Here is a 72,089-nt window from a genome sequence, read left to right as displayed (position 1 = left end):
GTTTTGTTTTGAGGTTCTATTTTCTATTCTTTTATTTATGCATTTGTCTTCGCTATTTCCTACCCTATTTTCTATTCTATTATTTATGCATTTGTCTTCACTATTTTTCACCCTTTATTTCTTTAGATTTAATGCTATTGATTCCCTAACTTCTCGAATGGTTTACATGTTTTAAATATTTGTTTTCTAATACATTTATTTCATGCTATAGTATTTCCCTCTGAGTAACACTTGGGCTGCATCACATAGGTAAAGTTAAATATATCACCCTATTGCATTATTGGAATTTTTTAGTATATACAAAAAGTATGCAGTGTAAAAACTTTTTTAGTAGGATATGAAGATGATGAGAGATATAGAATGTTATTTAGAGGAGGTTTCAAGATCCAAGGGTATTTTGGGTTTTGTTTTCTTTTAGTCATTAATTATAGGAGAAACTTAAACGTATTTAACTGCTGGTAAAAGAATTGACCTTATCCCAGGAAGGTGATGAAGTTTAATACTAGAAAATCTATCACTATAATTGGCCACACATGTAAAAGTCAAGAATCATCCAAGAAAACAGAAACCATGGTAGACATTTAACACAGAGATGATTTAATTCAGGGAATTAGTTACCTAAGTGATGGAGAAGCTAAACAGGGGCAAGCCAAGGAAGCCAATAATTAGAAACATAAAGAAGTCATTCCCACTTCTAGGCTGGAAGAACAATGAGAGGAGATAGTATTTCTGGAGCCTTGGTGTTGGGTTCAACAGGGTCTTGAGCCATGGTGAATCAACCTGATGGGGCTGGAGCCGTGGAGAATATGTAGCCATTAAAGGGGAAACCACCTGACACAGAGGAAGAAGGAGAAAAACTCTGGTTGCTCTATTCTCCTAGGTTCTAATCTTCTGTTGTTCTGCCTTTTGACAGAACCCAGGTATCGAAATATTGGCCAGCCCAAGGATTCAGCCTGTGTATATTATAAGGCAGAGGCCAAGTGAGGGATGGATATAAAGGCAGATAAGTCTAGAACAAGCATACCACATTGACAGATTAAATGAGGAAAACCATGCCTGAACTGATAGAGAAAATAATTCAATAATGTATCCTGTCCCCATCTTGCACCTTCCCAAGTCCAGGCTAGTTTAGGCACCGATCTCTATGATCCCATACCCCTTCCATGCTCCCCTCTCATCACAGCATTAATTTCCAAGCTGTAATTGAGAGTTTACTTGTCTATCTCCTTCACTGGACTATAAGCTCTATAAGTACAAAAACCATGCCACATCTCCCATTATATCTGGTGTCTGCAATTGCTTGGGTCAGAGTATGCACTGTCAATATTTCTTATTGAATCATTTGATTTGCTGATGCCTTTTCATTGTTAAATAAAATATGTAATTATTTTAACTTTATAATTTTTCCTAAGTAGAGTATCCTACAAAAGACATGATTGATTTCACAAACGTAAACATAGAAATTTATTATGGTAACTGCTTCCATCTAGTCAGATTACACTCTTACTTCAGGTAATTAGCATCAACCATTATCTAACCTAGGAGTCGCATCGTTCTTAATGTTTACCTGTCAATGTTTTAGAGACATAGTCTTAGATCCCTACGAAGTCTGGGAAGTGAAGGAATCATGGAATGTATATGTCGATAGCCTCAAGGGAAAGGTCTTGAAAAGTTAGTTCTTTTCCCCTACAAATTACTTTAGTAATGGAATTTTCTCAAAAAGAGTAAGTAGAAAATAGAACTATTAATCTCAGAGATTGACAGAAAATATTTCACCCAAAATTTAATAGAAAAATAGACAAGGCCACCTAGCCTGGGTGTCCTAAATGACCTTACTATTACATGGATATCTGCCTGGAAAGAAGTTCTCTCCATAATACATCACTCCCAACCTTTAGATCTTATAATCATTGATTCACAGCATAGGAAAGGAAACTTGAAGGGGGTGTCTAGTCTAGTCACCCATTGCAGTTCTTAGACACACTAGTTGTTAGAAGGTTCTGTATATAAAGTCCATAACTGGTCCCTGTATAACCATTTATTCATTAGTTCTGTTTCTGCTCTGCGAAATCACAATGAGGGTGCCTAAGCAACCACATGACAAACCTTCAGATGTTTGCAAATAGTCAACATGTTCTCCTCCAGCCTTTCTTATCCAAAGTAAATATTTTGTTTTTCAGGAGATTCCCATATATCACGAAGTCTATTTGCTGTCCATTACATTAATCACTAGCCACATGTAGCTATAGAAATTGAAATTTAAAATATTTACTTCACCAGTCATATTAGTCACATTTCAAGTGCTCAATTAGCCACACTTGGCTAGGAGCTACTGTGCCAGAAAGCACTGATAAAGAGAACATTTCCATCATCATCATCTTTGCAAAACGTACTATTCTTCAGCACTGGTCTTTCATTATCTTATTTTCTTCCCTCTGGAAACACTTACACTTTTTGGATTTTTCCTTGCATTGTCCCTGCATTTTCTACTGCATTCCTCACTGTTTAACCAAAGAAACAGAAACATTAAGATCCAAGTCTTCCTATGGAAATACTACTCTTTTCTGTGAAATATGATGTATACATTTGCTTTCTATTTCCAAGCCAGTAGATATTTGCTTTGCAATGTCACAGGTTTCCAAACCAGAAATTCTAAACTCCTTGAAGAATTCCAATAACTTCTTGGTTATTACAATATCTATATATCTGTTTTTATTTGATGATCATTTATTATCACATTTGCTGCTTAGGCACAGGCAACTCCTGTCCTGGCTAATATCTGTGCATATGCTACAGGGAGAGGCTATGAGGAGAGATGGGCAAGTTGAGCTCCCACCTCCGGTCCCCACACTTCACCCTTGTAGAATACCTCTCTTCTCGAGTCACATCTGCTGCCATCACCATTACTGCTTCTGCTGCCGCCGCCACCATTACTGCCCCCAATTCGAGCTCAGGTCCAGCTGTCACTCCATTGAGGATCCATGGCCCCCTGCACGGCACTAAGCAGCCATGCCAACTGCTTGGAATGCACACTGCCTACCACCCCCTGAGCCTATAGTTCTGAGCTCATACCTAGCACACCTCCCTTCCTCATGCACAAGCTTCACTGCCCCATCACCCTTCACATACAGAAAACAAGATCAAAGATGAAATTAAGAATTTTAAGATATCAACAGCAGAGCATTAAACCAAGAACAAGGCCCTTCTAGGAATGGGGCTCTATGCATCTGTACAGGTCACACATCCATGAAGATAAGCCTGCAATAAAATGAAATACAATTAAAGATTCACTTTTTCAGTGAATGTGGGGAGGCTTGTCAGGAAGCTATTTTAACAGCAGAAGCAAGAACTCGTAGGAATATTAACTGGGGCAGTTGAGGTTGCAATGGAAAGGAGTGAACAGATTAAGAGGGTTTTCCTCTAAGAGGGAGATTCCTCATATCAGTAACAAACTAAAGTCTAACATTATACAAAGAGGGAAAGTCAGTGATTCATAGAACCAGACGGGAGAGTGTGTCTGGCCTCAAAACAGCTGGAACTGCGACCTCAACTGCCTCCTGACTGCCCTAATGTTCCTGTTCTCTCTTCCGTGCCTCCCGCTGTGACCAAGGACACTTGGATGCTCTACTAGGACTATTTGGTTTGACTGGGAGGAAGAAGCAGTTTCCTGCCAAGAAGATGGAGATGTTCCCTAGAAGGAAAGAGATGCTGAGACAATAGACCAGGCAATATAAAAATATAAATATATAAATTTATATATTATATAACTGTAAATATAAAATGGACCAGACAAATATATTTATTATATAAATATAATAGAGAAACAGTCTCGAAACAAATGTCACACTTTCTCCAATGCTTTATAAACAGAAATGGAGTCTAGAGGGCAGTACCTTATTTCTCCTAGGGGGAAGAAGCCAAATTTATATCTTGTTCTTCCTGTGCTCTGGCTTTTCTTCTGCTTAGAGGAAGGGATATGTCAAGAATGGAAGGGATATGTCAAGAATGATTCCCCAAATCAGAATAACAGAAGTCTGTAATTATCTCTCTGGTTTGTCCACCCTTTGTTCACTTCCATGAAATTTAATAACAAAGAGCAAACCACAGATGCCAAAAAATATCCAAATAAAACACAAACAAAAAAGCAGTAGAAACTCTACATTCAGAAAATCTACATGAACTGTATTTTCAATAATTCTTCTTACATTGTTAATGTATTTATAGAGAAGGAAGATGAAGGTTAGACCCAGAAATTTTGATCTTCCTGATCCTTTTTTTAAGTTTACATGATTGTATCTTTCCTTTTGGAATCACAGGATCCAGGTAAATGAGAATCTGAAGAATGTTCTAATGTGAGCATCTAATTAAAAATCGGATAGTAGCTGGAACAGAGTTAAGTACTATGATTTTTTTACTTGTTCAGAAAGTAAGCCAAATAGAGGCATGTTGGGATAGAGGGTATGATAGGGTTGGAGAGTTAACATAAAAAGATTTCTCCAGTCTTATTCCTTCTTCAGTGGACTTCACCTTCAAGAGCAGCTCTTAGCAGCTCTAACCATGTCTCAAAAATCAAACTTCTTGCCCTGGTGAGATTATCAAGCCTCAGGAAGCCAAAATGCCAAATGAAATGGGATTGTCACCAGACCCTGAGTGCCTCTCATCCTTTGAGGATAATCAGCTCAGATGCCACTACTACCTTCTCCATTCTTCAAACTGTGTTCTCTCTTTACATCCATGTATTGGCAGTACTTTGCCTTCTATTGCCAATCACAATTTGCCTGGGTTTGGCACGATTTTCTATATATGAGTCTTCCCTTCTAGAATTCCCTAATTAAGTGCACAGATTGACACATAAGTAGTCAAGGGTAGAAAAAAACTGTGATGGGGGCGTGGAAGATTGCTTTCAGCATCAGAATACCCATGCCTCTCCTTGCCAAAGGAATCCTTGTGCTAGAAGTCTGAATTGCATGGTGGTAGCCAAAGGTGACTACGTTTGGTAGCTGACTGGGACAAGCCAGCTGAGGACAAGGCAACTTGGGAAAGACTATATCCTAGCTTTACTCTGGCACTAACTGGTATTTTATTAGAAACAAGTAGATTCTTAAGAGTTGCACCCACTGGGTGTTACAGCTTTTGAACATTCCACTCCAAATTTTCTCTCTATACTAAAATGTACCAGTTTCTGTTTCCCTTGGAGCATCTTGTGAAAAATCTGCTCTTTTCCTCTCCCAAGTTCAGCTTCTGTAGTACACTTATATAATTATGCTCAATACATTTCACTTGAGTGTATTCCTTTCTCCTTTTATTTATTCCTGATATTTTATGGAAAATTTCTTAAGTGATGAAACACTCCATTTCTAAGTATATCTTCAGGCAAAAGAGGAAGGAGTAGATTTACAGACAGTGCATAAACCCAACATTATGAACATCTCCCAACAAACTGATATTTACAACAAGCAGGCAAATTTTTCCATACTTAATAGAAGACGTAAAATTTTCTAGAATCCATAACACATCATATGGACGTCAGAAAGGAACTCCAGGCAGCTATTTCCTCATGGTAAAAGGACGAATCAACAAGCCAGAAACCTGCTGGGATATCAAAGTAGTTACACCAGGACAGGATATTAATTTCAAATATAGCTTAAATGTTACAACTGGTAGAATAATAGAAAGATTCTTGAGGTGAATACTAAGAAATAACCCTGTGATCGAGGCTACTTTTACTCTTTCCATGTTATTTTCAGTATTTTTAAGATAAACTTCAAGTTATAAATACTTATAGGAAATATCAAAAAAACTTGTAAAGAAAATAAAAATGCACTTATAATGTACCGCCCAGGGATAAGGGTCTTTAAAATACTGATACATTTTGAGGTGCCTGGGTGGCTCAGCCATTTGAGCATCTAGCTCTTGATTTTGGCTCAGGTCACGATCCCAGGGTCATGGGATTGGGCCCCAGGTTGGGCTCTGCACTGAGGATGGAGCCTACTTGAGAGTCTCTCTCTCTCTCTCTCTCTCTCTCTCTCTTTCTCCCTCTCCCTCTCTTTCTCTGTTTCTCTCTCTCCCTCTCCCTCCCTCCCTCTACCCTGCACCCTGCTTGCACTCTCTCTAAAATAAATAAATAAATACATAAATACATAAATAAAATTTGAAAATATTGATATATTTTCTTTCAGCCTTTTATTTTATGTAGATATAGAAGATGTTATTTAATGTAAACAGTCTAAAAAGTCAGTTAAAAGAAGAATCAAGAATTATATTAAATATTTTTAATAGGCTTTATATCTTTGGAGCATATAGTAGGTAACCTTTTCAGATTGGCTTCTTTCACTTAGCAATATGCACTTAAGATTCCTCCATAACATTTCGTGGCTTGATAGCACATTTCTTTTAAGCTCTACATAATATTCCATTATCTGGAAGTATCACAGTTTATTTATCCATTCACTTACCAAGGGACATCTTGGTTGACTCCCAGTTTTGGCAATTATGAATAGAGCGGCAATAAATATCCATGTGCAGTTTTTTGTGTGGACATAAATTTTCAACTCTTTTGGGTAAATACCAAGGAGTATGATTCCTGGATCATATGATGTGAGTCTATTTAGTTGTATAAGAAACTGCCAACCTGTCTTCCAAAGCGACTGTACCATTTTGTATTGCCACCAGTAATGAATGACAATTCCTTTTGTTTTACATCCTTGTCAACATTTGGTGTTTCAGCATTCTGGATTTTGGATAATACTTGTGCAGTTCTATCTCATTGCTGTTTGAATTTGAAATTCCCTAATGATATATGGTGTTGTGCATCTTTTCATATGTTTATTTATTTGCCATCTGTACCTTTTCCCATGAGGTGTCTGGTTAGATCTTTATGCATCTTTTAAAATTGAGTTATTGGGGTGCCTGGGTCGCTCAGTTGTTTAAGTGGTCGACTTCAGCTCAGGTCATGAGCTCACAGTTCGTGGGTTGGAGCCCCACATCAGGCTCTGTGCTGACAGCTGGCTCAGAGCCTGGAGCCTGCTTTGGATTCTGTGTCTCCCTCTCTCTGCCCCTCCCCTGCTCACACCCTGTGTCTCTCTCTCAAAAATAAATAAACTTTAAAAAAAATTTTAAATAAAATTGGGTTATTATTTTCTTCTTGAGTTTTAAGAGTTTGTTGTATATTTCGGATTATAGTTAGTTATCAGATATATCTTTTGCAAATATTTTCTGCCAGTCTGATTTGCCTTCTCATTCTCTTTATAGTGTCTTTTACAGAAGTTTATAATTGTAATGAAATCCAGGTTACCAGTTATTTATTTTATGGATCATGCCTTTGTTGTTCTATCTAAATAAAGTGATTGCCATAAACAAAGTGATCTAGGTTTTCTCCTATATTATCTTCTATAAACTTTATAGTTTTGCATATTATATTTAGGTCTGTGATCTATTCTTTTGTTGCATGTGGATAGCCAGTTGTTCCATCACTTTTTTTTTAGTTTTCATTTAAATTCATTAGTTAACATACGAATAGTATAATATTATTTTTAGGTGTATAATATAGTCATTCCACACATCCATAAAACACCTGGTGGTCCACATGGGAAGTGCACTTCTTAATCCCCATCACTTATTTTACCCATCACCCCACACTCCTCCCCTCTGGTAATATCAGTTTGCTCTATATAGTTAAGAGACTATTTCTTGGTTTTCCTCCCTCATTTTTCCCCCTATGATCATTTGTTTTGTCTCTTAAGTTGCACATATGAGTTAAATCACTTGGTATTTGTCTTTCCCTGACATATTTCACTTAGCATAATATTCTCTAGCTCCATCCACGCCACTGCAAATAGGAAGATCTCATTCTTTTTCATGGCCAAGTAATATTCCATTGTGTATATATCCCACCTCTTCTTTTTTTTTTATAATAAAAACTTTTTTTAGTTTTTTAAAAAAATATAGTTTATTACCAAGTTGGTTTCCATCTAACACTCACTACTCTTCCCCACAAGTGCCCCCCTCCATGACCATCACCCCCTTTTCCCCTTCCCCCCTCCCTCTTCAACCCTCAGTTTGTGTTCAGCATTCAAAAATCTCTCATAATTTGCCTCACTCCCTCTCCCCAATTCTTCCCCTCCCCTTTTCCCATTCCCATGGCCTCCTATTAGGTTTCTCCTGTTACACCTCTGAGTGACAGCATATGGTATCTGTCCTTCTCTGCCTGACATATTTCCCTTGGCATGACTCCCTCTACGTCTATCCATTTTGCTACAAATGGCCAGATTTCGTTCTTTCTCATTGCCATGTAGTACTTCATTGTATAGATAAACCGCATCTTCTTGATCCATTCATCAGGTGATGGACATTTAGGCTCTTTCCATGATTTGGCTATTGTTAAAAGTGCTACTATGGACATTGGGGTACATGTGCTCCTATGCATCAGCACTTCTGTATCCCTTGGGTAAATCCCTAGCAGTGCTATTGCTGGGTCATAGGGGAGTTCTACGGATAGTGTTTTGAGGAACCTCCACACTGTTTTCCAGAGAGGCTGCACCAGTTTACATTCCCACGAACAGTGTAGGAGAGTGCCCATTTCTCCACACCTTTGCCAGCATCTATAGTCTCTTGACTTGTTCATTTTAGCCACTCTGACTGGCATGAGTATACCACCTCTTCTTTATACATTCATCAGTAAGTGGACATTTGGGCTCTTTCCATAATTTGGCTATTTTTTATAATGCTGCTATAAACATAAGGTGCATGTATCACTTTCTTTTGGAACTTTTTCCCATCATATTACCTTTGCTACTGTGTCAAAGATTAGTTGACTCTATTTAATGGAGTCTGTTTCTGGGCTCTTTATTCTGTTCCACTGATAAATTTTTTATTCACTTACCATTGCCATGCTGTCTTAATTACTGTAGCTTTATAGTAAGTCTTGAAGTTAGGGAGTTGCAGTTCTCCAATTTTGTTCTTCTCTTTCAGTATTGTGTTGGTATTTTGGGTTTTTGACTTTCTACATAAACTTTACAGGCCCTTTGTTGATGTCTACAAAATAACTTCCTGGGTTTTAGGTGGGACTGTATTGAATCTATAGCTGAAATTGGAAAGAACTGACATCTTAACAATATTGAGTTTTCTTATTCATGCACATGAAATAGCTCCATTTAGATCTTTGTAAACATTTTTTCATCAGAGTTGTATAGCTGTCCTCATATTTTTAACAGAAAAACATGAAAGTGTACATTCTTTTATCAGTCCTTTGATGTGAACCAAGGTCTTCTCTTTGAGATATAACCAGTGATTAGAGTTCTGTTCAATTTTTCTTATGAAATGCCTACTCATAGCAAATACACTATAATTTCTCTTTACATTTTCTTTGAGTTGGAGCTATGACTTAAAAAATCACTTGCCAAGCAGTCTGTGAGAAGGCTTCTATTTTTTATAATTTTTTCGAAATCTTGTATTATCTTGCCCACACCTAATTAATACAGATTTATTTTAAAGGCTCACCTTTTTTGTGTTTTTCCAAGGCTTTTATCTGGGAATTCCTACAAGAAAAAACCCTTTTATTTACAGTATATCTTATTGGTTTTCATGATATTTAATTAAACAATGAGGATATAAAGCTTAATTAACATATAAAAAGATTTGTGAACACATACAAATGATTCTTGGTAGGCATACAACTCAACTGGTAGGAAAAGGGCCATTTAGGTGCATGGAGAGATGCCTATCCACCCAGAGCTTTACATGTGCTATGAGTATTACATGTTTTATAGAGTAACCAGAAGTCACTCAGAGGCTACCTAACAGAACTTGTACTATACATTTTTTTATGAAACAGAAAAATCACAAAAGAAAAAGGAACAAAAACTAAGTCTGATCACTATGCTGCAGAAGGAACAAAAACTAAGTCTGATCACTATGCTGCAGAAACTGTCAATAGAATAATCTTTATCTTTTTTTAAAAAATAGTAATTTTAAAGGGTTTGGGGAGGTTGCAAGGTTTAGAGTGTTTTGACATATTTTTAGTTTGTTTTTTATTTATGAAATATTTTATACATAGAAAAAACAGAGACTATTATAATGAACATCTATGCGCTAATAAGTTAGCACATTAATATGTGCCATATATGCTATATAAAATATATATTACAGTTATAAATGAAACCACCTCTTTATCTTTATGTGTCCATCTGGGTCCCAACAAGAAACATGGTGATAACACTCACTATAAGATCATTCCAGGAGAGTTTGAAGTAAAGGGGACTATTTACAAAGGTGTGGGTAGTAAGAGAACCACAATGGATAGTATAGAAAGTTGGATCTGGTAGCAACAAAGCTGTTAGCACCACTAGGCTGTTACCACCCCTAGGCCCAAAGGGACAAGGAAGGGAGAGGTGCCTAGAATCCAAAGAATAATCACATAGAGTTGGCCACTTTTGAGAGTAGTTGAAACTTCTGGTCAAGAACACAGTATGAGGTGACCTCACAGAGATAGAAAGGAGCCAGATTACTCTCCTCCCTCTTTCTGATCTTCTACTGGCTTTCTCACTGTCTAAACCCAAGCTGAAGCCAGAGAACTTAGAGAACCCATTGATGCGGTTCATACATGTCAGCCTCTCCAGGCAGAAAGCAGAGTGGAGAAGGGTAGAGAGTTAACTGGAGTGGCCGACACCAATTATCCAGCTTTCTCATTCCATCCTACTTCCCTCCTCTTCCCCCCGCCACCCCCACCCCCGGAGATGTCAGTAATCTACATTTGGTGTTGAATATTGCCATTCAAACCTATATACTTTTACTATACTTGCATACATCCATATGCATTTAGAGTATTATTTAGTTTGGTAGTTATGAGAGTTGCTCACCAAATATTTGGGGTGATTGTCTCCTCAAGGCACGTCGTAAGATTAGACTTCCCAGTCCCTTTAAAGTTCAACGAGGCTATGTGACTCACTCACTTTGGACAACAAGAGACGAGTGAAAACGAAGTGTATCATTTACAGACAGAAGCTTTAAGAATTACCATTCAAGGCACTTTCTTTGCTTCCCATCCATGAAGTGATCAGCGAAGCATTGATAAGATGAAGCTTATATCAGCCTGGGACTCTGACTTGCCCGTGAACAGAGGCCCCAGATAAGCTGTGCTAGACAGATGATGGCTTTAAGTCACGGAGATGTGGAAATGTCTGTTAAAGCACCATAACCTAGCTTATCCAAATACATTTTGCATGGTTTTAAACTTTGCAGAAATGGTATCCTATCATATTTATCATTCAGCAGTTTTGTTGCTTGACAAGTTTGAAATCCCCCATGCTGATGGATGTACTTCATCACATCTACAAATATATGTCATTTACGTATCTGTTCTCCCATTGATAGAACGCTTAAGATACTTACCATTTTTTTTGTTATTACTAATAATGCCAAAATGAACATTCTGGTACATATCTTCTGTGCAGATGTGCAACAGTCTCTCTAGGGAATGCGCTCGGGAGGAACAACGTGCATTTAACTTTTCAAAGAAAGTAACAGATTGGGAGGAGGCTTTGATCATTGTGAACCATAGTTTCCATCAAAAGAGTTTTCCGGAATCTTTGCCCCTCAGGAGTGTGAATCCTTGCCTCTCTCAGAACACTAAAATATATTATTCAGGAAAATTGTATTTGAAAATTGGCCTGACCTTGAGAAGACCAAAGGCATCCTTAAAACTTAAAGAGACCCACCTTAGAGAACAAGGACTACATAAAATAACACCAATTACTCCTCAAAAAATCTCTCAGGAGAGAAGGCAAATTGAAATAAGGGAAAAAAGAAGAGTAAAACTTGGAGGAGCTTCTTGAAAAAATTTCTTTTCATAGATGTGATGAGAAATAAAACTGCATAATCAATTACTATTAACGAGACAACTGATGAGTAAACAGTGAGCTGCCAGTCATAGGTCAGAGACTGATAGTATAGAATTATCCTTATTGCCTTATACCCCCACCCCTCTCCTGCCCAAAGGTGCTGAGAAATACAAAAGCATTCTGGAAATACTTGAATGAAAAGGAAAATGCCTCAGAATATGTCACATACGTTTCTTTGGAACCCACCATAGGAATTTCTGTAGTCAAACTTGTTATTTGTGTAAATAACAAGTATTCTAGACTGTAATATCGAGGACACAGGTGTAGTGAGTATCCCTATGGCACTCAAGGCCCTAGAATATGGTTATAGAGATGATTGGAAAGGTTTCCTCAAATGGGAAAAGCAGATTATGAAATGCTACAGTGATAGCCCAATTGTATTGTTTCTATCTAGACATTGAAAGAGTCTTTAACAATATACACAGAAATATTGAGAATTGTCCTCTAAGTACTGAGATTGGGGATGGTTTTATTTTTTGTCTTTTACATATATGATTTTTCTACAAGATGAAAGACACATTATATGTTACATTTAAATTATTTACATTGAAATTTTGTCGATTACTGGAGAAAAAGGAAGAGAGGAAGTATTTTCTTTGCCTCCACATCAGCATTTCTCAACCTCCAGTTTCTTGGCTCTCAGTGTAGGGCTTTCTCCTGCCCTTCATTCCTTCAGATCCCGACCATTCAGATGTGCTCACCTCCAGAGGCTACTGTGCTGATAAGAGGAAGAGCCAAGGCAGAGCCTTTTCTCTTCGTGCCCAGCTACTCTTCTCCCTCCCTTTAGGGCTTTCTTTTCTTTTCTTTTATAGTTTATTGTCAAGTTGGTTTCGATATAACACCCAGTGCTCCTCCCCAGAAGTGCCCTCCTCCATGACCATCATCCGCCCTTCCCCTCTCCCCCTCCTCCTTCAGCCCTCAGTTTGTTTTCAGTATTCAAGAGTCTCTCATGATTTGCTTCCCTCCCTCTCCCCAACTCTTCCCCCCTCTTCCTCTCCCCATGGTCCTGTTAGGTTTCTCTTGTTAGACCTATGAGTGAAAACATATGGTATCTGTCCTTCTCTGCCTGACTTATTTCACTTAGCATGACACCCTCGAGTTCCATCACGTTGCTACACATGGCCAGATTTCATTCTTTCTCATTCCCATGTAGTATTCCATTGTATATATATACCACATCTTCTTGATACATTTCTCAGTCGATGGACATTTATCCATGATTTGGCTATTGTTGAAAGCGCCACTATGAACATTGGGGTCCATGTGCCCATATGCATCAGCACTCCTGTCTCCCTTGGGTAAATTCCCAGCAGTGCTATTTCTGGGTCATAGGGGCCTTTAGGGCTTTCTAAAGCCCAGAGCAATGAAGGCTCCTGGGAAAGGCACAGACTGGCTCAAAGTAGAGGAGAGGCTCCCATCACAGCGTAAGTGTGCTGGTCACCTTCTAAGTTCCTGTGTAGCCTGCCCAACGTTTTCACACCATTTCCCCCATTTCTCTACAACACTTTACTGCACTCAAGAGTCTACCTACCTATTCTTTCCTAAAAGACTTCAGAGATAGAAAAACCCACAGTCAAGTCCCCTCATTTTACAGATGGAGAAATTCTCAGAGAGAAAAAGTATCTTCTCCAGGGTCACACAGCAGTAAATGTTAGATCTGCCCAAAGAGCCATGTAGTAGGTGAAGGGCTAGAAAACTGGCCTCTGGAATGTAGATAGACATAGGTTCAGATCCCAGCTTTTCACTCTCTGAGCCTTTGTTTCCTCAGTACTCAATGGAGCAACTTCACAGGTTGAGCTGAGGGCAAACGAGATGATACAGGTCATACTCTAGTGGGAAGTGCCTGGTACATAGTATGCACCAAATAAATGGCCGTTGCTTTATTATTGCTAACACTGTTGTGATAAAATTTGGCTGCTTTTTAAACTGTATCATCTTCCTTCTAGACTCTTGTTTTAACCAGCTCTTTTCTAAGGTGAGCTCACATCTTTGAAGTTTCCAGGTTACTCTGGCCAAATGAAATATCACTCATTAACCTTAAGTACCTTGTGTAAGACCTGTCACATTGCCACTGACATATTGACACTTGTTCTAATTGCAGTGGTGATGCAGACACTGTAGTTCTCTTTCAGGGCATTTCATTTGTAGTCACTTCAGTACCTTCTGACACTCGGTGATTTTTAAAGTCAAATAAATAATTGCTCAATTTCCTCCTGAGCTTTGATGAAATGTCAAAATCATTATAGAAATTGATGAGAATTGTGTGAAGGATTTGTCAGGAGCCTATTGCATCGCCACTATGCTCATTCCTAGTCAAACTCTAGGGTGATTTCAGGAGCACATTTTGACCTAAATTCAGATTCTAATTAGGATACAGTGTTTTTTAATGGCTGTTTACTTGTGTTTGGGCTTAATTTGGATGGCACAATCAGAACTAAATTAGGACCAGGAGAATGTGGAAGGGAAAAATTTCCAGATAATTTAAAAATGCATTCTTGGGGGCCCTGGGAGGCTCAGTCAGTTAAGCGTCTGACTCTTGATTTGAGCTCAAGTCATGATCTCATGATTCATGATTTTGAGCCCCAAATTAGGCTGTACACTGAAAGAGCGGAGCCTGCTTGGGATTCTCTCTCCCCCTTTTCTCTCTGCCCCTACCCAGCTTGCTCTTTCTTTCACAATAAATAAATAAACTTAATAATTTTTTTTTAATTTTTTATGTCTATATTTTATTTTGAGAGAGAGACAGAGTGCGAGCACAGGGAGGGGCAGAGAGAGAGGGAGACACAGAATCGGAAGCAGGCTCCAGGCTCTGAGCTGTCAGCACAGAGCCCGATGCAGGGTTCAAACTCACAAACCGTGAGATCATGACCTGAGGTGAAGGCGGACACGTAACCAACTGAGCCACCCAGGCAACCCAATAAAACTTTTTTAATGAAAATTAATGAAATAAAAATGTGTTCTTGTCTGATAACTTCTTCTTTTTAATTTTTTTTAATGTTTGTTTATTTTTGAGAGAGAGGGAGAGAAAGAGAGAACAAGTGGGGGAGGGGCAGAGAGAGAGGGAGACACAGAATCCAAAGAAGCCTCCAGGCTCCCAGCTGTCACACAAAGCCTGATGGGGACTTGAACTCACGAACCACAAGATCATGACCTAAGCCAAAGTCAGATACTTAACTTACTGAGCCACCTAGACGGGTGCCCCTAACTTCTTTTTTAAGCAAAACATTTTTGCTTTTTCTTTAAAAAAATTTTTTTAATGTTTATTTATTTTTGAGAGAGATGGGTAGACAGAGCACAAGCAGGGGAGGGGCAGAGAGAGAGGAAGACACAGAATCTGAAGCAGGCTCCAGACTCTGAGCTGTCAGCACAAAGCCTGACACAGGGCTCAAACCCACGAACCGTGAGATCATGACCTGAGCTGAAGTTGGACACTCAACCGACTGAGCCACCCAGGCGCCCCCAATAATTTCTTCTTTAAAACATTTTATGCAGGGTGGCAGAGAAGGACCATATTTTGGACTGAAATCAGTCACCTTCTCTCACCCTTACTTGGTTACCTTCTGATTGGGATTCTAGCTCACACTGTACAAACAGTAGACAGAAGGAAAAAACAGCCCAATCCTTTGGAAAATCATAGTCTCAAAAACTAAGAACTGGCCACCTTGACATGGAGAAGCCCCAAACAATGCATCACTCTGTGCATATGCCACACACGAAGTGCCCTTGCTGGTATAATGAAAGAAAATAAATCTGTCACAGGCACTGGTGCAGCCAGCTGTAGAGAATCAATAATGTCACTCCTGGAGGACTTACATGGTTTAGAAAGTCAAGTGCCTTCCATAACTAGAACTTCATGAACTACCTAGAATAAAGTACCTCCTTGGTAGTAGCTAGGTTACAAAAGGTCTAATCCTACAGTGAAAAGAGCCCCAGACTACAAATCTGCAGACCTGTGGGACATTTCCAGGAATTCTGCTAACTGGGTGTCCTTGGGAAAGTCACTGTGACTCTTGAAATTCCAGTCTTCTGGCATATACAATGAAGCACTATTTATGTGGACGTGATAATTATAAAGACGAATGCTCAAAATATTTGTTATATATAAAGACTACAAAGACATTGGAGAAAAACATTAAAGTTGATCTCTATCCTCAAGATGCTTATGATCATGTCAGGCAGATGAAACTGCTAATGTCAATGACAACACTAAACTTCAACACTAGAGCTTCTGAAATATGTTTGTAAGAATCTTGTTTGTCCCTCACCATGGCCTGACGAAGCAGGTAGAATTATTACTACTATGCTCATCTAACAGATGGGAATCAGAATGACTGAGCTATTTGCCCAGTGGGGGCACGTGGACATAAACCAAAATCTGTGTCTCCTAACAATAAAGAACACTTCCTTTATCATACTATTCAGTCTGCTCACTCAGCTATGTTTTTGTTTTTGTTTTATTTTTTTTACATTTATTTATTTTTGAGAGACAGAGTGAGACAGAGCGTGAGTTGGGGAGGGGGCAGAGAGAGTGGGAGACACAGAATCCGAAGCAAGCTCCAGGCTCTAAGCTGTCAGCACAGAACCTGACATGGGGCTTGAACCCATGAACTGTGAGATCATGACCTAAGCCAAAGTTGGACGCTCAACCGACTGAGCCACTCAGGTGCCCCTCAGCTATGTTAAATGGTATGGGCTCTAGAACTTCTGTAGAGAAGTTCATAGAAAGGATGAATGGTTGATGAATGAGAATAAGAAAGGTTAGGAGCCCCTGGGTGACTCTGTCTCTTAAGCATCTGACTTTGGCTCAGGTCATGATCTCAGGGCTCATGAGTTTGGGGGGGCTTTTGGAGCTACACACACAAGGCCCTTCAGAATTTGATCTGGCCCCATTCCCACTCTGAGAATCACTGCAATGTGAGCCGCCCTTACTAAAGGGAGTGTTGTACCTTGGGTCTGCTGAAGCTGGAAAAGGCAAACCACCTAATTACAGTTCAATTCCTTTGTCTGTCTGCCTCCCTCACACCTTCACCCTTCCCCACAAAATAGGTGTGACTCCCTTTACTTGTAAACCTGAACTTGTACATTCCACAACAGTAGAAACAGCTTTATTTTATTGAAAAAATATTAATATAAAGGCTAATAAGCATTAGTGACAAAATTTCTGAGAAATTGTATATGCAACATTAAGTTAATAAAGCCATCTGACCTAATTTGATCCCGTAGCCTTCAACTCTTGAGATCCAAGAATATCTCTTGGCAAATCGATGATAAACCAACTGGAAGGGGAAAGAATAGTAACAACACTAAAAATTCAAATACTCCTTCAATTCCCCCACCTAAATTTTGATACACAGAGGAATTACATTTCAGCTGGAGAACAGAAGGCTACTGCTTGGTTTCTAGGGGCTGTGCCTGAGACGGTTGCCCAAATGCACACCCATGCCTTGAGCACCATGGGAAAATTTTCGTGTACACCTCATTGCTAGTGCCCTGACCATATCTGCTAAATCCACCACAAAGACAGCCTACTGAAGTTTGGAGTAGCTTAGAGTAAAGCATCATGCTACAAGGCCCAGATTACAGAGTTCTTTAGAACATCTTGGACAACCTTGAAGTGCTTCAAGGGTGCAAATATATTGGATTGAATTTAATTTTAGAAAAGCACTCTAAACTGTTTTTGTGAAACTATAGTAAACATAGTGTGCTCACTCAAATACACCATGTCTGAGCACATTGGAAGCCATACGTGTTTTTCTTTATGTGATAGATAACAGGTTTGGGGGCAGATCTCAAAATATCTGATATGGATTTGAACTTCTTGGACATATGTCATTGATTGGAGGAATTCTAGGTTTTCACTCACTTTTTTTATTTAGGCCCATATGGGTCCACGCCTATAAAATTGTGCATGAGAAGAGGGTCATATAAGTACTAGGCCCAGTGAAATGCAGGACAACGCACAGTCATCACATGATCACTACTTGTGCTCAATTTCTGCATGATGGTCAGTCGTATGATTACAAAGGTACATATAATATGTGACGTTATGAGAATATTATCACACTGTAAAGTATTGCAGCAGGTTTTCTGTAGGGACTTCTTGTCAGACCCCATTAACGATGTGGCATGGGATTTAACAGATTTTGTTAGTGCTTCAGATTTAAAATAAAGATGTTCTCTCCTAATCCTCTTTCGTGTTTCAGTATGAGTCAAGTTTAAGTATCCTGAGATTGTTGGCACTCTAACACCTGTTACCATTTGCAACTACTACGCTTCTTAGGATTCATCTGGATTTTCTAAGCACTGGGCATTCAAAACAAAATTCATTAATAACAGTAGATTACAAGGCTGTTATATGAATGCCATGGTCAGCCAGATGCCTGATATCTAATTACTATGTCCATCAAAACAACTTTTCATCATTGTCAGTGAGGGACGTAATGAATCCTAGGATATTGAATTTATAAAATATACATATAAGGCATTTATAGCTGAGGTTTTTGTCAGCTTTTCACATCCACATGAAGGAAATTTTGTTTAAAAACAAAGGGTTCTGCTACTTGAAGGAATAAAGGAAGGAAGGAAAAGAAGGGAGAAAAGAAGAGGGAAGGAGAGAAAGAAGAGAAAGGAGGGAGATTTGGAAACCACTGGCCAAGTTATAATAGTGGCCTGGGAAACTCGATCCATGAATTCTAGTTGATTCTGTCTCAGACTTGCTGTGTTCCCTTGGACATTTAAATCCTTCCCCCTCAAGGTCTTGCGTTTCCAATCTGTGAAATGCACGCATTTAGTGAAGATTTCCTGAGCACTTCTCTGAACTCAGATCTGTGCCTGGTGCGGAGGTACAATGGGTAGAACAGGCATGTTCCCGCCCTTGCCAGACTTATCATCAGAGAGAAGAGAAAGAATAACCAGGTTGATTAAGCCCAGCAGCAGTAATTCTCCCTGCCACATCAGGCTATTGCAAGAGTCAAGTCAGAAGAGTCATGTAAAAGGGATTCGAAAATTCAAAGCATTGGCCAACTGCAGGCTGTCTCAGATTGAAGTTTGATTGTTTTATTGACATTAGCAGTTTTCTCTCCCCCATAGAAGCTCCTTGAGGATTGAGATCAACTTCAATGCTTTTTCTTTAGCTCTTCATAGAGACAGTGCATAATACATATTTAGGGCATTTATTGTTTTACTATAAATTTGCCCTCTTCCCCATTGCTTTATTCCACATTTTGTCTCCCTTCATTTCCTGGAAAACACCAGGCTTATTTATGCCTTTGAGATTCTGGCCATGGTGCTGCCAAAGCCTGGAATTCTTTCTTCATTTCCCCACCCTCTCCAGCTGTCACAGGGCTTCTCCCTCCTCGCCCCGTGAGTTTCAGCCTGTCCTTGGGACAGAAACCTGAGAATAGGAATCTCGCCCCATGTCATTGCTTCACCCCTCCATGCCCTCCATCCCCTGATTTTGTTTACTTCCCTGCTTGCCTTCAGTTGTTTCCTGGAGTTTATGGTTGTTATAGAAGACCAGGTCCAGTAGGAACTACTCACATAAAACAAAAATGGAATTCTCAAGGTGTTTCTTTTCTTTTTTTCCCCCAAATGTTTATTTTTGAGAAAATAATGAGAGTGGAGAAGGGGTAGAGAAGACCGAACAGTGAGATCAGCCTGAGTTGAAATCAGAGGCTTAACAATCTGAGCCACTCAGACACCCCCTCCCCAGGGTGATTCTTGTATTCATTTTAAAATTTCTTTTAATGTTTATTTATTTTTCAGACGGAGACAGAGTCCACAGAGGAGGGGTAGAGAGAGACATAGAATCTGAAGCAGGCTCCAGGCTCTGAGCTCTCAGCACAGAACTGTTGTGGGGCTCGAACTCACAAACTGTGCGATCATGACCTGAGCCGAAGTCAATCACTTAACTGACTGAGCCCCCCAGGCGCCCCAAGGTGATTCCTTTAAATACAACTCAGGTTAAGAGACACCGCTACTCAAAACCCTGCAATAGCTCCCCATATTACTCCTAAAAAAGTCAAGTGACCCACATAACTCTATAATTTGGTCCTATTACTACTCTGCCTCCATTTTCATTTACTCTCCTCTTTATTCACTCCATTTCATCCCCACTGATTTTGTCATTCTTTTTTTTTATCAGGCATTTCTCTACTTCGCCCCTCTCCTCCCCCCACCCGGCTTATAGCAGTTACCCCGATAGATAGCGAGATGGCATACTCTCACTGTACTGTCACTAGATCAAATCTCAGCTCATCTGTCACCTTTCCATTACAACTTTCCATCCCCATTCCCCTTGCCCTGGCCTTTCTTTTGCTTTGTTTGAAGCACTCATCACCTTCTGACATATTATATATTATTAACTTATTATGTTTATTGCTTATTGTCTGTCTCCCCTCTCTTGGTTGTAAGTTACATGAAGGCAGAAGCTTTTTTATTTTTGGGTTACTCCTACATCACCAGCCTCTACGTGGAACCCACCTGGAGGGTAGGTATCCGTATACATTCGTCAAATGACTAAGTGGATAAAGAAATAAATACTACGAATTTCTTATATGAGGAAGCTACACACATCTCAGGGACGCAGCCATTGCACAGAATATTTGGGGGTGGGGAGAAAAACGGAAAAAAAAACATTTGGGGGGAGATTTTTTTTATGTCCGGTTGTTTTTTGTTTACAGAGAGAGACAGCGTGTGCAGGGGAGGGTCAGAGAGAGAGGGAGATACAGAATCTGAAGCAGGCTCCAGGCTCTGAGCTAGCTGTCAGCACAGAGCCTGCAGCGGGGCTCGAACTCACGAACCATGAGGTCATGACCTGAGCTGAAGCCGGATGCTTAACCGACTGACCCACCCAGGAGCCCCTGGGGGAGTTCTTAATTAGGGTTGTCTTCAAATACTTGGTCCTTAAGGATGAATTTACCTTTTGGAGACTGCCAGAAGTCTCTCAGAAGCAAGGATAGTCAAAACAGAAGGTGAACAAATTGGACATTATCATTTTAGGTTGAAAAATAAATTCTGATATTACAAGATCATATTTAATTCTTTGGCTTGCAGGCCCGCTATGAAGCCGTTCTCGGGAAGGAGTTCCAAAAACATTTCATCTGCCTGCTGCAAAGTTTAAATTGGTATGTGGTTTTCTAATGGAACATTTTTGAAGTTAAGGGTTCTGATTTTTTTAAGCACTGTATCCAGCCTTCGCGATATTGCCAAGATAATGACATCCCCTGAATTTAGATAGTCTACAAAATTCAGCTCTTGATTCCTATCAGAGGTGAGCAGTATAGAGAGCTTTCTCCCTTCAGAAAGTGTAGGGCTATTAAGTCTGGTGGAGCTGGAAAGGGTCTGAAGGGTCTGGATTCCATTCATACTGAGGGCTAGTACCATGGTTGCTATAGCTTAGTAAGGGGAGAAGAAAGTTTAGTTAGGGTTGATATTAAAGGAAACTGTTGAGTTTATTTTTTTCTGGCTTCTAGTATTCTTAATTGTGTATTTTTATTATTGTTTGTGTTATAATCTCATAGTATAATTGAACTACTTTCTACGTATGCTTCAGTAGGTTTTCTTCTATGCTTTTCATCACCCTACCTCTTCTCTGGGTGATGAGTGTCCATACAGGTCCTACTACTCTTTAATTGATCACTGATATCAAATGGGTAATAAGCTATTGATTTAACATGGTGGATGCTTTTTAAGCAATCCTTTCTAATACCAGGTCCTCCTTTAGGTAATGGCTGATTTTGCTCTCTGACCTACTGCCCTCACTTCATAGGTTTTTCTTTGGTCTCCTAGCATTAAAATATAAAGACACAAGTGTTTACCCTTCCACTTTTAACTGTCAGTGTATGAAGAAATCCATGAGTAGGTCATCAGGCCTACCTATAGTTGTTTCTGATTCTTTGTCCTGATACTCTAGACCCAAGACATCAAATGGGTTTCATCTCAAGTTCCAAGCCAAACAGTTCACTGCTGTTGAAGCACTGTGCTGAGGAGTGTCTAGCCAGTCTAGCTCATGGGGAAGCATGTCATAATTGATCAGTGATGTCTGCCATCAGCTTATGATAGGAGAGCTTCAAGACACATGCTATCATCATGGGCCATGGGAACAAAACACCTCAAGAGAGGGATAGACAGTGAGGACTGAGGGGTGAGAACTGTATTTCTTTAACTTGTGCATTCTACCCTCAAGGGCTTTTGGGTGATGGTACACTTTCCCCAGCATACCACATGGTTCTGAACAGAGTGGCAAGATTTGGGAGGGGATGGGGAAGAAAGAAGAATTCGAATCCCCTTTGGCTCGAAGTCTCTTCCTCCTTGGAATCCAAATGTAAAAGACTTTCCTTTTGTAAAGTGCTCTGATACTTCCTGGGTTCACCAACCAAAGTGAACTAGCTTGGGATATTACTGTTTACATACTTTATGCTCTATATTGTTTACATGTTTAATTCATAAGGCGTTATAAACACCACTTTTTCTGGCACCTGTCCATACCCTTGGTAGTCAGCTGTTTGCTATTTAGTATGTCTACCTGAGACGTATGATCCAATTTTCATTCCTGAGGGATCTGAACTCTCAGTTGCCCTACTTGTATAGTTTCAGTAATGGACCTTTATGCTTTACCTCTGGGCCCCAGGAGACTCCCTCAAGCTCCCTTCATATTCTTCTCTGCCCCACCATGCTGCAGCTCCCTTATTCTCCTATATAAGGCCAATCATCCCCCCCCAAAATAGCCTAATTTTTTTTCTGGTTGCCTAGGGGGCCCCAGATTCCCAGGTGCCAACTTCCAGCCACTGAAGGCACAAGTTGCATGAGCAGAGTAGTAACGGTCTTATATTTTGATGTCTATTTATTTATCTTGAGAAAAAGAGTGAGCACACACAAGGGAGGGACAGAGAGAGAGAGGGAGATACAGAATCCCAAGCAGGCTCATGGAGGTCAGTCCCATGAACCGCAAGACCAAGACCTGAGCCGAAATCAAGAGCCGGATGCTTAACCGACCAAACTGCCCAGGTGCCCCAGCGTGCTAACAGTCTTGATCTGCCTCCCATCTTACTGCTAGGTTTCCCTCAACCTACATCTGTGATCCCATGGGGATGTTTCTATGACCAGGTGAATAAATGGAAAATTTAAGCCGAAGATGTACATGCTGGCCCCAAAGTGGTCCCTTAGAGCATAACAACATCACTTGGACCTGCCTCTTTTCTTCCTGACACCTGTCTGGTATTATTTGCATCTGGCATCAGTTGCCTCTGCCACTGGGTTTTAGCCTCCCACTGGATTGGTGTTCTCAGACCTACTTTTTATCGTTTTTCTTCTGTCTCAGATCCCAACTCTCACCCCTCCCTGGCTTGATCCTTTGTAGATCGTTGAAACTTGATTGGAACCCTCTTACCCCTGATTCTGCTCTAACCAACAACACACTCTAAAACGTAACCACAAGGTTGGAAAGGCTCCTTTCTGTACTCTCTTTGTTCCTGAAAACTGCATCACAACTAACTGGATTAACTGTTTAATGATATCATGGATTATCTTTCATTTTCTGCTAATTGCTCATTGTTTGGGAAGAGAAAAACTCAGGTTCCCAGACACTGAATACTTATTCAACATCCATTATCAGTTAGCAATTTACTCTCAAGACGATTTGTTAAGGTCCCAGAACTAACCATGGAACCAAGCTTGCAAAGCATTTCTATGTTAAGAAGTCTAAAAGTATTCTTTCCAAATATAGAGATAAACATTCTTGATAATATGGGCATACATTCTAATTAATTAGTCAAAAGTTGTATAGAAATAGCAATACTTTGTATTCCAGAAAAAGTACTGGTGGTAGTTAATAAATAATAATTATATCCTCATTTTCAGTAATCAGAAAAATAGTTTGAATAGAACAGATGAATGGTTTCCCACAGCTGAATAAAAATCAAAATAATTAGCATAGTATCATAAAAGTTCACTTTAGTGACAAGCTATTTTTAGGACTCTATCCTAGCAAATATCCTAAGATACCCTAACAAAATAAGTAAAAGAAGAAGGAAAAGTGCCATGAATGGCTCCAGTGATTTATTCTGAATAAGAATGAAAGATGCATGGACTTGGAAAAGCTAAGTGACAAAAAGAAAGTGACAAAAATGTCACTCAAGCCACCATCCACATAAAACACACCAGCAAAGGGCACTAGGGTGGCTCAGTCAGTTAAGTGTCTGACTCTTGATTTTGGCTCAGGTCATGATCTCACAGTTCATGAGTTTGAGCCCCACATCAGTGTGGAGCCTGCTTGGGACTTTCTCTCTCCCCGTCTCTCTCTGGCTCTCCTTCACTTGTACTCTCTAGCTCTCTCAAAATAAATAATTAAACTTTAAAAACAAAACAAAACACCAGCAAAGTGTATAAACCACAGATCCATGTCCCGAAGCGCAGGGATCCAGTACATGGTGCTGAAAACATCTTCAGGAAGTCCTGGCTAATTGAAAAAGGTACAAGAATTGTTCACAACAATTTGAAAATAACTGAGTAAAATCTGTTGTCACAGAAAGGACAGAGTTCATTAATTTCCCATCTCCTGAAGGTAGAAGTCAATTGACTGTAAACAGGCCATTCAAGCTTAAAGATTTATTATTTATCTACTTCTTCTAAATAGTTTAACATCTTTAAACAGAGTAACAAGGCACAAAATTCAAGACTAAATAGTGTCCTCCTGGATATTCATTCAGATACACTCTATTCCCAAAATATGGGTACTACCCTGAATCTATTGATGAAGGGACATTTTTTAAAATACCATCACCAAACAACAAGAGAGCAGAACATCCAAGGTCAGAATAGCAGCTCTAATGCTGAAATTTATTTTCGACACATTGCACATTACAGGCTTGTTCTGTGAAATATGATCATAGTAGAAAGCCTTTGAAAGCACAGATTATAATTATGTTGCTGTAGGAAGTTCTTGATTCTACAGCCACAGTTGGATGATCGAGAAATGCATTTCCAGATGTTTGCTGACCATCTCCACTGTGTGCCCCGTATGTATCTTCGACTCAGTATGCCCAGATTAGACTCATTGCTTCTTCCCTACCTTGCCAAAAACAAAGAGAGCAAAACAAACAAAAAAATTAAAACAAACTACTCTTTTCTTCCTCATTTTCTTATCTAAGAATGGTGTCCCTGTATTCGGGCCACCATCATGTCCTACTGATTCTGCCTACAAAGTAGATCAAGTTTGACCTGTTTCTCCATCAGCATCAACCAAGTTCATCATCATCTCTCAGCAACCAGACTGATTTTCCCCCAAAAGACAAAAATTTGGCCATGTCACCCTGTTGCTTAAGCCCCTTGATGGCTCTCCATTGCTTTTAGGGGGGAAAAAGAGCCAAATTATTCCAATGGCTTCTAAGGTCTTGCATGGTCAGATTTGGGACAGAGTGTGTCTGAGTAGTACAGAATTCCATCACTTCAAATTGTATGATTCCACCAACTCAGATAATACTAAAAGTTTAACCCAGGTACAATAAAAATCAGGTAATGACCAAACCTAGAAGGCATCCAAATAATCCATGACGTCCAGGGCTGCAAAGCTAGATCCCAGTTAAATGTGTGGGCTTGGAGCTGCCAATGACCTAGCAACATCAAATTCAGGTAATTAGAAATAGCTCAACATGTTAGGCTGCAACTTAGGTAGAATCATATATGAAGTAGCATCCAGTTCATGAAGTAGCATCCAGTTCTCTAACTTCTAAGATCCCTAATCTGTAGCCATATTATGGTCACAAATCTTTGACCCTGTAACAATATTATGGCCACAAATATTTGAGCAGATAAGTACAGCCCACCAAAGATGGTGACTCTGCTCTCCTAGTTCGATAAGTGATTCTGCAAACTCAGGAGAGTTGCCAGTTCAAATCCAGGGTGCCCAGTTGGATTTATTTCTAAAATGTTATTTGTAGTTCATCTGAAATTCAAAGCTAACTAGGTATCTTATGGTTTATCAGCTGAATCTGGGGACCTAGCTAGTAAAATCTAGCAGTAAGTATATGTAAGTATTGAAGCAAATCAAAGCTTCAGTAAATAACTTTTCATCTTAGGAATACATTTTGTTATTATGATAATCTGTGTATTTGTAATTTAAGGTACTGTATTTGAAACATTCGATGGAAATGGACCTATTGGAGATTCTAAAATGATAGCTTTAATTTGGAATGTTTAATTATCATTAAGCTACTGAAAGGAGGAAGATTTTGTTAGTGTATATACAAACCTGGAAAGCTTAGCAGAATGTGACTTATTACCATTATAATTGTGACTAATTAAATTTGTAAGCATTAATATTGGGCTTAGAAACATTTTGCTTATGAGGTATGTAAGATTACCCTGTCAAGCATTGGAAAGGTTTATGGGAATCAAAGTTATTCAACTTCTAAATGTATTTAGGGTAGAAATTTAAGGGAAGCTCTATTCAGAGTTACTCAAAGAACAAGTGAAGTGATTTTTTTAAATTTTTGTACAAAAATACTAGATTTGTAACTAGAATGCTAAACTAAAGGCTTAAATAAAAATTTGATTTTTCAATTTAGAACTTTGATTAGTTGAACATTAATGTGATCACAACTGAATGCAGCTTCACCCTCGCTGCACCCCTGTCAGAGTAGACTTTTCTCAGGTCTCTCTAGGCTGCTTCCCACCACAGGTGTTTGCCCCAAATTGTTCCTTCTTCCTTGAGACAGTTTATACTCTTACCCTACTGGCTCCTAATTAACTCCACTCCCTTCTTATCTCACCTAAATCTTCAGAACTCCCTAAGTAGGTCAAATCTCAGTACCTACTCGACAGGATAGGGATTCAGAGGGTATTAGTGGTCATGGTTATTATTGCTGTTACTTCTGGATTTTTTACCTCTTCCTTTTCCTTCTTGGCCCTTGTCTAAGTTGTAATTAGAGTCTCTTTCTCTATAAGCTCCACGAGGCCAAAGATTACATTTGTCTTTATTCGTCATTTTATTCTAGGTGGATGGTGGCATCTGTAACATACTAGCCACTCAATAAAAGTGTGTGGAAACAAGAGGCAGAGGTCAGCAAAGACAGATCCCATTTTGTCTTTTTCAGGAGGTGAACCTTGGGGCTGAAAACATGCATAAGCACTGACACTCACAGATCTCCCTTCCCTCCTTGCAAATCCAGGCTCTCTCCCCTCCGTGTAGACAGAAGGGAACTCAGTATCTATACTTCGGAGGAAATCAACAACTTGGGGACACCACGCTAAAAACAATGGACTTACATGAAAGTCTAAATACCAAATGGCAAGGAGCCTGGAGAGTTCCCTTTCCCTGCTTCGCTCCCAAAATGCTGTTAGCCAAGTTCCTCTCACCCAGGAAGAATGGAGCAGTTCTCTCCTGGGAAAGAGATAGACATGCTGACAGCTAGTCCCTTATTAACTGCCCTACAAGGACACTGGTCAAAAACACCACTCATCAACAGAAGCTTAGGGTTTTTGTGTGTGTGTACATAGCCATTAAACACAATGGAGAGCAAATCCAAAGAAAGTCTCCAACGTGAAAGAAAAAAAAAAACAAAATAAACAACTCAGTGGACGCATCCTGGTTCACTAACCCGGAAGCTTTCTGAAACCATCCTGCGTTTCTAGGGAGGCTTCCTAACACAGGCGCAAATGATTTAAGTCATTGGCCGTTGGTGATTGAACTCCATTTTCAGTCCCTTTCCCCTCCTCGGAGGTCAGGGGTGGGGCTGAAAGGTCCAACCCTCAGTTCAAGGGATTGGTTCCAGTGGCAGCAAGCCCCCCATCCTTAGATTACCTAAGGGCTTTTCCAAAAGTCACATCATTAATAGAACATAAGACACCTCCGTTGCTCTCCCCACTTAAGGAAATTACATGGGTTTTAGGAGTTCTGTGCTTGAGACAAGACCAAATACACATTTCTTATTATACATCACAATATCACACCCTCTTAGCAAGCTCTTTGGAGTTGGTCTGCACCAAAACAAAGAAGTAAACCAAGAATGAATAACGTGGAGCCCAGGACACTGAGGCTCAACATAAGAAAGAAGGGAAGAAGAAGATTCCGCCCCCCCCCCCCCCCCCCCCCCCCCCCCCCCCCCCCCCCCCCCCCCCCCCCGCCCCATGGTGACGCAGAGCCCCCAGGATGGTGGTTGTGGAACTGGCATAGCGAGCAAGCTGTCCAGATTGGAGAGTGGAAGGGCAGGGCGCAGGACAGGAAAGGGTGGGGAGAAGAGAGAAGGAAGGGAGAAGGGGATGGGAGAACCCCTGATGTGTGTGATTATAACAAGCGTTTTTTGCGGTCTAAGCAAGTTGTAGGAGCAGTATAGAAATAAAACAAAGAAACAGAAAGTAAGGGAATTATTAACGCCATAGAGAGTAAACTGGTACAATCTTTAATAGCACACGGTAGGCTCGGCTATGTACATAATCAAAATAATGTTTGCACAGATAATATTGATTTTTAATATATTATTTTTAATGTTTATTTTTATTTTTTAAATAGTTTATTACCAAGTTGGTTTCCATATAACACCCAGTGCTCTTCTCTACTAGTGCCCCTCTCTATGACCCTTATCCCCCTTCCCCTTCCCGCCTCTGAAAACAAACTGAGGGCGGAATGTTTATTTATTTTTAAGAGAGAGAAAGAGAGACGGAGTTCGAGCAGGGGAGGGGCAGAGAGAGGGATACACAGAATCTGAAGCAGGCTCCAGGCTCTGAGCTGTCAGCACAGAGCCCAACTTCCGCTTGAGCCCACCTACTGTGAGATCTTGACCTGAGCCGAAGTAGGACACTCAACAACTAAGCCACCCAGGCGCCCATTTGTTAATATAGAGAAAATGGGGGTAGAGGCTTAGGGGGCCAGAAATAAAATAGATCTTGTTTCCATTTAATAAATTGTACACATCATCTATTAAGTTGCAATCTATGGAACAAATAAATCAACTTCCATTACGTTGCAACTTAACAGATGATGTGTAAAATGTAAAAAACAAGAAATAACTGTAGAAGCATATTACTAAGCAATGTGGAAGTAGACCATACTCCAGACCAAGAAAAAAGGTGATAAAGGTGAAAGTACTTGCCTCTGAAGAATAGGACTGGAATAAGAATTGGGGGTAGGGGACTCCTGTTGTTCATTTCAAGATGCATAATACAATTTACCTTTTTAAACTGTGTAGTCTGATTTCTAAAAACAATTTACAGGGGCGTGTGGGTGGCTCAGTCAGTTGAGCATGGTACTCTTGATTTTGGCTCAGGTGATGATCCCACGGTCATGGGATCGAGCTCCACATTAGGCTCTGTGTTGGGCTCCGTGCTGAGCATAGAGCCTGCTTACAATTCTCTCTCTCTCTCTCTCTCTCTCTCTCTCTCTCTCTCTCTCTCTCTCACCTTCTGCTTCTCTCCCCCAATCGCTCACAGTCTCTCTCTCTAAAATTAAAAGAAAATTATGAAACAAACCAGAGCACCTAGCATTGTACGCAACAAGCTTTTCCTACCCAAGGGACAAGGACACGTTCCCCACTGTAGTGAGCAGCACCCGCAATGCCTGTTACCTCTACCACTGAAGAAACCACCTAATGACTTCGATTAGGAATCTGAGTTCGAATTTTGACTGTCAGGCACCAGCTATAAGACTAGGACTGCAAGACAAGGGACTTCATCTCTCTGAGCCTCCATTTCCTCAGCTGTAAAATCAAGTAATACTATCATTCTTGAAAGGTTGTTGTGAGGAAGTAGGGAGTTACTAGTGAAAGCGAAGGTAGCAATGCAAGGTTCCTCCATAAAAGAGTTTACTTAAAAATTTTCTTTAAATGTCATAAATAAATAAACTCAGACTCCTTCAAAGAACTCCACAGTCTACACTTGGCCCTCTTAATTGTATCCCCCACCTCAATCCTACAGGCATTTTACAATCCAGCTTTATCACATTATTGACCATTCCCCACGTACCTTTTTGCTTGCTCACCTTCCACCCAGAATGGCTCTTCTGGCCTCCTGATCCCCCCCCCGCCCCCACCTCACTATATCCACCTGTAGCAATCCTGCCCATTCCTCATTGCCCAGCTCAAACCACACTTTTTTTTTTTGCAAACTTCCCTAGATTTTACCAGTCACATACCATCTACCCATCCCCTATACTCCCACAGGGCTCTGTATTCTATTTTACCACAATTCTCTGTGCACACCTGCTGTTCCCCCCCCCACCCCGACCACTGCTTTTTAGAGTGTAGATCAGAATCACCTGGAGTTCTGGGTCCCAATTCAGACTCCAGAGCTCCACTTCAACCCTGTGGAATGAGAAGCTCTGCCAATGAGTATTAAAAATATGCATTTTCTGTATAATGCAGGTAATTCCTAGGCCTAGTAAAGTTCTGAAACACTTGCCCAAGACTGAGACACCCTTCCAAAAGAATCACACCTCACTCTTCTGTGGATTCATTCTCCCTTCGTATCTGTTGCCCATGACACAGGAATCCTTCAATAAAGGTTTTAAAGAGTAATTTAATGTGGTCACAGGGGGATCTTGGAACAGAAGCCATGGGTACAAAGTTCAAGATTTCTACAACACCTTCTACAAGTTCGTTAGGAGTGAATTTTACTTTGAAGACAAGGGAAATCACTCAGTGATCTCAAGGATTTCCAAATGCATCCTTCTCCTTTCTCTCCATATTTCCAAATCCACTCTTGAGTTTCAAGAATTGTATAATAATAGGTATAGCTTTTAACATCTACTACACCAGAAAAAGAGCTCTCTGTAGCAGTTCTTAATCAGAGTGAGAATAATGTTCTTGCCTTCATCCCTGCAGCTTTTAATATCTGTACACTATATTTAATCACCTGGGCCCCTTAATTTACTGACATTTAAATGATCTCAAATTAGATTTCTTGGAGCACGGTTCCAAATAAGTAACTTTTTAAGATAATGCAGGGTCATATTAGTTGCAAATCATGCCACTGGTTGCCAGACTGGTTGCAGTGTCCACACCTTCCTGAAAAATTACCCTATTTCTATGTAAAGAATGTTTTCAGTGTCGTCAGTGTAACTATGTAATCATCTGAGTTTCTATGTTTTAGCCAGAATCACATCGAAAAGGTATAACAAGAGATAAGAGGCTTCTTTCTCGTCCTTTGTGCAAAGCAGGTTCAAACTTTAAACACTTTAAATTATAACATTTTTATATTTCTATGTATTACTTGCATGTGTGTCATTACATTTGGTCCCCAGAACATCCTGTGAAGCTTAATAGAGTTGCTATGATTTATTCAGTTTTAGAGATGAAGAACATGGTTTTCAGGGAAGTCATGTAATTCTGCCCAAAGCATACTATTAGAGCATAAACCCAAATCTTCTGACACTAAAAAGTATGTTCATTTGACTATATCAGAGTTTCTCAAACTTTTTGGACAGCCACAATTAGGACATAAATCCCTAAGGTGTAACTACTCACTTCTCCTCACCTGCTCAAGACACCACTGATTATGTGCTGACAAGCTCTAGTCACTCTAACTCCCTACAAGTGCCTTTAAGAGATGGTGAGACCACTCAGGACAGGCAGTGCCTACTTCACACACATACAAAGCCAGGCCATCCCAGACTCCCGATTGGACAAAGATGGCAGAGTACAAGTGCCCTCTTTGTGACACGCTAAGCCTCCAGCCTTATCCCCATGCCTACAAAGGTAGCATACACAAGGCCTGGGTGCATAGAAGGGTAGCCCCAGTGGGGATGGTGCTCAGTTATTTAAGAAATGCACTGGAGATTACACGTTCCCTCAAAACTTGGGGATTTCACTGAATTTAAAGCTCATTGGGATTTAATGCATTAACTACTCAGAAAGAAGCACCATGTCACCCTATATTACACCAAGCACAGTGACCAGAACCAAGGACATAGTAGTCACAAGTCAAGTACAGAGACTTCAAGGAAACCATCTGGAGATCATGACATATATCTCCTGGAGAACATAGGAGCTGGTCCCTACCTTCACCTGGAGGTGTAAAGATGAAAGACAGGGTAGGGTGAGCTCTCGGGGAGGGGTCTGCTGGGATGGCCAGAGTTTAATGGGAATAAATGTTTTCCACAGTGAACAATAAACAGTGAGGGAAGTCGATGGGTGTGAGCCATCCTGAAAGGACCCAATCTGAGAGATATGGCTACCAAGGCAAGGATATCTTCAAAAAATGAGCATTGGGCATACAGACAGAAGCAGGAGGAGAGTGGTGGGAGGAGTCAGAAGTAGTTAGTTCTGAGGACATGTCACCCAGGTAAAGATGGCACAGTGGAATGTCACCATGTTGGGTGACTCTAGAGAATCCTTAAAAGCACCTCACAAAAAAAAGAGGCCGCATTGGAGCATGCACCATCCCCAGAGCATGCCAACGCAGGATTCACACTGCACCACTCAAGTAAGATCTTGTCCATTTCCTTCCATCCATCAGATCTGGAGATCCAAGTGAAGCTAGAAATAGCATCATAGGGGGAGGTGTAAGAGGGCAAGAGCTGAAAGGGATGGAAGAAACACTGACTATGCCCCTTTGGTGGACTCCATGATGTGCTGCCCAGTTCCTCATTCAGGAATGAAGGACTCACTCCCCTATCCCCTGGAGTGCTGCCAGTTGACAGCCCTCAGCTCTCAGCCCCTTTAGGAGAGTGCCTCAGCTGAAAAAAAAAAGCCATCTTGTCTAAGGTCATGTGCCCTTTTAGGGGTGGCCTTTGTGCAATGACTGATAATGCACAATGCAGGATATAAAGGCCTGGTCTACTGTTGGGAGCCATTTCTGAACTCACTAAGTTGAGAATACTCCTTGTGAGGTTAAGGCGGGTTTTGCATGGCCTCCCGCCATCAGATGGTGACCAATGTCTACCCCCCACCCAATTATTTTTTGAGCACTGACCCCCCAAGGCACCTTGCTGATTGGTATCAGGAGTGACTTGTTTTCTTATTCAAAAATATGCTGATTGCACCTTGTGAAGGAACTTATTATAGGAATTTCTTCTTTTGTGATTATAGGAGCAAATATTGCATTTTCTGAAAAACTGTTTTACTTCCCCTCAAGAAAACAGGCTATTACCCCTGCTCACAAAGCACTAACTTTTGCCTTTACTATGCTAAAAACATTGCCTTATATTTGAATGCTGAAGATATCTTCCTTCCGCATATGATAAGCATCTAAATCACCTACATCAATCACTATTAATAAAGATTATGCATGAGTGTTCTACCAATCTTTGTTCTGGAAAATTTTTACATGACAAAGGAATTTGTCATCAGAAATTATTGTCTAAGGCAAATGCCATTTCTGTGCTGTATCCCATACATTTTTTTTTTACCATAAATAAAGCTGACTCTCAGGTCAGTGCAGAGATGCCTGCCTGGTGAGCAGAAAGAAACTTGAGGCTCTCTCATTCTCTCTTGCTGACACCATCCACCCTTCAGGGAACCCTGGACCTGCTGGAGCTGGACTCCAGCAATCCCCTCACCCAACTCAGGACAACTCTAAAGGGTCATCTCCACTTCAGAGCTCCCCAGAGGGTAGACGAAGACCACTGAGATACATGGCAGCTCAACTTCCTCCACCCAATCTTGCATCTTTCCCTTCCTTTCCTATCCACAGATACTGATCCCGAGAGCACTCTCTCATGAACCGCCTGCTCACTAATCTCCATCCCAGAGTCTGTTTCCCGGGAACACAACCTGCAACAGCTCCAACTTCCCTACTGGAAGCTTCTGAGTCCAGGTTAGGCCAGGAGCTAGAAGGGAAGAGAGCAGCTTCAAATTGAAAGAGACTGGAGTTCTGGTTTTTATCTGACTGAGCTTTTTAATCCTTCAGATTGAGAGCATCATTAAAAACTATACACGACTGAAAAAGTGATGGAATCTGCCTGAGATTCTGTACAGGAGAAAGAAGGGAGTACTTATGGGATGGATTTGAACATCACTTGTGACAGGGGTGCCCGGGTGGCTCAGTCAGTTGAGCCACTGATTCTTGATTCGACTCAGGTCTTGATCCCAGGGTCGTGGGGTCAAGCCCCATGTTGGGCTCCATGCTGAGCATGGAGCCTGCTTAAGATTCTCTCTCTCTCTCTCTCTCTCTCTCTCTCTCTCTCTCCCTCTCCCCTGCTAGTATGTTCTCTCTCTCTCTCTCTCTTTCTGAAAAATAAATTAAGAAAAAAGAAAGTCACTTGTGACAAATTAATTTCATAACTTCACCCCACTGAGTCCAGCTGGTTAATAAACTAGTTATAGAAATCTCATAGCACAGTTTTTCTTGTGTCAGAGCTTCATTCTCCCTTAGTATTCAATTTGGGAGTTGGTTGCTGTTCCCTTCAAATCTGTCTCCTAGGAGGACATGCAGTGATTCCAGTGATGCTCCCAGACTCCAAATGTGTTGTCACTCATTTGGATGAACTTTCACAAGGTTTGTTGGTTGGTTAATTTGTTTCGTCTTGATGGTGGCAACTCTTTCTTCTACAAACCCATTTTTGATTTTTGGATAGAATTAAAAATGACCCAACCAAACCACTCAATCAGGTACGTAATAATGTCCTCAACCCAATATACATTTTAAAGTCAAGTTATCAGAAAAATGTCTTCATTTAGCTGGATGACTGCCTATAAAAGCAGTTCTTCTAAAAGAATTCTGAACATATTTTGAGCAATGGCAGGATCTTTAGGATGAAATGAATATTTGTATATGTTTGAGTTCTGGTATATTTTCTGGGCATCATCTATCTTGAGTTGTCACTTGCACTACTATTTGTAGATGACTCACAAAGGCTCTGAAGATGGGAGGGGACCCCCTGGTGCTGGGTACTGGCAATGAAGCCAGAAAAAGAATAGCAAAGTATTCAAGGCAAAGAGCCTAACACCAGATTCTATATCAGGCAGCCTCAGTTATGAAATTGCCAAAACCAGACATTTGGGAAACTGTTATGCTTATGCTATTGGAACACATAATATATTACCCCATTCCCACCCCCATCACGTATACTTGTATTTCAAAATATAGAAAAACTTTATATAAGGCACAACTGATGTTGGATTCACAAGTTAACAAAATGGGATTTAGGCTGGAAATCATTTTTAGCAAGGGTACAGCACAAGCCTCAGCAAATCAGCTGCCTTGTGTTCTTAAGCCCAGAAGGAGCAGGAAGAATTTGATAAACTGACAACTGGTTGTTTTCAACATTCTTTCCCATGGAGAACCTAGAGGAAACATCATCCATCTTGTTATTGCCTTCAAATATCAGCCCAATATATAGAGAAGTTTAAAGCATATAGAAGCATGTACTTCTACCCTGATGACATAAAGTGTACAATAGGATGGTTCCCATAGCTGAGATCAAGGGTATGCATATACTAGGAAAAGAAACTAGGCATGGGGGAAAGAAGAGAGTACACATTTTTTAATACCTGCCTTAGTTTGGATCTTGAGGTATGAAAACTCTGACATCACAATGAGAAAAATCAATACAGAGGCAGCAAGGTGGACACAGGATTCTGGAACAAGTGCGGAAAAGGACAATAAGTTCAGCAACAAGCAGCAGAAGTTACTGAAGCAGCTGAAATTTGCAGAATGCCTAGAAAAAAAGGTGGATATGAGCAAAGCAAATTTGGAGGTTATAAAGCCTTGGGTAACAAAACGAGTAACAGAAACCCTTGTGTTTGAGGATGATGTTGTAAGACTGAGTTTATATTCAACCAGCTGGAAATGAAGAATCCAGTCTCCAAAATGCCAAAATTATGCAAATCAACCTGACTGGGCTTTTGAATGGAAAAAAAATGCTAGAGAATTTATGGGAGAACTGTGGCCCCTGCTCTGAAGTGAACAAGAAAACATCACTGGAATCCCTTCTGCTTTTCTAGACCTGAAGAAAGAAAAAAATAGTCAGAGACAAATTAAAGAAGAAAAGTTGGCATCTTTGAAAAAGCAAGATGAAGACAAGGATAAGAGGGATAAGGAAGAAAAAGAAAGCAGCAGAGAAAAAAGGGGAAATGTCTGGAAGCCCAAGAAGATGAAGCAGTACTGGTCAAAAAGGCTAAAAGCCCAAAACCAAACCACATCTCTGGTGAGGAACTCATACCCAGAAAGAGGTGGAAAGAAAAGAAGGACAAGAAACACAAAAAGGATAAGAAGCACAAGAAGCATAAAAATACAAGAAGGAGATGGCTCTGGCTGCAGCATAGCAGGAACCAGAGGCAGAGCCTGAGCCTAAGAAGGAGGCCAAAAGTGAGCCCAAAGACAACCTCAACAACTTAGAAAAACACCTGCAAGAAAAGGTGCTGAGGTCGATGCAGAAGGCTCAAGTGTCCCCACAGTTTTAGGTGGGAAAGAGTGTTATGATGTACATTTTAGTTGGTTTGTACACAATTCAACTTCAGAATTGCTAAAATGTGTTTGAGCTTTTGACTATATAACATTTGTTGTAATAATTGCTAGGTTGAAGTTCACTATATAAAAAAGGGGGCATGGATTTACATTGCAAAAAGTGTCCACAGTGTATTAGTGATGTTCTTTCATTGACAGCTGACATAAATTCATTTACAGTGAAATGTTTTAAGCTAAAACAAATCACCTTTTTAAAAAAGGGAGTTTAAATATTGTTGGCATTTTTATGGTTTCTGTAAAGCCCTTGGCTCTTCCCAGGGGTTTTTCTTTATTTTCATTTTTTTCTTTATTTTTTTCTCATTTGAATCTTAGCACCCATTTAAGTCATAACGCTTCCAACCTTGTATGGTTTGCAAGCTAGCCCAGAAATAACACCACTGTTGAACTACCACAAAAGTATAAGTGACTATTTTAATGCCACAATCTTTCCTGTTGCCTGTGGAGTCTGTGCTGAAATGAATCAGGATTCAAGCTCTAGGATGAGACACAAAATGAAAGCACATTGCTTGCCAGGACACTGTGGGTGTATATGGATGTGTAACAAGTTGATTTGGAACACTGCAATTTCATTCTATTCTGTTGTGGGTTTTTTTGTAAAGGCAATTAACTAGTCCCAGGAAGGATCCTTCAATTATATAAAAGTTCATTTTATGAAATGTCACGGCTCCATTCATAATTTTGTCTTGTTCTTCCAACTGATATACAACTTTCAGACCTCTCTCATATTTGGAAAGCTGGAAGGGCCCAGACTTTGAAATAGTGTGCTGTTTATACTGGTTTTGTTTTGTTTTGTTTTGTTTTACTCTAAAGCTATATAAAGCTTGTGGATTAAACAGAATAAATTTCTAAATTAAAAAAAGCAGAAAAATTGATACAGTTCTATTTTCCTTTACAAAGCAAATAGCAAGCATTTACAGAGCCACTGTGTTGGGCCTGGCACAGAGTAGAACACTGCGGGGAACAGAAAAATGAATAAGACATGGACTGTGGCCTTGAAAAACTCACCCTGCAGAGAGGGAAGTAGATGCATAAATAATTACAGAACAGTGTGATACATGGATGAATGGCCCCGTAATACCCGTTATCACTACTATATTTAGTAAGGAATTAGTGGGGCCATGTTGTAGGTACACCACTGACATCACCATCTCATAACTAAGACTGTTCTATTTTGTGTCTATCCATTTCTGTCCCAAATTACTCCTTAATGAACCACTTCTAGGCTCTCAAAGTGTCCAGTTTCATTAGAGGACTGCATTGTTTTATAAAGCAAAGTACAAAATAATATTAATTTTTAAATCTCCATGAAGTATAGAAAGCTTCAGAACAGACCTCAAAGATACTCTTACATTAGCTAGAAATAGCAACTTATGAAACAAACTACCGTGGACATGAATAGATTTTTGGTAAAGAAATAACAGGAGGGAGATGTTTATTTCTAACAAATATGTGACATTGTTACATCAGCCCACCCAGTCTCCCAGGGATTCCAAAAAGCAGCTAATGTGTCAGAGTGTGCCATTACCTCTTACTATTTCTGTATCACAGAAATGAGTTCAGTATTTCAATTATATTCTTCCCTGTGGGGCAGGATAGCTAATGTATTATTTATTTAACAAAGGAATTAAAATTAAAATGCTAGCACTCCAATAATTTTCCCTAATTTCTCATCAATGAAAATAAAAAACAAAATTTGCAGGAAGTGAAACACAGGTAGGTCTTAACCATTTAACTCTCCCAATTTGAATACCAAACTTTTGAACAAAATGTCCCTTTGGATGGCCAGTTCGAAATAACAAATTTCTTTGCACTTAAAGAAAATCACAATCTTAATCGAAAACTCATTTCTTGACATTTCTGAAAGATAATTGTTATTGGAGATTTCAACAGAACAATTTGGACGGAGTGAACGTTCCTGTAGGTAGTTGCACATAAACCTGAGTGAACACTTTTAACAGAAACTCACTAGGGTAGAAGTGATGGGCACTTCATTCAAACTCAGTAATGACTGTAAAAAATATGTGAACCTGTATAGAGTTGTTGAATAGCTGTGTGGTATACCTGTAACTAATGTGACATTGTGTGTCAGTTATACTCAAATTTAAAAAGGGGGGAGCACCTAGATGGCTCGGTTGGTTGAGTTTCCCACTTCGGTTCAGGTCATGATCTCATGGTTCATGGGTTCAAGCTTTGCATCAGGCTCTGTGCTGACAGCTCAGAGTCTGGAGCCTGCTTTAGATTCTGTGTCTCCCTCTCTCTCTCTCTGCCCCTCCCCACCTGTGCTCTGTTTCTCTCTCTAAAGTAAATAATATTAATAAATTTTTTAAAAGCATGAGCCTTATTTCCAAGCCCTCATCATGAAGAGAAACTGACAGAATCTCCTTAAACCTCCCCCACGATTCTAGAGCCGAGTCTGAACAAGATGCTAACACAGTTAACCTAGAAACCTCCAGGGCACTGTTCCATAACTCCCAATGTGGTTGTGAAAACTGCTTAAAAGCTTGCTCCAGCCGCCATAGAATGTAAGCAATCCATTTCCTACCCAACTCCACACATGCCTGGCTTAAACAGACAATACAAAGGAGTGTGGAAAGATGATGGATCCAATCCTTCCCAAGATTTCGTAAAGCATGCATGCGATGAATACAGTTGACATGTAACCCTGCAAACCTTCTTTTCAAATCATGTTCACAGAATGGATTCAAGCCTCCTCCACCCTCACCCACGATGTAGGGGCATCCTCATATTTATCTACAATCTCTCTTCTCATCTGCTTCACAACCTACCTTTTATTCAGTGTCCTAAGCAATCCTATTCATCCTAGCATTGACCCTTATGACTTGTTAGGCTATTTACAGTCTCACTTCACATCTTGGACCCAAACTTTGATACCATTTTGGAACACTGAAGTCTTGGTTGTGCTTTTTCTCAGCTCTGATTTGGCTGTAACCTCTGATTCTGCTCTTTCTGTAGCTCTGGGTAACAACCTGGTCTATTTTGGCCCAAACTATCACATATGGAAGCTTCTCATGTGAAACATGAGAGAGACAACAAAGAGCTGAGGGCCAAGAAAAACTGTACAATTTGTACATAACATGCATACATTTGTGCATACAAAATACACTTGTATCATGCACTGGCTCACACTCTATTATAGTATGGCTTTATGTAACAAAGAAGATTTCATTGAAAGCATCTCTAAAACATTATTTTCCAAAGCCTTCTTATGGTGAACAAAAAACACCATGGCCCGCCTACCTTACTTATTCCACTTTTCCAATGGAAGAGAAATTCAATAATAATTAAGCATGTTCTGGGCGCCTGGGTGGCTCAATCTGTTGAGTGTCTGACTTCGGCTCAGGTCATGATGTTACAGTTGGTGAGTTTGAACCTCACGTGGGGCTCTGTGCTGACAGCTCAGAGCCTGGAACCTACTTCCTATTCTGTGTCTCCCTGTCTCTCTCTGCCCCTCCCCCATCATGCTCTGTCTCCCTCTCAAAAAAATAAACATTAAAAAAATTTTTAAATAAAATAAATCATTAGGCAAGCCCCGTTCAAGTGGGAATACCATTTCCTCACTTCTGATTTCAGTGTGGAAGGATTTTTCCTGGTCACCTGGTCTCTTTCTTTCCATTCCTTTACTCAATCTACCCTTGGGGAGGTAGAGTGATTTATTCAATTGGTCAATTCGGGAAGATCAAGGACAGCTCTGGCTTCCTTCTCCTTGCTTCTAGCTTCTGTCTGCTACTCCAGGAAGTCTGCCTCTATAAGAGGTTTCGGGGAGCTTTTCTGGCTTAGTGCTGCTGCGACTTGGGGGACAGACTTGTCTACTTCAGGGTTCTGTATTAGCAAGCCCAGTTAGCTAACAGACTGAGGGCCACATCCTCCAAGCTGGCCTCTAAAGGTAATAAAGATGATGATCTGAGTCCACATGAGATTTCTTTGCTTTCTCGAATTATTCCAAACCTGGTTGGGAAGAAGGGCCAGTAAACACCATAACATAAGACTAAGGATTTTGCTTGTTTTCACAGCTATGTGTATCTAGCATAGTAGGTTGGTCAATAAATTTATTGGCCAATGAAATGTGAGGGGAAGGATGCTGCAAGGCTTCTGGGAAAGACTTCCTCACCCTTGAAAAGAGATGTAAGGAAGGGAAGTTGTCTCCTCAGGATTTTGGGTGGTGCCTCGTGAGGCTGCTTTTCATAGAGTTACTGAAGCCACCTTTCAACCCTGAGAGGGTGTCTGAGGCTGAAGATAGTCAAATGTATATAGATGGAAAGAACCCGTGTCCTTGACAGTATTGCTAAATCTCTTATCTAACCAATGCTATAATCACTCAGCCTCTGCTCTGTAATATGCAATAAGAAATCTCCTTATGGGGCACCTGGGTGGATCAGCTGGTTAAGCATCCGACTTCAGCTTATGATCTTGCAGTTCATGAGTCCCAACCCTGCATTGGATTCTGTGCTGACAGTTTGGGGCCTGGAGCCTGCTTCGAATGCTGTGTCTCCCTCTCTCTCTGCCCATCCCTGCTCATGCTCTGATTCTCTTTCACTCTCAAAAATAAATAAATATATTTTTTAAATTATTTAAAAAAAAAGAAATGTCCTTATGGTTTAAGGCCGTTTGAATTGGGCCTTCTGTTGCTTGATTTAAAAGCCTCCTAACTGATAGAACAGTGAAAGGGACAGTTGTTCCTTAGACTTCATTGAGGAGAGAACAGAATACACATGTATCCATGAAGAGAGTAGACAAATTCAGGTTTTGATGCATGCTCTGAGGAAAACAAAAATGGAGTGGTGTAGAGAGTGACTGGAAGGGCTACTTTAACTTATGTGGTCAGGGAAGGCTTCTCTAAGGAGGAGGAAATGCTTGTCTTGAGACGTGAATGATGAGAAGGAGTCACCCATTTGAAAAAAAATGAAAAGTAGAAAGGACAACAAGTTGAAAGGCCCTGTGGTGGGAATATTGGCAAGTCCAGCAGTGAAGGAGAAAGCTAGTGTGGCTGGGACAGAGTAAATGTGGGGGACGGTAGAAGATGAGGTTAGCATGTTAGACAGAGGCCAGATGATGAAATGCCTTACAGGCCAGAAAGAGAGAATGGATGTTCCTTTGGTTGTGAATGGGACATGCTAAAAAGATTTTAAGTGGTATAGTGGTATGTCTGATTTATGTTTTAAGACATTCATTTTGCTACGTGTAGGATGAACTTCATGGGAGAGAAGGTCATGTGAGGAGAGAAGGTCATGTGATGAGACAAGGACCCTAATTTTGAGGCAATGGCAATAACTCAGGTGAGAGACATGATCGCTTGGACTATGGGAGTAAGAGTGGAGATGAAGAGAAGTGTTTGAATTTAGAATATATTTTGCAGATAGAAGTCACAAGACTTATGTAGATGGGTTGAGTGTGACATATAAGGAGAAAAGGGAAATGCAAGACTGATTCCTAAGTTTTTAGACTGAGCAATTGAGTAGATTGTGAAGTCATTTTCTGAGATGACAAGGCTTGTTGGGGTACATTCGTGGTGAGGGGATCAATAGTAGGGTTTCAATAAATATTTATGGAATGAAAGATCAAATATTTTAACAATGATGCTTTATTATGTAAACACATTTGGGAGGAAGTTATGTATATACCTACTATAACCTTAGAGTATGAGGAATCATATTTGGATTGTATCACATGCATGTTTTAAAGCCTAGTTATTGCGAAAAGTTGGGACAAACGCTTAAGGCAACCCTGTACCATTAACACACTTCAAAGATTAACAAAAACCTGCACAACAAATTAATAATAAATAATAATAATGGAGCTAAACCAATAGCATTTTAAAATTAAAAAGCAAGAAAACAGCCATAGAAAACTAGAATCAACTCAGACAATAATGAAAATGCAGATGGATTGCTGACCAGGCATGCTCCTGAGAGCCATGGGGACTCCAACATTGTCTTGTGAGCAGGCCAAGTGGGGACTTTACAGTGTTGCTCAACACCTACCAGGCTTCTTGGTAGAATCCCAAACTTAAGTCCTCAGGACACATCAGCAATGCACTCATTTTAGTTTATGAATTCCAACCTTTGATAATCTTTTAGCATCTCACTTAGGAAGTTAGTATAGGTTGCCTCTGTACATAAAATGAAAGTTTTGGAATTGGATATCATTTGTCCATAGCAACCAAAGGGAGGATTTGTAGTGAGAATTCATTCAGATCCTATCAGAAGGATCCTTATGGCCCAATATTGGCCCCGGGATCCTACTAGGAGAACTCCTACCCTAATATGGCACTTTCCATAGGTTTAGGTAGGAGAAGCAGGAAAAATTCTGCATCTAGTTCAAGGGTTACCTCCTCCTCATGGCCACTGTCAAGTGCCCCATCCCCAACAACCAGTCACTTCTCAGAACTCCTGTAACACTTACTGCTTGTGTCACTGCTCTGGACCCCTGGTATCTCTGTCTTGCTTCATATACATATCCTCTTTTCCCAACTGGATGGCACTTCTTTGGCCTTCAAAGGCTGATCTGGGATACCTCATTGTATGACTACCTGCAGTAGGGGCATACATAAGCAAATTAATCTCTGCGTATATTTTTGTTAATGATGGCACCAATGACCTAATTTCCTTAGGAGTTACTAGAGTGTAAGCCCAAACAATTGTGTTTTTCTTTTTTGTGATGCAAGTGCCTGACTTAAGTTTCAACTGCCAAGGCACCCACTTCAAAGATGGCTGTCCCCCATCGGAGCACTAATTAATGGATAAAAAAGAGAGTGTATTATGCTAAGTGAAATAAATCAGTCACAGAAAGACATATATCACATAATTTCACTCATTTGTGGAATTTAAGAAACACCACAGATGAACATAGGGGAAGGGAAGGAAAAACAAGATAAAAACAGAGAGGGAGACAAACCATCAGAGACTCTTAACTAGAGAGAACAAACTGAGGGCTGCTGGAGGGGAGGTGTGTGGGGACATGGGCTAAATGTGTGACGGGCATTAAGGAGGGCACTTGTGATGAGCACTGGGTATTATATGCAAGTGATGAATCACTCAGTTCTACTCCTGAAACCAATACTACACTGTATGTTAACTAACTTGAATTTGAGTAAATAAATAAATAAGAAGATGGTTGTCCTGAATAAATCACATTGCCAGCCAGGACTAGGAAAAGCGCCAGTCCTCCCATTTCCCCACAGCCTCCTCTGTTTCAGAGATTTTTGGTTGATTTCAGTGGCTGACTATTTGGGTCTTTTGTGCTTTCTCTTACCAAATTTAAATTCTTGGTCTTATGTTTTAAATTCACCAATAAAGACTGAAACAGCAAAATCCTAGGCCCCACCCTCGACCCTAATAAAGTAGAATTCCGCATCCCCTCCAACACCCCTCAGCCTCACCATATGGCTCCAACCATGCCATGTAATTTCTAGGACGTGTAATTAATCTTTTTGCTTCAAAGTTTCATAAACGGTTATTGCTGAGTATGTCTCATGGTAATACAAATCACAAGGGCCAGTCACAATACTGGTTATCAGTAGGCTGACACTGGTGCACAACAGTCATTTTATAGCCAAGCAATAGCATTATTTCATTATATCTAAAAATATCAGCATGTGATACCATCATTGAAACATATGACATCTCATACACAAAATAATACTAGGAGCCAAACAACAGACTGTTGATTCTGTATATGAACTGTGCAAATGTTTTATTAAAGAAGACTGAATAAGTTGTCATGGTAATTGTTCTAATTTGAGACTTACTAGATACATCAATATTTCATTTCTGTACCTGCCACATGTCACTAAATCTAAGACACGTGGCTTCATAGGAATGACAAACTTTGTTGCAGAAAGTCATAGATTTGGTGAAGACCTTTGTAATGGTTAGAAAACCAAAAGGGGTAAACTGAACCGTATTTTATTTTCTATCACTAAAATTAGAACCTGAACTTTCAAAGAGCAACCTGTACTGTTTCCTGAGCAGTAAAAATATGGTGCCATATAGTAGTTTACCTCCTCAGCCTACCTTATGCCATATGAGGTCTTCCTAAATTTGCCTACAAGTCACTGGAGAAATAAGTTGAAACTGGAAGAATATCACGTCCCCATTCCTCCTCTGCCAACATAGGACCTAATTGCAATTAGAGTGCTAAACTGAGCCCTTACAAGAAATAAGTAACCTCAAAACTTTAACAGTCTTTGATAGCTAAGAGGTCATCAAGACCTATGCAGCTCAGCAGTGGGCCTCTTTCTTCCTGTTGGTAAAGCCTAAAGAGGAATAATATGAAAGCTAAGAATGGCGGAAGGCACACTCCTGATGAAAACATTCACTACAATGGTAACTTGGTATTCACACCAGTGGTAATTTAAAATTAAAATGCATAGAAACAGGCCCTGGTAAATACAAACCACTCAAGAGGAACTTTTAATCACTCTCTTCATAAGTTAGTTATACATGATAATGTTCAAGAACATGGACTCTGGAACCAGACTGTCTAGATTTGAATCCCAACACTGCCACTTCTTCGCTGCATGTCCTTGAGCAAATTCCCCAACTTTTTGTACCTCTGGTTTCCACGCATAAAATAGGGACAATAAAAGCATCCTCAACCTACAGTGTTGTTGCGAGGGTTAAACACGCTTAACCAGTATTTAAAAATTTATTAAAACAGGGGCACCTTGGGTGGCTCAGTCAGTTGAACATCTAACTCTTGATTTCAGCTCAGGTCATGATATCATGGATTGTGGGTTCCAGCCCTGTGTCAGGCTCTGCACTGTGTCAACAAGGAGCCTGCTTGGAATTCTCTCTTCCACTCTCTCTGCCCCTCCCCATTCATGCTCAATCTCTTTCTCTTTCATTCTCAAAAATCAATTTAAAAAATGTCTTAGGACAGTGCCAGAAACAGCGTGAGCTCTCTGTGAGTGTTAAACAAGAAAATTCTAGTTGAACATAAAATGGTAATCTCTGGAATTAGGTACCTATTGCTCGTAATAAGCAGGGAAAGGAATCATACTTTTAGATTCATTTATAATCCATCAGGTGAAAACTTATTGCCCAGCAGTAAGTCTGGAACCATATTTTGCAAATCTTTTAAAGGCCTGCAGTCTGACCTACTCATGTTACAAATGAGGTAACGAAGGACTATGACCGGGATAGCACTTGACCTAAGTAAGAATTTTGAAAATGTGGCAGAGTTAGAAATGGAAGCCAAAAAATGAACAAATCAAAAGACTATATATGCTGGCAAGGATGTGGAGACACAGGCACTCTCCTACACTGCTGGGGGGAATGTAAACTGGTGCAGCCTCTCTGGAAAACAGTGTGGAGGTTCCTCAAAAAACTAGCAATAAAACTCCCCTATGACCCAGCAATAGCACTGCTAGGGATTTACCCAAAGGATACAGAAGTGCTGATGCATAGGAGCACATGTACCTAATGTTCACAGCAGCACTTTCAACAATAACCAAATCATGGAAAGAGCCTAAATGTCCATCAACTGATGAATGGCTCAAGAAGATGTGGTTTATCTATACAATGGAGTACTACATGGCAATGAGAAAGAATGACATCTGGCCATTCATAGCAAAATGGATGGACCTAGAGGGAGTCATGCTAAGCGAAATAAGTCAGGCGGAGAAGGACAGATACCATATGTTTGCACTCATAGGTCTAACAGGAGAAACCTAACAGGAGACCATGGGAAGGGGAAAGGAGGCAGAAAGAGTTGGGGAGATGGAGGGAGGCAAGTCATGAGAGACCTTTGAAAGCTGAAAACAAACTGAGGGCTGAAGAAGGAGGGGGAAAGGAAAGGAGGTGATGGTCATGGAGGGGGGTACTTGTGGGGAAGAGTACTGGGTGTTATATGGAAACCAACTTGGTAATAAACTATTAATAAAAAAATAAAACATAAAATGCAATTTTCAGCATCTTTTTTTGACAATTAGCATATATTCTCTTGAAATTCCACTGTTCACACTCTTCTCTTTCCAAACTTTTTTCTGACTCTTTTTGTTTCTACTTTTAGTCCTCAACAATTAGTGGAGGAGGGCACTTGTGGGGAAGAGCACTGGGTGTTATATGGAAACCACCTTGACAATAAACTATAAATAAAAAAGAAAGAAATGGAAGCCAAGGCACTGCTGTCCTTACCAGCTGCCTTGCTGCCTTCCTAAGGTTGAGTTTCAAAACAGATCTTGTGAGATACTTATTATGTATGATCAAAAAATAATAATACTAGTAAAGATGGTATTTGCACTAACAAAGTCAATTGTGGCTTGCCACACAACAGTCGCATGTTATGTGTGAAACTGTGGTGCTCAGCATCACTGATATTGCTTATTTCGCAAACCTTTTCCCAATATGGTTCTCACTCTCATGTGACTAAATTAAGTAGCAGATTAATATTCTCTTCTGTTACTGCCTTAACCCGTTCAGGCTGCGGTAACAAAATGCCGTAGACTAGATGGCTGGCTAGTAAACAACAGATATTGATTTCTTACAGGCCCGGAGGTCCAAGGTCAAGGTACCAGCAGATTCAGGGTCACTTGTTTCCCGGTTCATGGACAGCAATCTTTTCAAGGGGTCCTCACATGACAGAAGGGACAAGGGCTGGGGCCTCTTTTCTAAGAGCATTATTACACCCTCATGACATCATCCCCTCCCAAAGACTCCACCTCCAAATACCTTCACATTGGGGATTAGGTTTCAATATGGGAATTTCGAGGGGACAAAAATATTCAGTCAAATAGCAATTACACATTCAAAAGCAATGCCTTTGTAGTCAAATAAACTGAACCTGTTGAAAGAAAACCCCTAAGGCAATTTTATTACTTAAAATAACACTTCAAAAGATCTCTCCCTAATGAGTGACTCAGACGATAGTTTAATTGCAATTTTGATTTCCCATATCAGGGTATCTGCATCTTTTTAGCTTTATTAGACTTCAAATATTAAATTATTAAGAATGTGTACAATGCAAGAATTAAACAGGAAAGCCAGCTCAGAGGCAATTAAGTATGAAACCAGAAATTGCTTCTTAATTCCTTTGTCAGTTTAACAAAAATAAAAGTAAGTGAAGAGCTTGGCCTTACAGTTTTTAAAAAGACATTTCTTAAAAGTCAGGATTGTGAATCCATTTGCTGTATTCCTAATACCCAGAGAGCCCTAATAGGACTCATCTGTTGAAAAGCGAAGCAGAGATTTGGAGATGTCACCTAAAATGAAAACTTAGCACTTTTCAAATTTGCATTTACTTGTATATTTATCACTGATAACAAGCCAGGGAGTTAGCATCTGTAAACATGAAACGTTTAATAGCAAACTCGTTAATTGGAGTTTTTTCATAATTTCATTACAGACTGTGATTCTCTGTTTGGACTAAAGCCTTATTAGTTTGTCACAACCATTATTGCCTCCTAGGAAGTAGTGACTGAGATTTGCCCAAGCACGTGACTCATGCAAATCATGCATTTCCTTCTATGGGTCTCGTTATCCTCAATATTTGGCATTATTAGAATAATTAAACAATTACAGTTCAACAAGGACATAACAGTAGGATATTATGCAATAAATATGTTACTGTTCTAAAGAATTATTAGAAAAAAACAAGTTAATGAACCATGGTACATTCAGAAAGTCCTAGAGTCACTATGTCAGAATTGGAAGAGCTCTTAGAAGTCATGCAGTTAAATCCCTGAAAAGGCAAGAGAATGGTTCAGATCACCGAGTTAGTCTTGGAGTCGGGAGTCTTCTAAGATTAGCATTTTCCCTGTGTGTGTGTGTGTGTGTGTGCGTGTGTGTGCGTGTGTGCGTGTGTATGTGTGCATTTCAGTATATATATTCCCTGTTTGAGGTCGGTTGATTCCAAGGATTTTCTCTGAAGAAAATCATAATCTAACCAGACTTCATTGCCAGAATTTCCCATTTATGAATATTAACTTATGTTAGGTCTTCAGCCATGACATTCATATTTGCAAAAATATACAATCAGGGAGAACTTCCACACGAGAGGCATTTTCCATTATTTATAAACAAAATTTTTCACACGTGGCTTCTTAGATTTATATTATGATGTTATATATTAAGAAATTATCTATAGACTCACTCTTGCATTCTAAAGATAAGTGGACCAGTTGATTTATTTTAGGCAAACCAGGAACCTAGATGAGTGGAGAAATCATCTCGAAAATGGAATTTCAAAGCAGTAAGGGCATGTGACTTCAGATTGACTTCAGAGAAGCCCTTTGCTACAAAATATCCTTCTAAACCCTCAAGAGCAGATAATATAATCCTGTAATAACCATTTCAATTTTTTCTCTGATTTGGGTTCAACAGCTATTCTGACACAATGCTTTCTTAAAACTTTATATGGTGCTCAGTAAACCAAGACCAAGCTCTTCACCCACCTCGTCAGGGCATTTTGCCCCTCCGTCTTAGCTAACCATGAAGCTTGTTGCTATTTCTTCGAGAACATCTCCCACTTACTCCTGTGAGCATGACTCGCTTGCCCACTCACCAGATTTTATCTAGATAGTAGAGGTCAGCTGCAGGCTATACAGGTGTCCTGGCTACAGTGTTGTATTGGCCCATCAGCAAAAAGGGTCCTCCTGTGGGACAAGCAATATGGGGAGCTGACAGAATAAAGATCTTGCTTTAGCTGTCTGTGTAAGTAATACACTGTTCAAATCTGTCTGGGTTCATTGTTCTTTCACCTGCTGAATCTGTCAAGCTGGTTGACATAGTGCGTATTGGTAAACACTCCAGGCTCCACAGCAAGACACCCTAAGTACCAATCCCAGGCGTCTCACTTATGAGCTGTGTGATCTTGGGCAAGGTACATAACCTTTCTGTGCATTGATTTCCTCATTTTAGCTATTACGATGTGAGCGTCCGTGAAAGGAAAAGAACAAGTGCACTGCTTGAAATAAGCAGTCCACTCAGTGTCATAAAATAAGCTGGGCCACTTTTTCAGCGACTGTCCTACATTTACCTGAGGACAGCTTTGCATGAGGTATTACACACAATACAGTGACATTTAAGACACGGAGCCTTTCCCAATGAAACCACTTAATGCTTAATGAGTAATATGCTCAATAAACCTCCTGAGAGTGCAGAGGACCGACCTGGGGCCAGGTCTCCATTTAAGCCTCAAGATGTTTAAGCAAAGCCATCGTTGTCTTCCCTATTCCGGAAATGCGTCGGCCATCCCGTATTTAACTGATTTTAGGCACCAACACTATAATGATTAAAAACTCATGACTTACACTGTATAAGCATAATACATAAATCATAGGTTTTGGTTCATCTTGTGAAATTTACTTTCACTCAACTGTTTGTTTTCTGCTTAGGAAATATGACATATTCAGTAAAGAAATTTGAAGAATACAGAAAATACTTTAAAAACCATCCATAATGCCAGGATAACCACCATTAGCATTTCACATTCTTTTCTCCTATTTTTTGTCGATGTATTTTTACATTGTTGAGCTAATATTGCATAATTTGCTTTTTAAGTAACTTTCCCTCTTAGTTTAAAATGTATAAGGAAGGAAACAAAAACTCCATGTAACCTTACTACCAATTAATCCCAGATGACACTTTTAAAAAACTTATACATGGTTAGAAAACTCAAGCAGTATAATCGTGCACCCTTCCACTGCACGTATATCAGAACAATCAGAACATACGGTATATATGCTATATAACACACCAAACGATTTTCAAATAGGTTTTCAATTACTTGAAATTATAAGCAATACAATGCTGAGTATTTACCAACACGTACCACTATCACATGAACATGGCCGAATGAATTTTCACCAGATTTGTAAGGTGTGTTTACAACAGTCTGGCTCACAAAAAACAAAAAACAAAAAACGGGGGGGGGGGGGGCTTTTTGAAATACAGGAGCTTCACGCTGGGGACCAGGAGGTAAACCTTCACAGAAATCTACTTCAAGGGGGCTATAGCAGGGGCTCCATGCGAGCTCTTTAAGACCGCTAATCAGGGGCGCCTGGGTGGCTCAGTCGGTTAGGCCTCCGGCTTCGGCTCAGGTCAGATCTCACGTTCGTGGGTTCGAGCCCCGCGTCAGGCTCTGTGCTGACAGCCAGCTCAAAGCCTGGAGCCTGCTTCTGATTTTGTGTTTCCTTCTCTCTGCCCCTCCCCCTCTCATGCTCTGTCTCTGTCTGTGTCAAAAATAAATAAAAAACATAAAAAAAAATAAATAAAAGATTTAAAAAAAAGACCGCTAATCAGGAAAGGCCTCCCATATGCATCAAGAGGCCAAGGAGACAAAAATCACACAGTGCTTGAGCACAAGCCCCGTTTTGAAAGTCACAAGAGCAGATATTTCAAATTACAATAACTGATTTTCTACTGAATTGTTTCTCTAACAGACAACTCAATATTATGTGATCCAGAATAACAACAGGGACAGGATTCTCATTATGATCATTAATAATTAACGTGAACAGCTCAGAAGAGGCAAGATGAAAAATAATGGCCTATTACCTGAAGATGAGGAACAGCATGAAAAAGTGATGCAAGGCTGAATAGAGGAACTAATCCCAGAGGCTTCATGCAGGAAACAGAAGAAAACTTCAGAAAACATCCTCAGAGAAAGATTCAAAAGGGTTTTGAAAATGAACATCACAGGGAGCAACAGGAGCTGGTGAGGATACAGAGAAAGGGGTGCCCTCTCACACTGCTGGTGGGAAAGCAAACTGGTGCAGCCACTCTGGAAAACAGTATGGGGGTGCCTCAAAACATTAAAAAAATAACTACCCTATGATCCAGCAATTGCACTACGAGGTATTAACCCAAAGGATACAGAAATATGGATTGGAAGGGATGCATGCACCTCAATGTTTTATCAGCATTATCAACAGTAGCTAAATTATGCACAGAGCCCAAATGTTCATCGGCTGATGAATGGATAAAAAAAGAGGTGGTATATATATCCAGTGGAATATTATTCAACCACCAAAAAGAATGGATGGAGCTAGAGTGTATTATGCTAAGTGAAATAAGTCAGAGAAGGACAAATCCCATAGGATTTCACTTATCTGTGGAGTTTCAGGAAGACAACAAATGTAGAGCACCTGGGTGGCTCAGTCAGTTAAGTGTTTGACTTCAGCTCAGGTCAAGATCTTGTACCCTATGGGTTTGAGCCCCACATCGGGTTCTGTGCTGACAGCCTGGAGCCTGCTTCATATTCAGTGTCTCCCTCTCTCTCTGTCCCTCCCCTGCGCTCTCTCTCAAAAATAAATAAACATTTAAAAAAAGAAAATGAATATAGGGGAAAAAACAGAGAGACAAATCATAAAACAGACTCATCATAACTGTAGAGAACAAACAGCGTTGCTGGAGGGGAGGTGGGGTGGGGTTGTGGGTGAGGAGGGCACTTGTGATGAGCACCAGGCATTGCGTGTAAGTGATGAATCACTAAATTCTACACCTGAAACCAATATTCCACTATACGTTAACAAACTGGAATTTAAATAAAAACTTGAAACTAAAAAAAAAAAAGGGTTTGTACCCATAAAGGAATAGAACAAGCTACTGTGGGAGAAAAAAAGTGTAATTGTAAAGGAAACAGTTTGTGAACATTATAAATATAATTGCCAGATTACAAAAGAAAATATTCCCTCAAATGAAAGTCTAAGTAGCAGAAGGAAACACAGCAGGAAAACAAATTAGACGTCTGGAAGATGACAAAGTACACGGTCAGAATGTGCTGGGGATGGGTGTTGGGAGAGAGTGCAAAGCTGGGAAAGAAACGTTGCGAGGTATGGAGAACAGATAAAGACGAGTCAATGTCTGTCTGATAGAACTTCCAAATGGTAAAGAAGAGAAAGGGAAGATGGGCAAACATAATTGCAGGAATAATGAAAGATACCCTCCTTTAAGCTGGAGACTGTTGTTTTGAAGAAAAATACTGAAAATGGCACATTATGGTGTATTGCTTGCCAGAAATGTCTACAATTAGTTTCCGCCTTGTATTCCTGCCCCTTTGTAATGTGACTTTGAAACTCCTCCCATTACGGAGCCGAATCTATTTCCTCACCTCTTGAGTCTGATAATGTGGCCTTCTGACTCACTTTGGCCACCACAATGTGATGGAAGAAACATTGTGTTAGTTTTAAGCTAAGCCTCTAGAGGCCTTGACACTGCTTCTACACTTGCATGGAAGCAGCCCTATGATTATTAGGTGAACTTGCCCCGTCTTGTTTGCTGGTGGGTGAGAAGTAATGCAGAGCAGACCCAAGCCATTAGAGCCGAAGCCTTCCTAGCACCCCGCTGACCTACCAGATTATCACAGACACATGAGGGATCTCAGCCGAGAACAGAAAAATTGCCCAGCTGGGTCCAGGCCAAACTGCCGACCTACCAGCCTGAAGGAGCCAAAGGAACTAGCTATGTGGATACCTGATGGAAGAACAATTCAGGCAAGATCAGCATATGCTAAGGTCCTGAGGTGAGAGCATATCTGCCACTTCTAAGGAAAGGTAAGGAGATTGGTTTGTCTGGAGTAGAGTAAGTAATGAAGGGGAGAAGGGTAGGGGCTGAAATGAGAGGAGTGTGGTAAATTGTACAAATGGCCACGTATTATTTCCCTTTCTGCACAATTGCTCTTGCTGCATGATACCACAGATCCTCTACTTTACTCCTTGCATCCGGGTTGGCCACGTGGTTTGCTTTGACCCATGGGATATTAGCAAATATTAGCAGAGGCTGGAAAAGCACTTGCATTTCAAGCCTTTCTCTCTTGCTATTCCTGAAGTCCCTGACTGCCATGTAGGTCCAGGTTATTCTGTTGGGTTGAGACCCAGTCACACTCGTCACCAAGACAACACCCCCAACCATACAGTATTGTATGGTATACAAGTGTTGTTCAAGTCAGCTGTTTCTCTATTGGCTTTATGTCTGGATTTTCTAAGTGGGGGTATTGAAGTCCCTTACTGTTATTCATTGCTGTCAATTTCTGCCTTCAGGTCTGTTTTGTATATTTATATGAATAATTAATCAATCAATTAATTAATTTAGCTGCTCTGACATTGTGTGTGTATATGTTTATAATTGTTACATCTTCCTTTTGAGTTGACACTTTTATCATTACATAATGACCTTCTTTGTCTCTAGGGACCATTTGGGACTTAAAGTCTATTTTGTCTAATACAAATCTAGCCACCTCTGCTTTCTCATGGTTACCATTTGCATGAATGTCTCTTAGCCAGTGTCCGTTTGATTCTAAAGTGAGTCTCTCTTAGTTGTAAATTTTTACACATATGTTCACAAAAATGTAAGACAGTGCCACTGTTTTTGTCTTGGAATATATACTTATTTTTTTCTAAAAATAAGTTTGAAAACATGTTTCTTTAAACACATATATTTATGTTGTTGCTTTTTAAGAAGAATCAAATAGATATCTTATTGTTTATTGTTTATTTATTTTTGAGAGAGGGAGAGAGGATATGTGTGTGTGGGCAGGGGAGGAGCTAAGAGAGAGGGAGACACAGAAATGGAAGCAGACTCCAGGCTCTGAGCTAGCTCCAGGCTCTGAGCTGTCAGCACAGAGCCTGATGCAGGGCTTGAACCCACGAACCGTGAAATCATGACCTGAGCTGAAGTCGGAGGCTTAACTGACTGAGCCACCCAGGTGACCCCAAAAGGATATTTTAAAAATTTGTCAGGAGCATCTGGGTGGCTCAGTCAGTTGGGCATCTGACTCTTGGTTTTGGCTCAGGTCATGATATCTGAGTCATGGGATCGAGCCCCATGTCGGGCTCTGTGCTGAGGGTGGAGCCTACTTGGGATTCTCTCTCCCTCTCCCTCTGATAATCTCCCACACTTGTGCTCCCTAGCTCTCTAAAAATAAAAAATTAAAAATAAACAAATACAGTCTCTCTTGCACACAACATATCACAAGAGCATATTTATTTATCCAGTGTTGCCTTTTAATTGGTAAGTTTAATGCATTTACATTCAAAGTAATTATTGATAAGTGAGAACTTACTGTTGCCATTTTGCTAATTGTTTTTGTTTGTCTTGTAGTTGTTTTCTTCCTCTTTTTCAGCTTCTTTATTGTACTTCTCTCTTGTACACTGGGGCTCTCCTAGAGCTATTTTCATTGCTATTGAGGTGTTTATTCATTGTTTTTGTTGGTTTTGTGGGAGAGATGAGCATTTTGCCATCTTGGTAACATGAGAGTAGAGACAATAACTCAGAATCTATTTAAAAACAGTCTCTGAAGAGGAAACATTCATTCACGAGGGCTCCACCCTCATGACCTAATCCCTGCCCAAAGGCCCCACCTCCAAATACCCTCACACTGGGGATGTGGTTTCAACATTAGACTTTTGGGGAAAACTTTCATTCTTTAGCACCCTGTAACTTCGGCCAACAGAATGTGCTCCATCTCTAAGCCACAAGAGCATGGTCCCTTCTAAACCTTCTCTTCAATTCTGCTGTGTGGGAAGAATAATCCTGCTGGGAAGCAAGAGAACATGTGGAACAGACCCCACTTGCCCCTGCTGGGGCCATCTAAGGGCAGCATAGTGCTAGTGTCCCCCAAACATGTAGAGAGCACAGTCAAGAGCAGTAGAGCTATGTGCGTGACCCACAGCTGATGGCCACCATTAATGGATTTCCTATCCCCATACCCGTTGCAATGTAACTTTGTAGTTCTTCCCATTAAAGCATGAAGGGTTTTTTTTCCCTCACGTCTTGAATCCACATGGATAGGCCTTGAGAGGCTTTGCACACTTCTACTCATCCTCTCGGAGCTCTGCCATGCTATGAGAACGTGCCTGGGCTTGTCTGATGGACGATGAAAGACCATGTGATTGGGAGCCTGCTTATCTGAGCAAACCTCCAAACATGTGACAGAGTCCTGCCAAGATCAACAGAGCTTTCTAATTTACACATAGCTGACCATAGACACGTAAGTGAGTCTAGCAAAAAATGAGAAGAAATGCCCAGCTGACTCATAGGCTTGTGAAAATAAAAGGTTATTGACTTAGGCCAATGAATTTTGAAGTGCTTTGTTATACCGCAATAGGGAAGTAGCACAAGCCCTATCAACAAAGTAACCTGGAAGAAAGTGACTCTGTGTATGTTTTCTGGGCAGTTATTAAATTACCGTGAAATTCAAAATTGGTCTTACAGAGATGGGACATCTTAATCCATGTTGATCTTTGATTTAAAACTTTAAATGGCTTTTTAAAATATGAAAACATGCAAATAATGTCAGTCCCTTGGATGAGTGGCAAAGCAAGTGAGAAAAACAACGGTAAGTAAGTATAACTTGAACATAAAATAGCAATTGAAGTTTGTTATCTTAGTTTTCTGGTGTTTTATGTTGGTGCTTATGGTAAACAAACTAAATATGAATTATATATGTGTACAGAAATAAACCCACCCAAACTTCCTGAATAAAAATTTAAGTCTGACAATTTTTGATATTGGCTACACTTTCTGATATTCCCCATTGCTTTTTCCAAAGGTAAACTGGTAGAGTACTAAGATAATAAATATATGTATTTTTCTAAAGGTCTTTAATAAACTTGGATTCAACATTAAAGTTATCCTCAACAATAGAGGAAACCACTAGCCCCCATAAAAATAAATCATTAATGATAATTTTGAAGTAACTTCCCAATATTCTATTTGAACTACTTAACGTCCTGCACTTTTGAATTCCCTGGATGGACAGTTTTCTTTGCAGATAGCAGGGCTTTGAGGAATAGTGATGTAGATTGTCTGGAGTGATACAATTTACAGCCATTTTAAGAAATATATGCTAGTAGAAAGAAAAATGAAGGTTGTTAAATTGGGAGGCTAGCAATGCTGGAATTTGAACACAGGGTATGGCTTCATAACATATAACATGGTTTAATAAAGGCATTAGAAAAGCAGAAAAAAATTGGCTGCACAAAAAACACAAATAAAAAATTGGATTAATAAAGCCCTCATTAAACTAGTAAAAAAAAGAAACCGTGACTTAAAAGCCGTAATGTGAAATTGCAGTATACTTTGAAAAAAGGAATTCTTTTGATTCTTCATGACAGTGGAGAGTAGCTGCTGCCATGTTAACCGGCTCCACCTCAAGCAGTCACGTGAAATTTCCACTCCCAACTTCCCAGGATGGCTCTCTCCATTTTTCACTAAAAAGAAACTGGGATCCTTACAGAATAGCATATTTTAAAATCAGCCTGGAACATTCTGTTTTGGGAAGGACGCTGCCTGGGTTGTGACATAGGATTCGGCATAAAATCATTCCCACTGATCCATGAAAATTTCAACGTTAAAATGATAATTATGTTGGGGTGCCTGGGTGGCTCAGTTGGTTGAACGTCTGACTTCTGCTCAGGTTCATGATCTCACAGTTTGTGAGTTCCAGCCCTGAGTCAGGCTCTGTGCTGACAGCTCAGAGCCTGGAGCCTGCTGTGAATTCTGTGTCTCCCTCTCTCTCTCGGCCCCTCCCTCACTCATGCTTTGTCTCTCTCTCTCTCTCTCTCTCTCTTTTTGAGGCTAAGTTCGGTTCAAAATACAGGCACGTGTTCTAGCGGGATTTTTCTGGAATGACGTAACACCTATATCTAAATGCAGTGCCGTGAGTTCAGATGTGTCAGGACCCCATCCTAGAGTGGATTTTTGCAGCTACCTGTTCTCAGAGATTCTACATATGCAAGAGAGGCTGTGCTGTGATATGCCAAAAACTTTACGCCACATTTTAGGAGGAGAAAACATGTTTTATTCAGTACAAAGAAGAAATGCATGCAGGAAGGGAGAAGACTTGGTGCCAAGCATGAAACCAGAAAAATATATTGTCTTCATAATTACTGATAATGTGCTTATGAAGTTAACTATTAAATTAAGGTCCTAAAATAGAAATATAGGCATAGCGTAGCAACCAAAAATATTTTGAAGCCTAGACGAGGGGCAGTGGTTCATCAGGAATTCAGCTTTTTTGATCCACCAGAACTCCATCTCATGAGGGAAATATTGCTCACAGCTGTGCTCCTTTCTAGGCACTCTGGGGGCAGACTTATCTGGAAGAAATGGTAGGGGAAATAAAAGTAAAAAGTATGCTAAAGACCTTGTCTTGTTGGGGTAGGAGTGCAGTAGAGAACTGATTATTTCTTGGCATTGAGAAGGAAATCTGTCTCCTCAGTGCCTAGAGTTCTTGCATCCCGTTCTTAGCTTCCATTCTAGGGTATGAAGGACCACAGTGGCTGAAATGGAAGCCCAGGCTCTGTTGAGGCATCAGGCCTAGAGCAGCTGAGGGAAACTTCCAGAGGAGCTCAGGGTCACCGACTAAATTCTGATAGGCCCCAAACAATTCTCAAGGAAATAGAGGATTGGCTAACCTCCTCTAGAGAGGATTCAGAAACTGGGGAAAGATTTGAATTGAGGTGATGTTAACCAGGATCATCATTAAAGAAAGAGTGTGGAGAAATCTTTGGTTTAGGGTGAGGGGTTAATAAAAATCTCAAAGTTAATTCATTTTATGACACGGTCCAAATGTCCCTTTTTTTTTCTTTTCTTGTGTATTCTAAACTTTTAAATAATATAGATGTTGGAGTGTTGAATTTAATTATACAACGTTCTGGAGATAGTTTTCTTTGTCAGATTTGATTTTTTTTCTTTTTTTAAAAATATAGTTTATTGTCAAGTTGGTTTCCTTATAACACCCAGTGCTCCTCCCCACAGGTGCCCTCCTCCATGACCATCACCCCCTTCCCCTGTCCCCCCATCAACCCTTGGTTTGTTCTCAGTATTTTAGAGTCTCTTGTGGTTTGTCTCTCTCCCTCTACTTAACTATTTTCCCCCTTCCCCTCCCCCTATGGTCCTCTGTTAGGTTTCTCCTGTTAGACCTGTGAGTGCAAACATATGGTATCTGTCCTTCTCCGCCTGACTTATTTCACTTAGCATGACACCCTCGAGGTCCATCCACTTTCCTACAAATGGCCAGATTTCATTCTTTGTCATTGCCATGTAGGACTCCAAATATCCCTTTCCAATAAATATCAAATGGTTTAAGGCTTCATGGTCAACAATGAACTCTCTTCCCACAGTTTTGTGACCAGAATGTTCCTGCTCCCTGAAGATGCAGGTCTTCCCATAATGGGAAACTATTAGGACAGAAGAATAACTTATCTTCTAAGACAGGTTATCTAGACTCTTTGTGGTTGGGCAGGACGCTGAAAATATAGGGGGAATGTAGACAACAAAATAACCAAAAGCAAAGGAAGGAACCAATGCTGACGAATGAGGGGGCGAGGGAAGCAGTGTCATGAGAGTAGGTCCATCGGCCTGTGCAGAACAGGAATGGCTCCATGGGGTGCCCTGGAGGACTAGGGTGTCAGGTGCGGAGGTTCAGCTTCAATTAGGAATTGAGTTCTAGGAAGGAAATGGTACTTAAAAAAAAACTTTTTTAAATGTTTATTTATTTTTGAGAGACAGAGCGTAAGCAGGGGAAAGGCAGAGAGAGGAGACACAGATTCTGACAGGTTCCAGGCTCTGAGCTGTCAGCACAGAGCCTGACGCAGGGCTCAAATCCACAAACTGTGAGATCATGACCGGAGCCGAAGCCGGACGCTTAACTGACTGAGCCACCCAGGTGCCCCAGGAAATGGCATTTTAAGGCAATAATCTGGCAGCAATAAACAGAATGGACAGGAGTAATAAGGGATTGTGAGGTCAGTGGACGGATATATAATCTCCATGATGATATCCTGAGCAAGGAGCGGGAGACTGGTAAGGAATGAACAAATAAATTCTAGGCACACTTAAAAGCAGATGGTTTTGCTTTATTTTTTCATTCCAAAGATACTATGTGCTCACTTTAAAAGTTTTAAAAAGTTTAAAAGTTTTAATGATACAAAAATACAGAAGGTAAAATAATGCATGTATATATACAGATATGTACATATGCAACCACAATTAGAAGTGATATTTCAAATATTTTCCTATAGGAAAGGACATGCACCTTGAAAAAATCCAGAAAAAAAGAAAACAAATTAAAATAATGACAGAATTGTAAATAAATGTTACAGATTGTAATAAATGTGAAAGTTTTAAAAATTTTTTTAAATGTTTATTTATTTTGAGAGAGAGGGACAGAGTGCAAGTGGGGAAGGGGCAGAAAGAGATGGAGACACACAGAATCTGAAGCAGGCTCCAGGCTCTGAGTTGTCAGCACAGAGCCAGACGTGGGGGCTCAAACCCACGAACCACGAGATCATGACCTGAGCCGGAGTCGGGCACTTAACCGACTGAGCCATCCAGGTGCCCAAAATGTGAAAGTTTAATTATGAATTAAAACGTAAACATTCCATATGGAGTAAAAAAAAAAATATTCATCATGTACCGTTTTGAAAAGGTAAAGAAACACCTAAAATGAAACAACACAGAAAAACTCCAAATACTGAAATGGATAAAGATACGCTGGACAGATGCTAACAAAAATCAAGTAAAGGTGGCAAAAAACATCACGCAAAAAGCATTAAATGGGTCAAAGAAGGTACCTTTATGTTGTCAATTAACACAATCCAATAAATATAATCATGAAAGTTAATGCATCAAAATGAATTTCAACTATGTAAAGGAGAAAAGGCTAGAAATAGGAGACTATGATAAAATAAATAGAAGAGTTTTATACACCTTCATCAAAAATTTAGATTGAGCACATAAAAAGGGAAAATCTGAGTAACAATTCAATTTAGTATGTAGAACTATGGTATAATATTACCCAAACAAAAAGGAAACATACATTTGCTTCAATTGCCCATGGAATATTTATAAAAGTTTATTATATTAGGACACAAAAAAGCTCCAAGATGTATAATCCACGCAGGAAACATTCTCCCATCCATGTCCCATCCATGAGACAGCAGGACTAGTAATAGGGGGAAAAGGGTAGAAAAACAAAATGTCAGCGAAAATCTAACCACGGTGAAATAGATAAATACTTCTAAATAACTCTTGGATTAAAAAGGGAAACAAAACTAACTACAGATGAAGTGACCAAAAAAACCAAAAGGATTATGGTAACACTGCAGGTAGAAACTGTGGGGCACAAACATGTATCCAAAGCAAAATTTCTCATTTTTAAGCATTAAATAGAAAATAAGAAAGACTGAAAAATAAACTCCGCTTTCACCTAATTGATCTAGAAAGAGATCAAACAGAACCAAAGAATATAGAAATAGTATTAACAAAAGCAGAAAGTGATATAAGGAAAAAAAACTTTTAAAAATAGTTAAACTGAAAATAAAATGCACATATCCATAAACAGTCCTATTAAGTGAAAGAAAAAAAGGAGGCTATCGCCACATACATGCAAATTAAGACACATTAGAAGATTATGTACAACTTCTAATCAATACATTTGCAAATCTAAATGAAATGGGCGAGTGTCAAAAACCGCCCCACGGAGAGGTGGAAAACTTGCATACATTGATCATCAGAGCAGCAAACAGGCTTCTAAATATGCAAAACAGAGCGGTTGCCAGAAGGGAGGTACAGTGGGGGGATGGGTGAAATAGCTAAAGGAAATTAAGAGTATACTTATCTCAAGGAGCACTGAGAAATGTATAGAATTGTTGAATCCTTCTACTGTCCACCTGAAACTAATATAAACTAGGTTAATTATGCGTCAATTAAAAAATATAAATGAAATTTTAAAACTAAAAATTCACACACACAAGGAAGAAACAGAGATTTACATTTCTACCCTCCCTCTTCCCAAATAAATACCAGGACCAAATGGTTTTATGGGTATTAACCAACTTTTCAAGGGGGACAGCTTGTGTCTAAGGCACGCTGTAAAATAAGAAAAAAAAATCCAGTTCATTCACAAGTACATAGTCATGATATTAAATCAGGAAAGCGACATCGCACAAAGGAACACAGTAAATGAGTTTCCCAACAAACATGCCTTGGCACACTGGTGTCCCGTAGATGGGCTGTAGGTGTGATTTACCTTCTAAGGCCTGGGGGGCAAACAGGCAGAGCCCGGAGAAGCCAGCTGCCTCTTCCCTGAGCAACTGTGTCCACTTACCGCAGTGTGCCAAGATGTCAAAAGGGTAAGGAAGAGGCGGTGCTGTGGGGACCTGTTAATATAGAGCTTGATATCTGAAATCAAACACTGACAGAGCCAAAACACCACTACCGAGTCAGTTTGATTCCAAGAATGCAAGAATACCTCAACATTAGGAAACGTATTAGTGTAATTAACTACATTCATGGATTAAAGACAACAACCATATTATAGCCCTGGCAGATGCCAGGAAAGACATTTATACCACTCTGTGTCTGTTCTTGACAGAACTGGAAGTTAATCAGGAAGCAAGACTAGAAGGGTATTTCCATAACTGGAAAAAGGTTGTATATCACAAACAATGAATGGCAGTCATCATATTTTAAAGTGAAAAAAAGGTATTTATGTTAAGGCCAAAAGCAAGAGAAGGATGCTCGCTCTTTACTAATCAACGTAAATCTGCATTGACCTAGAAGTTGTAAGATCTTTATCAATGTTGTAGAAGGAAAAAAAAACTAGATACAAATATTAGCAAAGAAAAGACAAACGTTCCATTGTTTGCAACTGACATATTCGTGTACCTAGGAATTCAACATAATTAACTGGAAAAAATAACATAGAGCTGAGAACAGACTTTAATATGATGCCTGGATACAGGATTAAATGCAAAACCCTGTATCATAAAGATATCAGTTCTTGACACATCACTCAATAGGTCCAAGGCAATTCAAGGCATTTTAACAGAAGATGATGAGTTGATTCTAAAATTCATCTGAAAAATAAAACTGTACAAGAATAGCTAAGTAAATTCTGAATAACAAAAGAGAAAGAGCTTTAATTAAAGCAGAGAGGCACTAGCTCAGTAAAAGACAAAATTGAACAGACATGAAGCATAAATATACCCATATATTTCATGATAAAAACAAGAATTCTAAATTACTGCAGATGTAATTATGTAAATAACAGGAAAAAATAAACATAGGTCTCTTATTTTCCACCATACACACACACACACACAAATCAAATCCAAATGGACATATAGATTAAGACATTCCATAATAAAAAATATATATAATGTATTAGAAGAAAATATAAGAGCATACTTTTATAATGTTGAGATACAGACACCTACCTAGGTATGAGACAAAACCAAGAAATTATAAAAAGAAAGATAATGTGTTTGCCCATTTCTATAATTAAATCGTTAGGGCAATACCACCATAAATAAACATTTAGAAGACAAATGACAGACATTTGTGGTATATGGCAGACAAATGGATACCAGCTCTGATATCCAGGGACCTCCTACAAATCAACAAAGAAAAAAGACAAATAATTCAACAGAAAAATAAGGCAAAGGATATGAACAAGCAATCTGCAACAGAAGAAATACAAACAGCTAATAAAAACACTAAGAGGTGCTTAATTTTACTAGTGCTCAGGGGAAAATAATGGAATGATATTAGAGTTTTCATCCAAAATGCTGACACAAATTAAAAAGAATGACAGGGCCCATCATGCTGGACAGCAAGTTAGCTCATACCCTTTGATGTAGCCATTATACTTCTAAGGTACCAGCCTGTAAAAATACTTGTAAATGTGCAAAAGGTAGATTTAAAAGAATGCTTTTATAGCATTATCTGTAATAGTAAACAACAACAACAACAACAACTGTTAACAACCTCAAGATTTATCATGTGGGAAGGGTTGTATAAATTATATAGTATATCTTTCTATGGAATTCCGCCAGCTATTACAACAAAATGACTTTTTTGGGGCACCTGGGTTGCTCAGTCGGTTGAGCATACGACTCCAGCTCTGGTCATGATATAACTGTTCGTGAGTTCGAGCCCCACATCGGGCTCTGTGCTGACAGCTCAGACCCTGGAGCCTGCTTCTGAATCTGTGTCTCCCTCTCTCTCTCTGACCCTCCCCGCCCCTGCTCACCCTCTGTCTGTCTCTCTCTCAAAAACAAATAAACATGAAAAAAAATTTCTATTACCAGGGCTGGGGGAGGAGGGCGAGTTGTAGAATAATAAGTAGAGGATGATTTAATTTTGTGAAACACCAAGAACACATGCACATAGAAAAAGTACTTGGAAGATACAAAAAGAACAAGTATTCATGGCTGACGCTGGATGAGGACTTTATATACTACTATACTTTTTATTTTTACAATAAGCATATATTACTTTTGTAACAACAACAACAACACAAAAATAAGCTCACTCCGTAACATTTGGATTAAAAAAAACAACTGTAAGAAAACAGAAAAAACTGATGTGAAATGTCACTAGACAGAGGCAATTATTATTAACCTCTCAACCTTTTTTCAGTCCCTGGTATGCACGTTTAACGTATCTGAGATCCTCCTCTAAGTAATTTGGGGCTTGTCTTTCAATTAATGTTATATTATATTTTCCCCAGAGAAAATTTAGAGAATGAAGAGCTACAAGAGAATAAAAAGCCCATGTATTCCAACAACCCACTGCTTAAGAAAATACCATGCAATTTGAATTCACTGAATTGTATTATGAGTAATCCACGTACACTGTCTCATTGATCTATGCATGACCCGCTTTTCTTTTTATCCATTAACTTATTTTTCATAATAATCATAGTTATTAAATATTCAATGGTATGCTTTTAATTATATAACGAACACCCACCCACTCATTGAACCTGAGTGCTAGACTACGGATGATAACTTCAATCGACTTCTGTGATCCTCTCATATTCCGGCCCCTTTCCTCAGTCCCAATGACCATTATCCCGAAGCTTTTATGGGTTCTCCTTTGCTTTTTAATAAAATATTTTTAATCCCAAATATATACATTTATCTAAATAACATAGTGTTTAGTTTCAATTGTTTTTGAATAATACGGAAGGACATCCTATCATATGTGCTCTTCCTGGACTTGGTACCTTAATTTCACATTATAGAAGTACAGTCTACCCATATTATTATGGTCAGCAGTAGTTCATTCATTTGATTGCTGTATAATATCACGCTGTGTAAACATACCACAATTTATCCATTTTCCTTTTGGGACTTTTACTACTTACATAGTAGTGTATATTCTCCTGGTCATTTTTCTGAGGACATCTGTAGAGTTGCCTTTCTAAAAATTTGGCTATTATACATACTTTCATGTGACCTGTTCCTCTCACAAATGAGATCATGTGAACATATTCCTATTTCAGTGAACATTCTTCTGTAGTAGAAACTTTTTAAAAATCTTTTTGTTTTTAATGTTTATTTTTGAGACAGAGAGAGAGAGAGAGAGAGAGAGAGAGTATGGGAGGGGCATAAAGAGAGGAAGACACAGAATCTGAAGCAGGCTCCAGGTCTGAGCTGTCAGCACATGACCCAGCGCAGGGTTCAAACTCACAGACTGCAAGATCATGACCTGAGCTGAAGTAGAACACCTCACCAACTGAGCCACCCAGGTGCCCCTGTGGTAGAAACTTAAATGGATGCATAGTACTCCATCATAGAGCTAGCATATAATTTTATATAACCATCCCCGATTCTTTTTTTTTTTTTGTTTATTTATTTTTGAGACAGAGACAGAACACAAGAAGGGAGGAGGGGTAGAGAAAGAGAGGGAGACACAGAATCGGAAGCAGGCTCCAGGTTCTGAGCTGTCAGCACAGAGCCCAATGAGGGGCTTGAACCCACGATCCGTGAAATCATGACCTGAGCTGAAGTCAGATGCTTAACTGACTGAGCCGCCCAGGCGCTCCCCTCCCTGATTCTTGGACATCCTGACTGCTTATGGGGTTTTTGCTCTGATAAGCCTTATGATGTACATATCCCTCGACTCAGCAACTCTCCTTTAAGGATTTATCCTAAGTGATCCCTGAACAAATTTGCACACAATCACATACAGGGCCTCCATGGAGGATGACACAGTTTGTATTCTGCACAGCTCATGCAACGTATGTGCTCATCACAGCAGTTTTTAGAATACAAAACAAGTGGAAAGAACCCAGTGCCCACCAATAGGAGGTAAAGTAAACAAGTTACGTATTAAAATTAGAAGGTAGACTCACAGTCACTGACATGGGAAGATGTTTATAATTTATTGTTAAGGGGGAAAGAATGAGTTAAATATCAGTATGATTCCATTTTGGAAAAGAGAATAAACATACCTATAAAAGAGGGTGGAAAAACCTACACCAAAAACCTGATAGCAATTATCTCAAAGTATTGCGTTTATTTGAGATCTTAATTTTTTTTCACTTGCTTGCTTTTATTTTGAAGTGTTTTCAACAGTAAAACTTGATTACATGTATAATAAGATGAATAGTGAACTTTTATGCATAATCATTTAAATATTTTTCCTGAATATAAAATACTTTCACACTAAGAACTTTCGAAGGAAAAAAAAAAGAACACCAAGAAGTACACACAAATCACACATAAACGTACCCACCTAGAAATAATTAGTTCACAATCTCCAATGTGTTTATTTCTAGTAATTTGTCTCTGATTATATATACTTAAGATAATTGCAATCACACTTTATATAATCTTGTATGCTGATTTTTCACTTAACATTATATAATATCAACATACAATAAATATTTTAATGAAAGAATATTCCATCACATGGAAATAGCACATTTACTTAATCATGCCCTCCAAGTTAGACCTCTAGGTTTTCTGTTTTTCACTATGCCAAATACTATGTGAGGAACATCTTTGTGCATGAATTATCCACATTTTAGATGATTTCCTTGAATAGATTCACTGAAGTAAAGATACGAAGTCAAAGAGTACCAACATTTTTATATCCCTTAATATATATTGCCAAAACTATACTTACTATACATTTTAAGGCAGCATGGAGTAATAGAAAAAAGAAGTCAAATTACATGGATCCCGTGCCCATCTTTAGTACTTGCTGTTTAACCTGATTAGGTAAAACTGATATAAAAACATCCATCTTAATAATCAAATAAGAAAATAGATCCTTCAGTCACCATAAATGTTACTTCCTCAGGAATGCTTTCCTTAACTTTCCAGACTCTCACAGCATCTTATACTTACTTTTCCTTCATAATCTTACAACAACTGATAAATAGTTTTCAATTATTTGTACATTGTCAGTTTCCTCTAGGTGATTTTAAGTTCCATTAAAATAATCCTGGCGTACAGTTGGTGCTCAATAAACATTTGTTGAATGCATGAATAGATGGATGATGAATGAAATGATAGCACTTTTCAAAATAAATCATTAGACATTTGGAAGTTATTTCAACTTTAATAGTACTTATTATTATTCATTTGTATTACCATGTAGATGATTCTAGATCTTTAGAGATGCCTTGACTAACCATAATTTCATTAGGTAGCTTTAGTGCTTATTATACCAGTCAGAGCCATGGCAGCAATTTTGCTGGAAGCACCTGTTAGGAGTTGAGACTCTAGATGGTTGGTTCTCTAGGTCAGCATGCTGAGGGTTAAGGTGTTGTAGTTACCATTAGTTGAACACAAGGCAGCGGTCAGGAATCCAGGAGGCCAATGATATGTGAAGAAACAGGTAAATCCTGGAGGTCAGAAACAAACTAATGGCAAGGTGAAAACTGGAGAATGGTCAGTGATAAGAGATTAAAGTTGATGGGAGAGTCAAATTTCAAGCACCAGGACTCAAAGCATGAATAGGATTCTAAAGCAAAGGGTACTTGAACTCAGTGCTTCCTTAAATTATTTCTGCCCAAATTGAAAATGGTATCAAGAAGTGTTTGTGCCTAGTTCCATACACATGGGTAAGGTAATAACAGTAAATAGTTGAAGAATGAGATCTGTGAATACAAATAGGTTCTGATAGCGACAGGACAAAGTGAGACCATTTGCACATAAGATCTGACAATAGTCTGCACATAAAATGGGAGCAATCACACTTTGGATCCCATAATTCTTATCTTAACTTCAGCAGAAGATACTATAGTGTAGTGGTTGGGATCATGGGCTCTGGTCACAAGCTAGCTGAATTCAAATCCCAGATCTCTCATTTCATTTATTAGTTGTATCCTTTGGACAAGTTACTTTACTTCTATGTGTCAGTTTCCTCATCTGTAAAACGGAGATGATAGCACCTACTTCAATGAGTTCTTGTGAAGATTAAATGAATAATGCATGTTACGATCTTAGAACAGTGCCTGGACATAGCAAATGCTATGTTAAGGGCTATTATTATTATTATTACTATTACTGATTGGCCACATAAGACCAAACAAAAATTGGTGGTGAAAGAAATGGATAAATACACTGTATGTTAACTCTAATAAACAGTCTCTAAACATTTTTCATTAAATAAGAATTTCACTTGCACCTAAACATAGTTGACTATGTAAAAACTATAAGCATCAGGAAAGTAGCAACATTTCTCACAGCAATCCCATCAGTGTGTTTATTTTACAGAAGCTGTTTTTATGAACACTATCTTAAAAAGTTGTTAAACATAAATATATATTTCCTAATAGCAGAAAACACTATTAAGCTGCAATACAGTTGATCCATAAAATCTGGTCTGTAAGAAGGAACACCTTATTAAATTTTTTGAGGCTAATTCTACTGTAAGCAGGATTACTTGTGTTGGGAGGCCTGTCTATAGAAAGATCTGAACACAGAAAGGCTTGGACTTGGGAAGACTAATTTTAAAATGGTCTGGACCTGGGGAAAGGTCCGAAAACCTGGACTATGGAACATGTTAGAATACCTGGATATTGTAGACACTGGAAGACCCAATGGTAGAAGACCAGCACTCTGGAGACGTTGGAAGACGTGGATATTGAGCCCCCTGTTGGAAGACTGGGTAGTCGACGGAAGACGTGGAGATGCTGGAAGACGTGGAGATGCTGGAAGACGTGGCGATGCTGGAAGACATGGAGATGTTGGAAGACGCCGAGATGCTGGAAGACAAGCAGATGCTGGAAGCCCTGGAGATGCTGGAAGCCCTGGAGATGTAGGAAGACAAGGATTTTCTGGAAGACGTGGCTTACTTGGAAGACATGGATTTTCAGGAAGACGTAAATTTGTTGGAAGACATGGGTAGGCTGGAAGACATGAATCTGATGGAAGACACAGCTTTGTTGGAAGACAAGGATTTGCTGGAAGATGTGGATTTGCTGGAAGCCATGGATTTGATGGAAGACTTGGATTTTCTGGAAGACCTGGAGGTCATTGGAAGACGTGGATTTCCTGGAAGACATGGCTTTTCTGGAAGACGTAGATTTTCAGGAAGACCCGAGTTGTCTGGAAGACCTGGATTGTTTGGAAGACGTAGATTTGCTGGAAGACATGGAGGTTACTGGAAGACATGGATTTTCTTCTGGAAGACGTGGATCTCTAGGAAGACGTATATTTGTTGGAAGACCTGGATTTAGTGGAAGACATACATTTTCTGGAAGACGTGACTCTATTGGAAGACCTGGATTTATTTAGTGGAAGACATAAATTTTGTTGGGAAGACATCGATTGACTGGAAGACTGGATTTGGTGGAAGACATGGATTGGTTGGAAGTTCTGGATTTTTCTGGAAGACATGGACTGAGTGGAAGACTTGGATTTCTTTCTGGAAGACGCTGATTGACTGGAAGATCTGGATTTTCCGGAAGACATAAGTTAGCTGGAAGACTTGGATTTAGTGGAAGACGTGGATTTAGTGGAAGACATAGTTTTTTCTGGAAGACTTGGATTGTCTGGAAGACCTTGAAATTGCTGGAAGACGTGGATTGTCTGGAAGACCTTGAAACCATTGGAAGACATGGATTTTCTGGAAGACGTGGATTTTCCTGGAAGATATGAGTTTTATGGAAGACCTCTAATTACTGGAAGACGTGGATAATCTGGAAGACATGGATTATCTGGAAGACGTGAATTCTCTGGAAGACTAGGATTAGCTGGAAGACCTTGATGTTGTTGGAAGACTTGGAGTTGCTGGAAGACCTGGAGTTGTTGGAAGACCTTGACACTGGCACCATTGGAAACCCTGGACATTGGAGACATTGGAATCCTTAGATTTTGTAGACATTGGTTATTCTGGACGTTGGAGACTTTGGAGACCCTAAATTTTCAGAATCCATGGGTATCGGAAGCCCTGAATATTTAGAAGCATTGTAAGTCCTATACCTTGGAAGCCCTAAACATTAGAAGATTTAGACAATAGAAGATCCAGACATTTAGAAATCCTAAAATCAGAAGCTCTGGGAGGCATTTGGAAACCTGGATATTGACACATTCATGTTAAGACATAGAATTTGGAAGGTGTAATCTTCATGATGCTGGAAATCAAGGACGTTGGCAGTGCTAGACATTAAGAGACTTGGACATTAGGATGTCAGGATGTTAAATGACTGAGTCATCCAGATATTGGGGATGTTGGAACACATAATCATTGGAAAACCAGGTTCTTACAGATGTTGAAAGACCTGGGTGGTAGAAGAACTGGTGATAACAGCACACTGTAAAGAATTTAGGAGACAATAAAAGTTGTAGGAACCAAATGATGTAAGAGCTAAAAGATATTAGAAGAGCTGGACTAGAACACAATAAAACATGCAGACTCTAGGAGACCTGTATACAGGGGACACTGGAGGATTGGGAACATAGAAAACTTGGAACTTAGAACTCTGGACCCTGAAAGACAAGACCTGGAACTTAATGATTGATTGTTGGAGAAAGTAGAAGACCTAGACTTTTAATGTCCCTGAGAGTGAGGAGATTAGAAAACACTGGCATTGGAGATGCTTCAGGCCAGAGAGTGGAAGATTGTAAGTGGCATTGTAACATTTAGAAAATCTGGCAGTTGGAGATGTTGGAAGCTATGGAGCTCTGAACACCTAATGTTAGAGACACTAAAGAATTGAAAGGCCTAATCTTAGAGATCCTAGAAGGTCATATTGAAGGATATCAGCAATGTTGAAAGACTTTCACATTAGGATCTGATATGACATTTAAAGATATATTATAAGGCTACTCCAGTAGTCTTTATAACTATGGCATCTCTTTCACTAAAAAGCAAAACACAGAGAAAGGACATCTTAGGGAGATGACAAAGAGGAAGCAGGGAAATTCAAGTAAAAGCAAGTAGTTTGAATGGGTTGGAATCTATTTTCATTGTCCCAATGCACTAGCCTTGTGTTGTTTGACAGGATGGGAATGAGGAATTATCAAAGAATAAGCAGTAGCCAGCCTGGAGAACTACTTTGCTTTAGATAGGCGTCAGCCAAATGTTTTCTGTAAATAGTTAAGATTTTGCATGTCATATGGTTTCTATTGCAACTACTCAACTCTATCATATAATGTAGCCATAGACAGTACATAAATTAGTGGGTATGGTTGTGTTGCAATAAAACCTTTACTTAAAAAGGGTTGGGCCAGATTTGACCCAAAGGCTTTAGTTTGCCAGGCCCTGCTCTAGACGCCAAATATAGGGTATAAGAAGTATATTAAATACATCCCAGTCTAGCATTCACATGCAAAAGAGTGGGTAGAGCAATGTGAAGCCCAATGGTAAATGAAGACACCATGTATGTAATGATGCTTGGGATAGAAGGCTAGCAAGAACCTAAGAACGGAGTTAAGAGCTCCACTTAGTTATTTCAGGGACACAACATGGATACTTGTATTTAGAACCAAAATTAAATGGGTAGCATTCAGGACCCCAGGCAAAGGGGGCTAGAGTTCTGTGAGGATACCCTAACTCGTAGGCTGGAAGCTTAAAAATAATATTAAAGAAGAAAGTCGCTCTTAGACACCAGAGTTATCCATCCATGACTAAGCGCCATTCACCCAAAGAGAGGGAGTCCCCAGCCCAGGCCAGAGAAGAAGTGTCAAAACCCTCACTCTGCATCCCATGTTCTCATGGGCGCACTCATCATACCACTGCCAATGAATCAAGAGCTAAGTCCAGGTGCTTGTAATGATGGAGGAGAAGAAGAAGGAGACTACAGCTTTGAAGTCTCATCTCAGGCACTCTGGCTTCAGGTAATAAGTCTAATTTCTGCTCTTACCCACCAAAGCTTAAGTGACAACCTTAATAGAGCAGGGTTGAGTTGTCAGCTGAAGATCCTTAGTACTTAGGGCTGATGAAGACACAGGCAATCACATATATTGTAGGAAAGAGAACACTGGCAGACAAAACTGGTTACAATACGCTGGGACTGGGTCATGATTTAAAGGTTAAGTAGTGGATTCCAAGTTCAAACACTACAAGGGTTGCAATGTGAGTTACAAAGCCACTATAATCATCCAGGTGAAGTGGTAACGGCGCCTCGAATGAAGGCAGGGACAGCTCCGTTACACAACAGATCCAGCATTTGGATTACGATGACTACTCAGCATTCTGGAAAGCACGGTTGTCAGTTTCTGGAATGGCAGCACAGAATGCACGGAATAACAAAGATATTCAGAAGCTAGTTATGTGGAATTGTCCTCACCTCGTAAGATTACTTAGATACCCAGTTTTCTCTCAAAGGAGGCTAAGCTAATAATAGGTCCTGAGCAAAGTAGGTCCCATAGAGCTTTATCATTAGCTCCTATTAACATGGAGTGACTTAATTATCTTAAAAGTGGAACCAAGTGGATGGATTATTTTCTAGAGAATAGGAATTCTCTAAAAAAAAAAAGCCATTAAAAGTAATCCCTATATGAATAAATATCATGCAAGGATACCCACTTTATAAATAAAGCATATATCAATGAAGCCACAGTCAAGGAGCACCATAGGGACAGAAGAT

General features: G+C 39.7%; 1 protein-coding gene across 1 annotated transcript; it reads left to right on the top strand.

Annotated features, from left to right (window-relative positions):
• The first annotated feature begins 35,361 nt into the window (after window positions 1-35,361).
• On the top strand, window positions 35,362-68,996 carry CDR1 (cerebellar degeneration related protein 1). The gene is given in 2 exon segments (XM_029929712.1): window positions 35,362-35,583; window positions 68,169-68,996. Coding segments are annotated over 2 exon segments (1,050 nt in total).
• Window positions 68,997-72,089: the final 3,093 nt, after the last annotated feature.

The sequence above is a fragment of the Suricata suricatta genome, chromosome X, assembly GCF_006229205.1.
Source record: "Suricata suricatta isolate VVHF042 chromosome X, meerkat_22Aug2017_6uvM2_HiC, whole genome shotgun sequence".
In the NCBI taxonomy this organism is placed as follows: domain Eukaryota; kingdom Metazoa; phylum Chordata; class Mammalia; order Carnivora; family Herpestidae; genus Suricata; species Suricata suricatta.
The sequence above is the reverse complement of the archived record's forward strand: the minus strand, read 5'-3'. Positions and strand labels throughout refer to the sequence as shown.